The sequence below is a fragment of the Culex pipiens genome, chromosome 1 (assembly GCF_016801865.2).
Source record: "Culex pipiens pallens isolate TS chromosome 1, TS_CPP_V2, whole genome shotgun sequence".
Classification (NCBI taxonomy): Eukaryota; Metazoa; Arthropoda; class Insecta; order Diptera; family Culicidae; genus Culex; species Culex pipiens.
The window spans coordinates 22,079,217-22,151,305 of record NC_068937.1 but is presented as its reverse complement, the minus strand read 5'-3'; the positions used below and the strand labels follow the sequence as shown (position 1 = coordinate 22,151,305).

The 72,089-nt window shown below is 37.0% G+C and overlaps 3 protein-coding genes and 2 pseudogenes across 3 annotated transcripts in view; 4 read left to right on the top strand and 1 right to left on the bottom strand.

Annotated features, from left to right (window-relative positions):
- Window positions 1-28,639: 28,639 nt before the first annotated feature.
- LOC120427550 (double-strand break repair protein MRE11-like) lies at window positions 28,640-30,085 on the top strand (annotated as a pseudogene).
- Window positions 30,086-30,328: 243 nt separating this feature from the next.
- On the bottom strand, window positions 30,329-31,482 carry LOC120427551 (DNA replication licensing factor Mcm7-like; annotated as a pseudogene).
- A 27,666-nt stretch (window positions 31,483-59,148) lies between these two features.
- LOC120427552 (uncharacterized) lies at window positions 59,149-60,989 on the top strand. Its single transcript, XM_039592428.2, has 2 exons — window positions 59,149-59,266; window positions 59,332-60,989. Exon 2 carries the CDS (start codon window positions 59,333-59,335, stop codon window positions 60,935-60,937), a length of 1,605 nt encoding a protein of 534 aa, XP_039448362.1. The 5' UTR covers window positions 59,149-59,266; window position 59,332; the 3' UTR covers window positions 60,938-60,989.
- Window positions 60,990-63,881: 2,892 nt separating this feature from the next.
- LOC120427553 (uncharacterized) lies at window positions 63,882-64,868 on the top strand. Its single transcript, XM_039592429.1, has one exon. It carries the CDS (start codon window positions 63,882-63,884, stop codon window positions 64,866-64,868), a length of 987 nt encoding a protein of 328 aa, XP_039448363.1.
- Window positions 64,869-70,679: 5,811 nt separating this feature from the next.
- The window catches only part of LOC120427554 (activating signal cointegrator 1 complex subunit 2), a 6,175-nt gene continuing 4,765 nt past the window's right edge, over window positions 70,680-72,089 (top strand). The window contains exons 1-4 of the mRNA XM_039592430.2: window positions 70,680-70,828; window positions 70,885-70,962; window positions 71,019-71,176; window positions 71,231-72,089. The exon at window positions 71,231-72,089 is cut by the window's right edge and continues 391 nt beyond it. Coding sequence (XP_039448364.2) covers window positions 70,808-70,828; window positions 70,885-70,962; window positions 71,019-71,176; window positions 71,231-72,089 — 1,116 coding nt within the window. The 5' untranslated portion in view covers window positions 70,680-70,807. The remainder of the gene's footprint in view (window positions 70,829-70,884; window positions 70,963-71,018; window positions 71,177-71,230) is intronic.

Genomic DNA, 72,089 nt, shown 5'->3' with positions numbered 1-72,089 from the left:
AAGATTTTGATAGCTGAGTGCTCTTTTAGGGAAAGTAAATTTTGAGAAAAAAAAACCCTGGAAAAAAACTTATTTTTTAATATTTTGTATGACTTGTGCTAATCAAACAAATAAACTCAATATTAAAGAAAAACATTTTATTTTCTTTTTCTTAAGTTGTTGCTCTGGAAGTTTTTTAAGAATTCATATTTTTACTAACTTATTGTTCCACACATTTTCAGCATGAGTTACTTTACAAAATGTAGTGCTAGGTTTCAAGTTTTTTTTATGTTTCAGAACATATTGTGTAAAATGCCTAAAGGGTAAATAATACTGCACGAAATAGTACTGTCACAAATTTTATTTTTACTTTTTGTTAAGTTATTCAAAAGTATCACAAAATAGGCAGAACTAAAACCGTGCCGAAATTATTTAATTAAAATTATTTTAGATGAGTTTTTTTTTTCTAAATTTTTGTTCTCGAAAAACATTGAAAACTTAAAAAGTATATTTATATTAGCCTAACCTTCAAATAGGAAAACACAAATTTGAGGAATAAAACATACAAAAGGTATCTTGACAAAAATATGTTAATTTTTGGAATACTGTTTGTATAATTTTAAAATTTTACTAAGGATATCCTGCCGTTTATCGAAAAGTAAAACACAATGCAATTCGATCCAGACTTTTGATCATGCAGGTAAATAAGATTTAATTAAAGCTACAGTACATTTTATTAAGACTTTTTCAAATTACTTGAAAATACTGTAAATAATTTTAGCAAAATAGTTTGATTTCACACAGATTTAAGTACATAAAACATATATGTGAACGTTTTTTGGGTTAAACACCATAATTTTGTTAAACAGAATTGTAGAATACGAATTCATAAACCTAGTTTTGCGTGTATTTGAGTTTGCAGATTTTTGCAGATTTTTGAAAAAAAAATTGCAGATAACTCAAAATTTCATCTGGCATCCCTGTTCGGCGCCGCAATTGAGCACGTTACATAACTTTACAACTCTCTTCCCTTCCCTGATTCCTCAAAGTAGCTTTCCAATTTCTCACGGAATTAGGGCGCAAGACAGGTAATTTCGCCCTAGACCGAAAATAGAGCCCAAAATGGGTCGAAAATAGGCTCCACAGCCCTCTTTTAACATATCGCGGTGTAGTCGTCGATGATGGGCAAATGCAATCACGTAGTAGGCCACGTCGATTTGCTATCTAATCGGAGGAATGGGTGGTGTGAGGCTGGCAACACTGCCTCGGACTTCTTCTTTGATGGGTTCGTGCGGTTTTGCGTGCGTGCCTGTCTGTTGGTATTTGTACCCGGCTAGCTACAAAGTAGGCTGTGCTGAGTATGCACGAAGCCACCAGGATTGGGTTTAATCAGCATAAAACGCAGCAGGGTTTGCGGCTTGATTGAGAGGTTAGGGCGTAATCCAGCGGGAAACGATGCAAGTTTAAGGACGCGGTGTAATCAGGAATGAAGTTTTGGGTTTGAGGTGCGTTATCTGGTTGGAGAAATTCAATCGGAAACTCTGGCAGCACGGTTCTAACCTTGAACGTCAATTCTGCACGATAAATTACACCTACGTATTAAGTAACTCAGTTTTCGTCAAAAACAAACCTATTCAGAAATGAGTAAATAGGGAAAATGTCAGATTTAGAACAATTTCATCTTGGTAAATAAAAAGGTAAAACGGTAAACATTTGAAACAAAGATGAATTGAAATCAAACAACGTGAAAAGTTTCCCAAATTTAACCGCATCAATCGAACCCAATCTTGGCAAAAGTTAAATTTGACAGCTGCAAGGTTAGGTCGCAAAAGGTAAACAATAACTCACATCTCACCCCTTCCCGCGAGCACATGTGACACCAAAGTGGAAAAGTTTTGTTTACCAACAAGAAGCAGCAGCAGCAGTTGCTCACCAACTCCCGAACAAAGGTAAACAAATTGAATGAAAATTCGATTGATTTACGCGAAAACAGAAACCACACGCGCCATCTGCCGGCAAAGGGGGTGAAACTTTTGTCATCGTTTGGAGTATCAGCTTTGGAGCAAAACAGCAGGCGTTGATCGTTGATGGGACCGCGAAATTTAGCCTGTGGCGTTTGTTTCTGTTGGTACGTTCGTTTGAAGAGCCGGTGCGGCACTTAGTGCCACACTCGGCGGTGCCAGTTTTGGTTCAATCGAACGTCATTTGTCAGTGCGCGTGGAAATCGCATGAAACTGAAAAAAATATCGAGTGCGGCACTAGAGTTTCAGTTCCAAGATGGCGGCGAAACTCGTGCGGAACTAACGCAAACAAACAAACACTTTGACAGCTCTGAGTGCGGCACTCAGTGTGGAACTAGCCATCAAACGAACGTACCATGTGTTAGAGTTAGAAGTACGCAGTTTTGAGTTTGAAATTGTATTTTGCGGGAAAAAATAAAATTTGACTATTTTAGAATTTTAGCTAAATTCAAGAAATTTTTGGCAATTCAGCAATTTAAGCAATTTTAGACAATTTTGACAATTTTGACAATTTTGACAATTTTGACAATTTTGACAATTTTGACAATTTTGACAATTTTGACAATTTTGACAATTTTGACAACTTTGACAGTTTTGACAATTTTGACAATTTTGACAATTTTGACAATTTTGACAATTTTGACAATTTTGACAATTTTGACAATTTTGACAATTCTGACAATTTTGAAAATTTTGACAATTTTGACAATTTTGACAATTTTGACAATTTTGTCAATTTTAACAATTTTGACAGTTTTGACAATTTTGACAATTTTGACAATTTTGACAATTTTGACAATTTTGACAATTTTGACAATTTTGACAATTTTGTCAATTTTGTCAATTTTGTCAATTTTGAACAATTTTGACAATTTTGACAATTTTACAAATTTTAACAATTTTAACAATTTTGACAATTTTGACAATTTTGACAATTTTGACAATTTTGACAATTTTGACAATTTTGACAATTTTGACAATTTTGACAATTTTGACAATTTTGACAATTTTGACAATTTTGACAATTTTGACAATTTTGACAATTTTGACAATTTTGACAATTTTGACAATTTTGACAATTTTGACAGTTTTGTCAAAACTTGACTCAATTTTGTCAATTTTGACAATTTTGACAATTTTGACAATTTTGACAATTTTGACAATTTTGACAATTTTGACAATTTTGACAATTTTGACAATTTTGACAATTTTGACAATTTTGACAATTTTGACAATTTTGACAATTTTGACAATTTTGACAATTATGACAATTTTGAAAATTTTGACAATTTTGACAATTTTGACAATTTTGACAATTTTGACAATTTTGACAATTTTGACAATTTTGACAATTTTGACAATTTTGACAATTTTGACAATTTTGACAATTTTGACAATTTTGACAATTTTGACAATTTTGACAATTTTGACAATTTTGACAATTTTGACAATTTTGACAATTTTGACAATTTTGACAATTTTGACAATTTTGACAATTTTGACAATTTTGACAATTTTGACAATTTTGACAATTTTGACAATTTTGACAATTTTGACAATTTTGACAATTTTGACAATTTTGACAATTTTGACAATTTTGACAATTTTGACAATTTTGACAATTTTGACAATTTTGACAATTTTGACAATTTTGACAATTTTGACAATTTTGACAATTTTGACAATTTTGACAATTTTAGCAATTTTAGCAATTTCAGCGATTTTAGCAATTTTAGCAATTTTGACAATTTTGACAATTTTGACAATTTTGACAATTTTGACAATTTTGACAATTTTGACAATTTTGACAATTTTGACAATTTTGACAATTTTGACAATTTTGACAATTTTAGCAATTTTAGCAATTTCAGCGATTTTAGCAATTTTAGCAATTTTGACAATTTTGACAATTTTGACAATTTTGACAATTTTGACAATTTTGACAATTTTGACAATTTTGACAATTTTGACAATTTTGACAATTTTGACAATTTTGACAATTTTGACAATTTTGACAATTTTGACAATTTTGACAATTTTGACAATTTTGACAATTTTGACAATTTTGACAATTTTGACAATTTTGACAATTTTGACAATTTTGACAATTTTGACAATTTTGAAAATTTTGAAAATTTTGACAATTTTGACAATTTTGACAATTTTGACAATTTTGACAATTTTGACAATTTTGACAATTTTGACAATTTTGTCAATTTTGACAATTTTGACAATTTTGACAATTTTGACAATTTTGACAATTTTGACAATTTTGACAATTTTGACAATTTTGGCAATTTTGACAAATTTGACAATTTTGACAATTTTGACAATTTTGACAATTTTGACAATTTTGACAATTTGAAAAATTTTGACAATTTTGACAATTTTGACAATTTTGACAATTTTGACAATTTTGACAATTTTGACATTTTTGACAATTTTGACAATTTTGACAATTTTGACAATTTTGACAATTTTGACAATTTTGACAATTTTGACAATTTTGACAATTTTGACAATTTTGACAATTTTGACAATTTTGACAATTTTGACAATTTTGACAATTTTGACAATTTTGACAATTTTGACAATTTTGACAATTTTGACAATTTTGACAATTTTGACAATTTTGACAATTTTGACAATTTTGACAATTTTGACAATTTTGACAATTTTGACAATTTTGACAATTTTGACAATTTTGACAATTTTGACAATTTTGACAATTTTGACAATTTTGACAATTTTGACAATTTTGACAATTTTAGCAATTTCAGCGATTTTAGCAATTTTAGCAATTTTGACAATTTTGACAATTTTGACAATTTTGACAATTTTGACAATTTTGACAATTTTGACAATTTTGACAATTTTGACAATTTTGACAATTTTGACAATTTTGACAATTTTAGCAATTTTAGCAATTTCAGCGATTTTAGCAATTTTAGCAATTTTGACAATTTTGACAATTTTGACAATTTTGACAATTTTGACAATTTTGACAATTTTGACAATTTTGACAATTTTGACAATTTTGACAATTTTGACAATTTTGACAATTTTGACAATTTTGACAATTTTGACAATTTTGACAATTTTGACAATTTTGACAATTTTGACAATTTTGACAATTTTGACAATTTTGACAATTTTGACAATTTTGACAATTTTGAAAATTTTGAAAATTTTGACAATTTTGACAATTTTGACAATTTTGACAATTTTGACAATTTTGACAATTTTGACAATTTTGACAATTTTGTCAATTTTGACAATTTTGACAATTTTGACAATTTTGACAATTTTGACAATTTTGACAATTTTGACAATTTTGACAATTTTGGCAATTTTGACAAATTTGACAATTTTGACAATTTTGACAATTTTGACAATTTTGACAATTTTGACAATTTGAAAAATTTTGACAATTTTGACAATTTTGACAATTTTGACAATTTTGACAATTTTGACAATTTTGACATTTTTGACAATTTTGACAATTTTGACAATTTTGACAATTTTGACAATTTTGACAATTTTGACAATTTTGACAATTTTGACAATTTTGACAATTTTGACAATTTTGACAATTTTGACAATTTTGACAATTTTGACAATTTTGACAATTTTGACAATTTTGACAATTTTGACAATTTTGACAATTTTGACAATTTTGACAATTTTGACAATTTTGACAATTTTGACAATTTTGACAATTTTGACAATTTTGACAATTTTGACAATTTTGACAATTTTGACAATTTTGACAATTTTGACAATTTTGACAATTTTGACAATTTTGACAATTTTGACAATTTTGACAATTTTGACAATTTTGACAATTTTGACAATTTTGACAATTTTGACAATTTTGACAATTTTGACAATTTTGACAATTTTGACAATTTTGAAAATTTTGAAAATTTTGACAATTTTGACAATTTTGACAATTTTGACAATTTTGACAATTTTGACAATTTTGACAATTTTGACAATTTTGTCAATTTTGACAATTTTGACAATTTTGACAATTTTGACAATTTTGACAATTTTGACAATTTTGACAATTTTGGCAATTTTGACAAATTTGACAATTTTGACAATTTTGACAATTTTGACAATTTTGACAATTTTGACAATTTGAAAAATTTTGACAATTTTGACAATTTTGACAATTTTGACAATTTTGACAATTTTGACAATTTTGACATTTTTGACAATTTTGACAATTTTGACAATTTTGACAATTTTGACAATTTTGACAATTTTGACAATTTTGACAATTTTGACAATTTTGACAATTTTGACAATTTTGACAATTTTGACAATTTTGACAATTTTGACAATTTTGACAATAGCGTGGCTCACGGATATATGAAAAAGACAAAATTGTTCAATTCCAAACGCCTCGACCGGATTTTTGTAGCAATATGGCCCCAGAACATAGCCTGAAATTTTGAGCGCATTTGGTTAAGGTTTAGTACTTCCACCATTGACCTGAAGTTAGCATGGAACTTTTAAAGATTTACTATGGGAAATTTTCACTTTTAACCTCTTCTTAGATAAAGTTTCCCAAAACCCAATCAAATTTTCTTATTCTCAAGTTTCTTATAGGTTTTGATCCGGGGAACAACTTTGTACAACATCGCAAAGCGCTAACAATTGATCCTGAAAAGATACAGGATATTTTTTGGAGCTAGGAATTTTTTTTTAACGTGCTCTAAAAATTTGCCTGTATCTTTCCGGGATTAATTCCTAGCGCTTTGTGATGTTCTACAAAGTTGTTCCCCGGATCGAAACCTATAAGAAACCACTACTTTGAGAAAAATTCATAGGGCATAGGAAAATATACTCGAAGAAGAGTTAAAAAGTTGAAAATAAATAAATTAAATTTATTGAAATTTCTTTATAACTTCAGGTCAATGGTGGAAGTTCTAAACCTTAACCAAATGCGCTCAAAATTTCAGGCTATGTTTTGGGGCTATATTGCTACAAAATTCCGGTTGAGGCGTTCGAAATTGAACACTTTTGTCTTTTTCATATATCCGTGAGCCACGCTATTTTGACAATTTTGACAATTTTGACAATTTTGACAATTTTGACAATTTTGACAATTTTGACAATTTTGACAATTTTGACAATTTTGACAATTTTGACAATTTTGACAATTTTGACAATTTTGACAATTTTGACAATTTTGACAATTTTGACAATTTTGACAATTTTGACAATTTTGACAATTTTGACAATTTTGACAATTTTGACAATTTTAGCAATTTCAGCGATTTTAGCAATTTTAGCAATTTTGACAATTTTGACAATTTTGACAATTTTGACAATTTTGACAATTTTGACAATTTTGACAATTTTGACAATTTTGACAATTTTGACAATTTTGACAATTTTAGCAATTTTAGCAATTTCAGCGATTTTAGCAATTTTAGCAATTTTGACAATTTTGACAATTTTGACAATTTTGACAATTTTGACAATTTTGACAATTTTGACAATTTTGACAATTTTGACAATTTTGACAATTTTGACAATTTTGACAATTTTAGCAATTTTAGCAATTTCAGCGATTTTAGCAATTTTAGCAATTTTGACAATTTTGACAATTTTGACAATTTTGACAATTTTGACAATTTTGACAATTTTGACAATTTTGACAATTTTGACAATTTTGACAATTTTGACAATTTTGACAATTTTGACAATTTTGACAATTTTGACAATTTTGACAATTTTGACAATTTTGACAATTTTGACAATTTTGACAATTTTGACAATTTTGACAATTTTGACAATTTTGACAATTTTGACAATTTTGAAAATTTTGAAAATTTTGACAATTTTGACAATTTTGACAATTTTGACAATTTTGACAATTTTGACAATTTTGACAATTTTGACAATTTTGTCAATTTTGACAATTTTGACAATTTTGACAATTTTGACAATTTTGACAATTTTGACAATTTTGACAATTTTGACAATTTTGGCAATTTTGACAAATTTGACAATTTTGACAATTTTGACAATTTTGACAATTTTGACAATTTTGACAATTTGAAAAATTTTGACAATTTTGACAATTTTGACAATTTTGACAATTTTGACAATTTTGACAATTTTGACATTTTTGACAATTTTGACAATTTTGACAATTTTGACAATTTTGACAATTTTGACAATTTTGACAATTTTGACAATTTTGACAATTTTGACAATTTTGACAATTTTGACAATTTTGACAATTTTGACAATTTTGACAATTTTGACAATTTTGACAATTTTGACAATTTTGACAATTTTGACAATTTTGACAATTTTGACAATTTTGACAATTTTGACAATTTTGACAATTTTGACAATTTTGACAATTTTGACAATTTTGACAATTTTGACAATTTTGACAATTTTGACAATTTTGACAATTTTGACAATTTTGACAATTTTGACAATTTTGACAATTTTAGCAATTTCAGCGATTTTAGCAATTTTAGCAATTTTGACAATTTTGACAATTTTGACAATTTTGACAATTTTGACAATTTTGACAATTTTGACAATTTTGACAATTTTGACAATTTTGACAATTTTGACAATTTTAGCAATTTTAGCAATTTCAGCGATTTTAGCAATTTTAGCAATTTTGACAATTTTGACAATTTTGACAATTTTGACAATTTTGACAATTTTGACAATTTTGACAATTTTGACAATTTTGACAATTTTGACAATTTTGACAATTTTGACAATTTTGACAATTTTGACAATTTTGACAATTTTGACAATTTTGACAATTTTGACAATTTTGACAATTTTGACAATTTTGACAATTTTGACAATTTTGACAATTTTGACAATTTTGAAAATTTTGAAAATTTTGACAATTTTGACAATTTTGACAATTTTGACAATTTTGACAATTTTGACAATTTTGACAATTTTGACAATTTTGTCAATTTTGACAATTTTGACAATTTTGACAATTTTGACAATTTTGACAATTTTGACAATTTTGACAATTTTGACAATTTTGGCAATTTTGACAAATTTGACAATTTTGACAATTTTGACAATTTTGACAATTTTGACAATTTTGACAATTTGAAAAATTTTGACAATTTTGACAATTTTGACAATTTTGACAATTTTGACAATTTTGACAATTTTGACATTTTTGACAATTTTGACAATTTTGACAATTTTGACAATTTTGACAATTTTGACAATTTTGACAATTTTGACAATTTTGACAATTTTGACAATTTTGACAATTTTGACAATTTTGACAATTTTGACAATTTTGACAATTTTGACAATTTTGACAATTTTGACAATTTTGACAATTTTGACAATTTTGACAATTTTGACAATTTTGACAATTTTGACAATTTTGACAATTTTGACAATTTTGACAATTTTGACAATTTTGACAATTTTGACAATTTTGACAATTTTGACAATTTTGACAATTTTGACAATTTTGACAATTTTGACAATTTTGACAATTTTGACAATTTTGACAATTTTGACAATTTTGACAATTTTGACAATTTTGACAATTTGAAAAATTTTGACAATTTTGACAATTTTGACAATTTTGAAAATTTTGAAAATTTTGACAATTTTGACAATTTTGACAATTTTGACAATTTTGACAATTTTGACAATTTTGACAATTTTGACAATTTTGTCAATTTTGACAATTTTGACAATTTTGACAATTTTGACAATTTTGACAATTTTGACAATTTTGACAATTTTGACAATTTTGGCAATTTTGACAAATTTGACAATTTTGACAATTTTGACAATTTTGACAATTTTGACAATTTTGACAATTTGAAAAATTTTGACAATTTTGACAATTTTGACAATTTTGACAATTTTGACAATTTTGACAATTTTGACATTTTTGACAATTTTGACAATTTTGACAATTTTGACAATTTTGACAATTTTGACAATTTTGACAATTTTGACAATTTTGACAATTTTGACAATTTTGACAATTTTGACAATTTTGACAATTTTGACAATTTTGACAATTTTGACAATTTTGACAATTTTGACAATTTTGACAATTTTGACAATTTTGACAATTTTGACAATTTTGACAATTTTGACAATTTTGACAATTTTGACAATTTTGACAATTTGAAAAATTTTGACAATTTTGACAATTTTGACAATTTTGACAATTTTGACAATTTTGACAATTTTGACAATTTTGACAATTTTGACAATTTTGACAATTTGAAAAATTTTGACAATTTTGACAATTTTGACAATTTTGACAATTTTGACAATTTTGACAATTTTGACAATTTTGACAATTTTGACAATTTTGACAATTTTGACAATTTTGACAATTTTGACAATTTTGACAATTTTGACAATTTTGACAATTTTGACAATTTTGACAATTTTGAAAATTTTGAAAATTTTGAAAATTTTGACAATTTTGACAATTTTGTCAATTTTGAAAATTTTGATAATTTTGACAATTTTAGCTATATTATCAATTTGAGCAAGTTTATCAATTTTATCAATTTAATCAATTTTAGCAATTTTATCATTTTTTGCATTTTTGTGATTCCAGTAATTTTAGCAATATTAGCAATTTTAGCAATATAGCTATTCTAGCAAATTTAGAAATTTTAGCAATTTCAGCAATTATTTTTTTTGCAATTTTTGCAATTTTAGCAAAATGAGCAATTTAGCAATTTTAAAATTTTAATTCGGAATTTACTCTTCTTGACAAATGAGCAGTGTTGCTAACTTTCCAAACTAACCTGTGCGTGCTAGTCCGTGAATAAGTCCTCACAAAAATGGGGTTTAACCAACTAATTAAACTTTAATCCATAGAGCAACCTTACCGGGTGATGGATTAAAACTTAATCCTTCCTTCTTTTCTTTTCTCCTGAAACTCCGTGGGAAGAGTTTCCTGCGAACCTTTCGGGAATTTTGACAACGCACAAAAGTCAACACGATCAGCAGCGCGGTTCAGTCAGCTAGAAAACGAGCTTTTTGCTCCACTTTCTTGCCTGGAAGAGGGTAACAAAGTTGAATTTTTTATGCCAAAATATGTTGCTGTTTTGCGTAGCTTTCACGTGCCCCAAGATGAAAGAACAACTCACACATGGGAAAAGGGCAATCACATTATGGAACATCCCGCTGGATGCACTGGCTTATTTACTCTCTTTGCATTTTTTTTGCAAATCTGTAGTTTTTGCATGCTTTTTTTCTGTTGAGAAATGTGTGTCAGGTTGCGAGGTTAGAATAATGGGTGGAAATAAAAGCAGCAATAAAGATAAAAATAAAAGTAAAATAAAATTCAGGAACCAGAAAGTTGCAAGCTAATCGGTTCGGCTTAGGGCAGGAAGTGAGACACTAGAGCAAATCCTCTTACTTTGATTGTTTTTGGCGTAACTGAGAAGTTGGCAACACTGCTTTATTTGTTTTTGACAGATCTAACAAAATCTTTCATGTATTTATTTGGCAACCCTGCTTCAAAACATTTTTTGTAGAAACCATTAATTTTTCTGGCAACACTGCCCGATTTGACATTTCGTTACAAGTTTTGGTCTTACACGAGTCAACCCCCCCGCAACTGAAAAAAGTACACGACCAAAAGAATCCAATCAAGAATCCGAAAGCCAGCAAGCTGCACGATTACCATACCCCGCTCCGTCCGTGTTCCGGAGCAGCAGCCGCAGAGGAACATGATGTAATCCATGCCGTGATGCTGCTCTGGTCAAAGCCAAAGCAGTCGTCGTCCCCAAACCTCCCCCCACCACCCTCGCCAGCAAGCTTTTTCCCAGGAAAAACTCACTCGACAACCCCCGCATGCACAACATATTAGCTCCGAGTGGCAGCAAATGAAATGAGATATTGAAGTCACCCTCCGGCTTGAACCTGCTCCCCCCCGTTGCTTCCCATCTGTCAGATAGCAGCAGCAGCAGGCCATGCGGACTTGGACTTGGAGTCTGGCAGGAAGAAGGTTTGAGGAAAGGTTAGTGAAGTTAGGAGTCTTGGGATAGGGGGAAGTCGACAAAATTGTCAAAATTGTCAAAATTGTCAAAATTGTCAAAATTGTCAAAATTGTCAAAATTGTCAAAACTGTCAAAATTGTCAAAATTGTCAAAATTGTCAAAATTAATTGTCAAAATTAATTGTCAAAATTAATTGTAAAAATTTATTGTCAAAATTTATTGTCAAAATTAATTGTCAAAATTAATTGTCAAAATTAATTATCAAAATTAATTGTCAAAATTAATTGTCAAAATTAATTGTCAAAATTAATTGTCAAAATTAATTGTCAAAATTAATTGTCAAAATTAATTGTCAAAATTAATTGCCAAAATTAATTGTCAAAATTAATTGTCAAAATTAATTGTCAAAATTAATTGTCAAAATTAATTGTCAAAATTAATAGTCAAAATTAATTGTCAAAATTAATTGTCAAAATTGTCAAAATTGTCAAAATTGTCAAAATTGTCAAAATTGTCAAAATTGTCAAAATTGTCAAAATTGTCAAAATTGTCAAAATTGTCAAAATTGTCAAAATTGTCAAAATTGTAAAAATTGTAAAAATTGTAAAAATTGTAAAAATTGTAAAAATTGTAAAAATTGTAAAAATTGTCAAAATTGTCAAAATTTTCAAAATTGTCAAAATTGTCAAAATTGTCAAAATTGTCAAAATTGTCAAAATTGTCAAAATTGTCAAAATTGTCAAAATTGTCAAAATTGTCAAAATTGTCAAAATTGTCAAAATTGTCAAAATTGTCAAAATTGTCAAAATTGTCAAAATTGTCAAAATTGTCAAAATTGTCAAAATTGTCAAAATTGTCAAAATTGTCAAAATTGTCAAAATTGTCAAAATTGTCAAAATTGTCAAAATTGTCAAAATTGTCAACATTGTCAAAATTGTCAAATGTGCCAAAATTGTCAAAATTGTCGGAAATTGTCAAAATTGTCAAACCTGTCAAAATTTTCAAACCTGTCACAATCGATTTGTTTATCCAAAATAATAATTTTACCCCAGCTTTGCCAAAAATAATCATTCTTCTATTAACTTATTTTTGGGTAGAATCAGTTTTGATGAAGTCTGAATGAATTTTCGCTGCTGTCAAACATACACGTTTTCGAAGTAAACAAAAAACTTAAAAATAGGTAAAAAAGTACAAATGTAAACAATGCACGCAGCCAAAAGTTTAACCCAATTTTGGGTTAAAACCAACCAACTTTCACCTTCGCTCCCCTATAATTCCAGAACCCGGACTCGATGTTCCAGTGGATGATGGCAATGACGGTCGTAAAGCTGATGCCGCTTCCGGGATAAAACGACGTGGAGGAGTGGGAGGTCACATACTGCATTATGCACACTTACAAACACCTCCCACACACACAGAAACTCTAGCCGATCTGTCATACCGGGGCATTGTGTAACACACACAACAGTGCAACAACAACAACAGTGCAAATTGTGAGGTTAGGTTTCGCGAAAAGAAGAACTTTGAGGAGGAGGAGGAGCAGCGCGGGTTTTGTATTCCCGGCGCTAAAACAGAACACGGAGCGGACAAAACCAGAGAAGCCCGGTACGTGCCGTGCACGCGGGAATCCCGCAACGATGCTCCAGCTCCAAACGAGGGGAAACAAGTGGATGACGATGCTGTTATCACCACCCCGAACCCCAACCCAGAGGAGGAGGAGTTGGGAGTGGGATTAAAGCGTGGTACAAAATGGAAAATCGATTAAAATTTAATCGGAATCACAAATGGAGATATGTTATCGAGCAGTTCGAGCGCGATGGATGGCAACGCAATCAACGGCAGCGCAGGAGGCCATGGATGGGTTTTGGTTAGGTTTTGGGAAGCGTGTAGCGTTGACAGCTGTTGTTTTGGGTTAAGCGATTTTGTGAAGTTTTTAAATTCCGATAAGCGTGCAATTTTGACAGCTGTTTCTTGTCTAGCAGTGCTGCCAGCTGTTCAATCCAAAACATCAAAGTTTTCACGAAACTTTCCACCCTAAGCGTTAAAAATTAATTACCAACTTTACAACAAAAAAAGCAACCCAACAATCCCTCCGAAATCCAATTAGCCCGCGTGTCGAAATGTAAACAAGACGATCTTTACCGCGACCCCTGAAACGCTAAACATCAACAACAATAACTAGCCGGGTTGGAGAAAATTACTTCCCGCGGCGGCGGTTAAAAGCTGCGTAATTGAATTCCTTGACGCGCCCTTCGGCGCTCCGCCGAGGGGTCCATCGCAGTAACCTTTGACCAAACGGGAAGACCGCACAGCGAAAACGGCAAACCGTATCATTTTCATCTAAAAATTTATAATGAGCAGCCAGGGCTTAACCACAGACAAGCAGATCAGAAAACTCACCACACCACGATTGACAGCTTTTTGTTCTACGATTTTCGTCTGCTTGTCTATGGCGTCTAACGTCATCATAGCGCCCCGCAGCGTGGTCTTGGCTTGCTGAGATCATGCCGAAAGCCGCCCATAATATTTTAAGGCGCCCTCCTTCATCATCATCGCACACCGCCATCAACTAATGAGCATCGCTTTGCAGATGGCGCTGCTGGCGGGGGCTTTCATCACAGATATGCAGACGAAGAAATTGTTTTGGTGACATCTGGTGGTGAGTTTCGGAACCAATTTGCCGTCTAAACGTCAAATTGTAAACAAAATGTCAAATTTTGACAGTTTCCCAACCTCAAATCTCTGACTTTCAAGGGATTACACTTGCGACTTTGTGGCCGACACAGGATTGTGCACTTTTTCTCTGTGTGCCCGTTATCTGGTAATGCGCGGTGCAAATTAATAACGGATTAAGCTCGCCGGGGATTAATTGGATGAAAATTGGATGGGCCTGGGATCTACGACCGGGCGCAGGAGTTGACTCGCTTAATTGTTTCCCAAAAGGATGGGCTTCGGTATTTAAGGAGGCTGACAGCACAGTTTCCACTCAATTTCATCATTTGATATGGTGGAAGCACTTTTCGTCCTTTTTTTGGGAGATCCATTAATTTGGCATTGACAATTATGACAATTTTGACAATTTTGACAATTTTGACAATTTTGACAATTTTGACAATTTTGACAATTTTGACAATTTTGACAATTTTGACAATTTTGACAATTTTGACAATTTTGACAATTTTGACAATTTTGACAATTTTGACAATTTTGACATTTTTGACAATTTTGACAATTTTGACATTTTTGACAATTTTGACAATTTTGACAATTTTGACAATTTTGACAATTTTGACAATTTTGACAATTTTGACAATTTTGACAATTTTGACAATTTTGACAATTTTGACTATTTGTAAAACTGAGTAATTCCCAATGTTCGTGTAGCTTTGACAACTAGCAATCAGTGTTGCCAGTTCGTCTGTTTAAAAATGAAACAATTTCGATAATCTATACCCCCTCCTTTCACCCCTAAAATATGCCACTCACGATAGCAATCGACCTACTCGCGCTCGCGAGCTTGCAAATTTATGACAGCCATGATCCAAGCAATCCACGGCGTCTCCTCCTGTTTTAACGCTTAAAAGCCGTTCCGCACGAATCCACCGCCACACGCTAAATCCAAATCCCCAAAATGAAAGTCATCCAACGGAGTAGGCCACGGAATACTAATAAACAGCCCCCACCTCGAGGATCCACTGCAGGAGTTTGGTGGGGTGGAGGCTCCCGACGATGACGAAACAAAAGATTTAAAATTCAAAACGTATTATTACCGACGAGAACGCGCGCTCACCGGAAATGAACGTTTCGGCTTCCGGAGGGCGTTGGAATTGCTGAAATTGGCCTCGTGGTCTGCGCCGAGTTCTTTTTTGTGGAAATTTACTTTTGAAATGTAAAATCACTCGGATTTCACCAAACCAAAATTTAAATAAGTATGAAAATTGAGTAAAATTAACCCAAACCTGGCATGGCTTCAACACATAAATTGCGTACGTTGTAAGCTGCGGTACAGGTTACCCAGTTTTGGGTAGAGCTCATTTTACCTTTTATTTGACAGCATATTTGTTTTTGTCATGATTTTTGTTAACGCAATTTTAAGAAAATTCAAATTTACCCTATTTTGACAGCTCTCTTTGCCGATCAGTCGTACTTTAACGTCAGGACTTTATCCAAAGAATTCATTGCGATAAACACTGGACAAGCACACCCGGGAAGGGTGTGAAATTTGTGGCCCCCCTTTTTCCGGAAGGCAGTTACGGCTCAGGCGGAAGTAATTTAGACGATTTAACTGCCATTATTATTCATGACGGTAAAGTTGGACAATTCTAAGCACCTTTGCACGCTGTCATGAATTTAGCCAGAAATTGAGTTTAAGGCACTTTTGCTGCATGGGCTGCCTAAACCAAACATCAAAAGGGTCTATTTTTGAATGTCAAATCCTCTAGCGAGGGCAAAGTTTCACCATCCATAAAGCGGTGTATTTCTAAATGGGGAACCTATTAAAAACTCAAACATTATATTTACTGCACACGTGCACACAAGGCAACAAAGTGCACTCCCCAGAAAATGCATCTTTCGCGCGCATATGTAACGTCAAGTCATGTGGTGTGCGGCGTCCCGGGGTATCAGAAAATGGGATCTTAAAAGCTCCCGAACGGCACCAGTCACGTACCCTCTACGCGGCAAAGTTCTTTCCTCTTTCGCGATATTGTACTTAAACACTCAAATGTTGGCTTCGAGACGATTTGAAAAGGGCTTAACCTAAATTTTTTTCATCAACAATCTGTCAAAATGACCCCACATGAGTCGACCACTTTGGCGCCATCTTGAAAATATCAAAATTTTGACAGCTCACCGTTTTAGACCTTCTGCAAAGTGCAACCCAAGAAGTAGTTATTCGAGTGGCAAGTGGAAAGCCACCAACCACAATCCCACTGGCGGCGGTGGCATTCTGTAACTAACACAAAATCCACCGCCTCAGAATCCGGGCCGCAACCTCTTCCGGATGACGCAGGGGTGCAAAAGTCGTTTGAAAATTACTCAGTTTCGGCAAAATTTTACCTACTCAAAAATGAGTAGGTGGGCAAATGTCAGCTTCCACAAAGATTTGTGTCAAATGACACAATTTACTCATTTTTGAGTAAGTTCGATTTTGCCAAAAAACGACCTAGCCTGCTTGGTTAGGTTATGTCAGAATTGCAGGAAAATTAGTCGAAAATCCTCGAATTTAAATTGTGACAATTTTGACAATTTTGACAATTTTGACAATTTTGACAATTTTGACAATTTTGACAATTTTGACAATTTTGACAATTTTGACAATTTTGACAATTTTGACAATTTTGACAATTTTGACAATTTTGACAATTTTGACAATTTTGACAATTTTGACAATTTTGACAATTTTGACAATTTTGACAATTTCGACAATTTTGACAATTTCGACAATTTTGACAATTTTGACAATTTTGACAATTTTGACAATTTTGTCAATTTTGACAATTTTGACAATTTTGACAATTTTGAAAATTTTGACAATTTTGACAATTTTGACAATTTTGACAATTTTGACAATTTTGACAATTTTGACAATTTTGACAATTTTGACAATTTTGACAATTTTGACAATTTTGACAATTTTGACAATTTTGACAATTTTGACAATTTTGACAATTTTGACAATTTTGACAATTTTGACAATTTTGACAATTTTGACAATTTTGACAATTTTGACAATTTTGACAATTTTGACAATTTTGACAATTTTGACAATTTTGACAATTTTGACAATTTTGACAATTTTGACAATTTTGACAATTTTGACAATTTTGACAATTTTGACAATTTTGACAATTTTGACAATTTTGACAATTTTGACAATTTTGACAATTTTGACAATTTTGACAATTTTGACAATTTTGACAATTTTGACAATTTTGACAATTTTGACAATTTTGACAATTTTGACAATTTTGACAATTTTGACAATTTTGACAATTTTGACAATTTTGACAATTTTGACAATTTTGACAATTTTGACAATTTTGACAATTTTGACAATTTTGACAATTTTGACAATTTTGACAATTTTGACAATTTTGACAATTTTGACAATTTTGACAATTTTGACAATTTTGACAATTTTGACAATTTTGACAATTTTGACAATTTTGACAATTTTGACAATTTTGACAATTTTGACAATTTTGACAATTTTGACAATTTTGACAATTTTGACAATCTTGACAATTTTGACAATTTAAACAATGTTACCATAACCAAACCTAGCAAGCCAACGCCGTTAAAGCTCATTTCCCACCGGAATCCGAATTCCGCAACTCTTTGCCATGCTGGCGGCGATGGATAAGTGGAAAATCGTGGCCAGGACGGGAATGACACTCTCAAACGGTACCCCCCTCTTTCCACACAGGACTTGCACAGAAATAACAAATTGCAGTCGCGGCAGCAGCAGGGGACAAAAAAGTCTTCCGTCTTTGTTTTGCGTGGGAGTTTTTCCCACCCTTTTGAGGTGGTGGAGGATTTGTGGAGGAGGAGGAATAATATAAAAATAAATGGAAGTGCTCGATTTTCGCACGATTTAAAAAGTCACGTCGGATTGTCGCAACTTTGCGGGCAGAGTGTGACTTTAACCTCTTTTCTTGAATTGGTTTGGTTCCGGTTTGACAGATTGGAGGTAGCTTTAAAACGAGTTGAAAATAATCAGTTTTTACTAATTTCCTTTAGCGTGTAGAGTTTGTAAACAACCAAAGCAACCCTGAAAAGTGACACGTGGTATGAGAACATCAAGAAAAAGATTATTTGATAAAGGTGGGAACAAAAAAAAAAGTTTGACAGCCATCACTTTGTGAGTATAAAAAATTACAAGATTGTTTAAAAAGGTGGGAACAAAAAATATTATCAAAAAATCAAACAAAATGTCATTTGATTTGGCGCTATGCAATTTGGATAGCTATCACTTTCTTCCCTCCAAAATTCCCACCTTTTATCTACAACCTATGTTAAAATTGAAGAAATTTAACGTAAGAGGTTCAATTTGAGGTTAGATTTGGCAACAAGACATATGACAAATTCGTTTCAAGCTCAAACTTTTAATCAACTTTCCCGCAAGCGTGTAACTTTGACAGCCGCGCTTCAGCGGTGCCAGATTTAATTTTAGATTTGACCCAACCTATTTCTGCAAGTACTCATTGCCGAGAGGACCTCGCCCAAGGGCAAAACTAGGCCCATTTCAGGGACACGGAAGGGGGAGGCCAAGGTTACCAAGATTTAATCGTGCCAAAGTGGAAGCCAGCCGACGAGACGTGCTCATGTTTATGCAGCAAACGCAAATGACGCCCGTTTTCTCTCGGCTCAACGTCACCAGCGTCACACCGCTTTGCAAAGTGTTGGGGTGGGAAGATGGTTATTCTGGTGTCAGTTTTTCATTTCTTTTTTGAGGACAACAAAAAAAAACATGTAAATGGGTACTAATTAGGGGAGACAGTCTGTCTCGCGAATTGCGGCACGTCATTCGGGGTTTGGTTGTGAGCTGTCAGCGAGTAACCCTGAAAAGTGTCATGTTGCATGAGAACGACATCGAGAACAAGATTGGTTTAAAAAGATGGGAAAACACAGCTTTCTTCAAAAGCATATGAAAAATGTCAATCTTTTGCACCAAATTTGAAATAACACTATTTTGACAGCCGTTATTTTTTCCACACGAATTCCTACCTTTTATCGAATTATCTCGGTAGGAAATTATGTAATCACACAGAAGCCTACATTCGAATGCACCATTTCATTCGTTTTTGGTTGTGAAGCATCAACGCAACCCTGAAAAGTGTCATGTGGCAGGAAAACAATGGCAAGAAAAAGATTGGTTTAAAAAGGTGGGAACAATAAGAAAAATCATTTCTAAAAAGCAACGAAAATGTCAAAACCTTTCACTAAATTTGACGCAACAATTTGTTAACGGCTGTTTCTTTTCCCATAGCAATTCCCACTTTTATCGCACCATCTTGGCACGACAGGAGTAAATGCACAGGAGAACAAGATTGCATGAAAAATGTGGGAACAAAAAAGAAAATCCTCCTAAAAAGCAATGAAAAAAATTAACACCATTCGCCAAATTTGACGCAATTTTATTGTATCAGAACTTACTTTTCTTAACAGAATTCCCACCTTTTATCGCACCATCTTGGCATGAAATGAGTAATTACACAGAAACCTACATCGAGTGTGACACGCCATTCGTTTTGGCTTGAGAGTCATCTAAGCAGCCCCTAAAAGTGTCATGTGTCATGAGACAACAAGAACAAGATTGCTTGAAAAAGGTGGGAACTATAATGGCAATCCTTACTTTAAAAAACAAATTAAAATGTCGCGAATTGCGTCAAAAATAAGGACATCATAATTTTACCAGCTGTCATTCTCCAAACAAATTCCCACCTTGCACCATCTTTGCATGGAATGGGTATTACACTTAAGCTTTTTTTGTTTATGTTTGAAAAGTGTCATGTGTCAGGAGGAGGAGCAAGAACAAGAATGCTTAAAAATGCATAAAAAAAATGACGCAACACAATATTGAAATCTGTCACTATCAGCAAAATTCCCAACTTTTATGACACTATCTTGGCACAAATTGAGTAATTACTTAGGAGCCTACTGCAATTATGACATGTCATTCGTTTTTGTTTCTGATTGACAGCTCACAAACATAAACGTTGCAAAAATTATCATGTGTCAGGAGAACAACAACAAGAACAAGATTACTTGAAAAAGGTGGGAAAACATCCTAACTTAAAATTAAGCAAAAATGTCAAAATGCGTCAAAATTGGATGGAATACAATTATGACAGTTATCACTTTTCCCAGCAGAATTCCCACTCTTCATTGCACCACCTTGCCACGAAGTAAGTAATTTCACGGGAGCCTACTCCGGTTACAAAATGACATTCATTTTTCGTTATGACTAATCGAATCAGTCCTGAAAAGATTCATGTGTCATGAAACATTAGCATAAACAAGATTTCTCGAAAAAGGAGGGAAAATACTGAAAAAATACTACAATAAATCAAAAATTCCAAAAATTTGCACCCCAATTTAAAAAAAAACAATTTTGAAAGCTGTCACTTGCCCTCCCAAATTCCCACCATTTATTGCACAACCGTGGCACAGAGTAAGTCATTCGTTATTGGTTGTGAGATATCAAAGCAACTCTGAAAAGTGTCATGCCATGTGTCACAACAACAACAAAATCAAGATTATTTGAAAAAGGTGGGAACAACAAAAGTCATCTTAATTGAAAAGGGTTACAAAAATGTCAAATTTCCGTTAAAATTTTATGCAACACTATTCTGACAGTTGTCACTTTCTCTCTATCCAAATTCCCACCTCTTATCGCTTCATCTTGGCACGAAATGAAGCAATTACATAGGGCCCACTTGGCCGCGCGCTCGTCATTAAACAAAAGGGGGTTCAATTTGAGATTTTATCGGCCCTGGGTCGTAACTCATCGGCGAGGGCGCGAAAAACGAAAAATTGTCCACCCCTTTTCCGCCACCAGCAAGTATAATTGGCAATTTCGGTGGCCATTTTTATTAACGGACGCCAAGTCCCTTAATGAAGTGTGTGTGTGCGGGTGGGTTTCGTTTTCGAAAATAAAAACAACAACAAAGGGTGGGAAATAAAAATATTAATAACGATTTTCGGGCTCGTATCGCGGACCAACCGTTTGATTTATGGACTATAATTGGAATTTTAATGAATGGACGCAAACACTTTCGTGGCTGGCGCTCGAAAATAACACGAATGACAGGTTGTCATTTGCGCGGAAATGACACTTGGTTGGTCAATTTCCGCTTGGCGACAGTTTTCAGGATGGCGACAATTTGACAATTTTGACAATTTTGACAATTTTGACAATTTTGACAATTTTGACAATTTTGACAATTTTGACAATTTTGACAATTTTGACAATTTTGACAATTTTGACAATTTTGACAATTTTGACAATTTTGACAATTTTGACAATTTTGACAATTTTGTCAATTTTGACAATTTTGACAATTTTGACAATTTTGACAATTTTGACAATTTTGACAATTTTGACAATTTTGACAATTTTGACAATTTTGACAATTTTGACAATTTTGACAATTTTGACAATTTTGACAATTTTGACAATTTTGACAATTTTGACAATTTTGACAATTTTGACAATTTTGACAATTTTGAAAATTTTGAAAATTTTGAAAATTTTGTCAATTTTGACAATTTTGACAATTTTGACAATTTTGACAATTTTGACAATTTTGACAATTTTGACAATTTTGACAATTTTGACCATTTTGACAATTTTGACAATTTTGACAATTTTGACAATTTTGACAATTTTGACAATTTTGACAATTTAGACAATTTAGACAATTTAGACAATTTTGACAATTTTGACAATTTTGACAATTTTGACAATTTTGACAATTTTTACAATTTTGACAATTTTGACAATTTTGACAATTTTGACAATTTTGACAATTTTGACAATTTTGATAATTTTGACAATTTTGACAATTTTGACAATTTTGACAATTTTGACAATTTTGACAATTTTGACAATTTTGACAATTTTGACAATTTTGACAATTTTGACAATTTTGACAATTTTGACAATTTTGACAATTTTGACAATTTTGACAATTTTGACAATTTTGACAATTTTGACAATTTTGACAATTTTGACAATTTTGACAATTTTGACAATTTTGACAATTTTGACAATTTTGACAATTTTGACAATTTTGACAATTTTGACAATTTTGACAATTTTGACAATTTTGACAATTTTGACAATTTTGACAATTTTGACAATTTTGACAATTTTGACAATTTTGACAATTTTGACAATTTTGACAATTTTGACAATTTTGACAATTTTGACAATTTTGACAATTTTGACAATTTTGACAATTTTGACAATTTTGACAATTTTGATAATTTTGACAATTTTGACAATCTTGACATTTTTTTTCAATTTGGAAAGTTTTGGCTGGCAGCACTGCCAAAGGCAAAGATTATCGTGAAATCTGAAGTATCTCAGTAGGCTCTTAAACTTTTTTTTCTCCATCGATTTACAACGCCTACTCCGAGGATGTTTTCTTTCACCGGCGTCGTAAAGATAAGGGAAGAAAAAGCTGCCAAAAACAAACCTTACCTCGACTATCTTGCCACTCGGATCTGTCTTTGGCAGGGTTTTCCGTGGAGGAGTTTATTTACTCTTTGTGGCCAGACTTTTGATACAACAAACGAAGGTTTTTGCGGGTTTTGACCCTTGGCTGTTAAGCAGTTTAAATTTATTTGTTGGGAGATTCGTCATCTTTTGTTAGGCGTGTAGCTGTCAATTTGAAGTTAGTGTCAGTTGTTACTCAAGGTAGTTTGCAAAGAGGTGAGAACTTTTAATTTATCATTTCTTTCAGTTGAAAATTTTTTTATTTTCATGTTTGACTTGACTTTTTTCACCAAATTTAAGGGTTGATCCCACAATCGGACTCCATCTAACGGCGAATTTTCTTCGAAGTCTATTTGTAAATCACCTGCTATCTATTTTGAGCTGCTTTACCCTGGGGATTTTCGTTCATTGTCATCCCTACCAAACCAGTGTTGCCACTAAACTTGAACGCAAAATGTGTATTAAAGTTCTGGACCTTTTGTGACCTGCAAAACCCAGAACCAGAACTTACGTTATTGCATTTGCAGCAAAAAAAAAAAAGCAAAGGGAAAGATCTATCGGGGGGTCCAGCTACGATTTATGGTGGCCGACCGTTTGCGGTTTGCAGGGAATCAGGAATGCTGATTAAATGGGAATTTATGTCCATCGATGAGATTGGAAATAAACCCCCCCGGGCGTGGAACCTGCAACAGAAGCCAACAACTCGGTAGATTAACATGTCTGCGGACGGGGACTGGATTAATCTTTCAACGCAAAAAAGGAGAAATTTATTCGTTTGGTTGGAAGTTTGGGAAAGTTGTGCTGGCAGCACTGGTTTGGAGATTTTCAGAAAAGTGAAAATTTGACCATTTTCTGTAGGGTTGTAAAGCATGCCACACTGAACCAAAATACGCTTTTAAAACAAACGTATTATTTTTTCAAAAAAAAAAAATCAACTAAACGCGTATTTCGGTTTAGTTTGGCATGCTTACAACCCTACAGAAAAAAAAAATCGGTGAAATTTGCCCGGAAAATGGTCAAATTTTCACATTTCTGAAAATGTCCATTTAAAATCCGGGTTTCGTGCTAACTAACTATTTTGACAGCTGGAAAACCCGACTTACCTTACTAATCTGCATACCTTGATATTCAACAACATTAAAATAGAAACTATTGTTGTTGGAATCGAAAACTTGGCATTTAAGAATGAAAATTTTAATTTCAAACAATAATTTAATAATATTTTATTGCTCTCCTACGATTTTTGGGAAATTTTTGAATAAGGGAGGGACCAGTACAAAAATAAATGCAAAGGCCAAAATAAAAAAAATCATGATAAAAAAAAACATCTAGGAAATTTCAATATTAGTATAACAAAAATTGACTGATGTGGCTAAAACTTAAATAAAATTAAATAAAATAAACACAAAATCAAAAAGGGTCGAAATTTCGCTATTTCTCACCTCTTTACAATTTCACGGAGTAATCGACATGGCAAATTAAAGCTTTGTTATAAAATTAGTTTTTCATTGTTATTATTTGTAGAAACTTTAATTTCTAATCCGAATGTTGTACATATATTAAAGACTTAGAGTTGTGTTGATATAATACGAGACATATTTCAAAAAAGTGGAAAAAATGCAACGTTTAAAAATCGGAACGTGTTTACTCCAAAATTTTCAAGCTCAAAAATTCCAATATACATAGTCAAAAGTTCAAAATTTTATTTTTATTTGTTGTTTATTTGAAAAATTAAATAATTCTAGAAAACTTAGATTTAAAATAAAAAAATATGATTATTCATTAATTTCAAACCAAATAAGAAAAACTATAAATTTAAAATAAAAAAAACCTAAGATTCTTTAATTTTCTTAAAAAAAACAAATCAATAAGAAAAACAAATCATAATCATTAAATTCTACAATTAAACAAAAACTTGATTTTTTTTTAATTTAAAAATTTCTCGTTTTTTAATTTTTTTTTATTTTTACGCTGTTGCAAATATCATTTAAAGCTTTTGTGTTTTAAACATAAATGTATTTTAAATTTTTAAAATTTTGATTTGTTTGCTTTTATTTTTTTTATTTTTGGTTATGATTGATTTTTGTGATTTATTGATTTAATTTTAATTTTATTTGATCCATTTTTCTATTTTTTTATGTTTCAATTTTCAATGCAACATTTTATTTTTTTTATTTTTTCTAGATTTTTTGAATTTTTGTACATTTCTTGTGGATTATTTTATGAATTAAAAATGCAATATAATGGAAATAAATAAAAAAAATAATTATTACAATCTAAATAAATGTCTTCTTAAACAAATAATTAATTGAGTTTTACCTAAAATATGTTGTTTTTTTCATTTGAAGGCTTTTGCAAATAATATTAAAACTCAAAGTTTTTGTATTTTTAACAATCATGTTATTTCTCAATTTTAAAATTTTGGATTGTTTGCTGATGTTAATTTTTTTTACGATTTGTTGGTTTGTTTTTTTCACATTTTATGAAATTTACTTTTTTAGCTTTGGTTTGTTTTAATTTCCAAAGCATGATTTTTTTTTTATTTTTTTTAATCTTTTGAGGTTCTAAAACATAAAATTTTCCAATGGCTCAAAAAATCCAAAATTATGAAATTTTAGATTTTTTAAATTTTGAATTAAAACAATTTCCTAAATATTAAATAAAAAAATGATTGCTTAATTCTTAAATGTTAATATAAAAAATCAAATACCCTGAATTTAAAAAAAATATATTCTCAAATGAAAAAATCATTGATTTGTTTTTCAAAATTTTAAATTTGTTTGATCTTCAATATATCTATTTTTAGATTTTTGTATTTTTTGCATTTTCAACATAAATGTTTTTTTTCTTATTTTTAAAAATTTTGGCTTGTTTGCTAATGTTAAGTTTTTTTTTTATTTCACATCTTGATTCTTTTTCTTTGATATTTTTTTATGTTGTGATTTTTTGATTGTTTTTTTTTTGAAGTTTGTGAAATTCTCTTTTTTTGTTTATTTTTTATTTTTTTTGAGTGTTTTTAAACTTTTTTTTCGGTTCTAAAACAAAAAAAAACTTAAAAGCTCAAAAATTCCAAAATTTTAAATTTAAGATTTTTTTAAATTTTGAATTAAAACAACGTCCTCAATACAAAAAAAATATTGCTAAATTCTTAAATGTTAATTGAAAAATAAAAATACCCAGAATTTCAAAAATAAGTGTTAAATTCTTGAACAAAAATAAATCAGTAATATATCAGTAAAATTTTTAAAATCATAATTTTTTATGAATTTTTTGTATTTTTTTGCATTGTTTACATAAATGTTTTCCTCAATTTTTTATTTTTATTTTTTCGCTTAACAGTAGAGTTTTTATTTTATTTCACATCTTGATTTTTGTTAATGTTGTTATTTTTGAATTGATTTTTTTTTTTCAAATTATGAAGTTCTCTTTTTAAGTGTTGTTATGTCTTAATTTCCAAAACATATTTTTTTGCTTATTTTTTCAATTTATTGAGTGTTTTTAAAACATTTCGTAAGGTTCTACAATTTTTAATTTTTCAAAGGCTTAAAAATTCCGAAATTTTTAATTCCAGAATTTTCAAATTACATTTACACACAAGATCCTCTGTAATTATTAAGTCAAATGTAATTACAAAAGCCGACTCGGTCCTAACCAGGTCCCAGTACCAAAAAGGACCTAATAAAAATAATTTTATGAGAAAAAAAAAATTCAAATTAAAAAATTCGATCAATTTCCTTCATAATTAATTAAAAAAAAATATTTCTGATTTCTTGAATGTGAATTAAAAAAAATCTAATATCCAGAAATTCTCAAATTAAATCTAAAATTATTGAATATAAAAATAAATCAATAATTCGATTTTTAAGATTTTAAATAACCTTAATTGTTTGATCTTCAATGAATTTATTTTGTATTTTTTTTTGCATTTGAAAAAAATATTTTGAAAATAATTAATTGAAAAAAGCAATATTTTTGTGATAACATCTTACATCCTTACACGTACATAAAAAAAAACTCAATTCTCGGCGAAACCGAGTTTACTCAGCAATGAGTAAAAATAACCTCTGTCAGATTTAAGTGAATAAGACTCTGAGTGAAATTCAATCCAATCTAAGCAAAATTTACCCAAATTTTATTGACGAATTTTTGAGTAGGTTCGGTTTTGATGAAAATTAAGCGAATTGAAATAAGTTTGTTGAATTATCAAAAGCAAAAAAAATACTGACACAAACCCATTTCCCTTCCGTTAAAACTACCAAAATTCACAAAAAAAAACTCTCCTCCACAAAAAAAATTGTTAATTTCCTCCCAAAACTGCCCCGACCAACGACCTCGCGCGCCCAGTTAATTAAAACCCGTCGTGTCAAAAAATAGCGACAGAGAGAGAAAGTATTTTCGTTTCCTATTTTTTTTGCCACTCCCGACGACGGTCCGGTCGCCGCAGCGCCGGCAACTTCCGGCGCGGAAGTGAAACTCTGTCCAGAAAACGGATTTGTCGAAAATGAGTGTAACGCCAGCTGTCGCGCCTGAAAGAGAAAGTTTTGTTGCTGGTGACGAAAAGTAAAGATCATTAAATCAGAAATCGATATCATTTTAGTTGCAAGAGGAAAGTGAGGTTAGGAAACCAACCCAACCTGTCAAAACGATTGTCATTTTAATGCGTTCCACTTTAACGTGTACCGACCGCTTGTCACAACATAACCTCTCGAACGCACCTTTTGAAGTTTCGCCGCAAAACCAAGCAACCTGCGGCTAACCAGATGAAAGAAACTATAAACGTTCACGGCCTGCTGTGACCGTGCGTGAGTCGTCCCTATTTATAGAGTTCACGTGGACTGACCACATCCGCGTCACATCCGCAGAAGAGGAGGACGGCCACCGCCAGCACTATCTAATCGTGGCCTACTGTGACAGGATCATAAAGTGGGCTCAAAAGGGGATGTTTTGCGGCATGTTTACGCCGTTTCCCAGGTGTGGACATCCGGAAGGCTCTGTTTGGGGCGTCAACAGTGGTGACGATGAGGGCTTGCTAAACAAAGATTTTAGCTGTCATGATGATGAAATAATCACCTGAAGAATTTGGCAGTGTTGGCAGCGGAACTTTAATTTGACAGCAGTGTTGCCAGATCGGCAACTTTTAACAAGTTCCAAGTCGCAGATTACCCATCAAACCAAAGCAAACCCATTAACTTGTAGCCAATCCAAGTTGGCCAGCTGCCCGGAACCCCGACAGTCATGGCCAACTTTTCCCCCGCTCCCTTCCTTTAGCAAACAGACAAAATTGGCCGTTCTAGGTGCCCCCAGGTGCATCCAATTGGACACGTACCGGAATCACAGCAGAAATTTACAAATGGGATTTTGATACCACTACGGAGTGGGCAGTTCGGAGAATCGGACCCAAGGGGGTTGACACATCAAATATTTTCATTCGAATCATTCTGCTCATTCCAGAATTATTCTGGAATGATGCTGGCATAAACATGATTATTCCGTTTCTAATTAATTTTGATTTTGCGTGTTAGCGATCAGCAGCTGTCATTTTATTGAAGGGAAAGTAAACATGTTTTGAAAATCAAACAAATTCTCGTCATTCCAGAATCAATTCAGAATGATCGGCTGGCAACCTAAGATTCGAGGTTCCATCATTCCGTTGATTCCAGAATGAAATCGGAATGATATCTTTGAGCTACATCAGCGATGCCCGACTGGCACTGGTCAAAGTGTTTCTGGAGAAGCCGGTTGGTTCAACATTCTATGGTGCTGCACCAGAACCTGGCCGATCGGGGGCCGAAGAACTACCTGCCGGAGAAATCGTTGACAGGTTTCCTGGACCTGGTCATCTGGGGTAACGAGCACGGAAGAGGCCACTTCCCTAGCGGAGGGCGAGTCCTTCGACAAGCGCTGTGGCATTTTGAGTATTCACAAAAGTCTGTTCCGGATGAACCCGATCAAGCTGCAGACGGTTCCGTCCGTTTGTGTTTGAGACGGTCAATTTGGTGTAGATCGCGGACGAATTGCAGCTGGACGAGGGAGACGTTCAACAGAAGGTGCAAAACTTCGCGGCGGAGAAGGTCGAAGAGATGATTGAGAGGGCGAAGGGAAAGTTGACTGGGAAACAGAAGTAGCCAAAGTTGCCGAATCAGCGAGAAGCGACGGAAAAGCGCGCGGAAGAGGTCGTTCATCGGTTCAAGGAGGTAGATCCGGACAAGCAGCTGGAGGTGCTATCGGCGAAGAGTATGACTGAGCTGACCCGCAGGATGGTCGACTACGAGGACGACGACGCGGCGGAGTTTATTATCATGTTCTACGAAAGGCAAGGGATGACCCACCTGGACGCGGTCGCCGACGCCATCAACGAGGACAACATCGACGAGGTGCTGGCTGGGTTTTACGAGAAGGAAAAGGACACCTACAACGACATGCTCAAAATGTTGCACTCTCGCATTCAAAAACGCGGGGATCCAAATCCACCGCGCGGTTCCTTGATTACGATGACGACGACTTTGGCTTAAACACAAAATCCCGCAACAACTCCACGTCAAGCTCAAAGGCGGTGCCACCAGCGCCGACGACGACTTGAGGAGGTCGGGGAAGTCGCGGACGAAGGGGATCGAGAGCGGCGGTCAATTCTAGCACTACGGGTCGGGGAAGAGGGAGTCGCGGAGGTTGTAGGGCGTCGACCAGCAAGATTGACTTGTTCTTGGTTAGTGCAGCGTCGCCGGCGAAGACAAGCTTCCCTGCGAGCGGACGGAACATTTCCAAGGTGGTTTACATTTCGGACGAGGATGACGATTACACACCCTCCCCGTCACGCTGAAATATGTTACATTCTTTTTATTTTGGAACCAGTGTTAGATTGTTGCCTTTCTTATTTCTTATCTTTTCCATTCTGGATTCGTATTCCTAGATTCTGGCCCGACTTGCCGACCTGTAGCCCTTGGTCGTGCAGCGCTTCATCACGTCCGAAATCTTGACCGTCTTGTTTGCCCCGGCCAACTCCCGCACCAGCACGAGGACCTTGTCCGACGTGTTTGGACGCTGTAAATAAAGAACGATTTGTTAGTAGGTCGTAATTTGAGTCGTTTATAAAAAGTAACTTACTGAGTGGTCTTCTGTTCGGTTTAGTTCAGTTTGGTCTTGGACATTTGCAGCAGACGAAGGGCCTCCTTCACGTCATCCTTGTCAACCTCGTCGGCCGGACAGAGCCGGGCAAGGGCGGTCGAGAGCCGCAAAATTCCCAGCAAGTTTCGGGCCGAGGTGAAGGTTATGGCGCGTTTGTTGCGTGTTTCGCGGCGCAGTTCTGCGTACGCGTTGACAATATACTAGGACAGTTCCGGCGTGAAGATGAACGGCAGCTTGCGCTTGCACAGTGCGATGTACCGGCGGCTTTCTGTAGCTGTTGATAAGGGTGATGTGTTTGGCCAGACGAAGATCGTTGTCGCGGCCGAGAAGGTCAAAACGGGAAAGCAGAGCGGCTTGCAGTTGGATGTTCTGCTCGATGATTCGACGTGGTTCTAACGGTTGGACGCCGGATTGGCCACGGCAAGGATCGACATGGGTCTCACCTCGGTGCGACGGGTAACGATTCTTCGAACCGTGATCAACTTGTCGATGCTCTCCGGCTCCGGCGTTCGGTGCTTGAAGTAAACCTTGTAAAGATTGACCAGCTCGACCGGAATCGTGTTCCGCGCATCATCTCCTCCTTGCCGGTGACACTGCCATCCTGACCTGGGTCATTTCCATCGTTGGTCAGTGGAGCTTCCCCACCGGAGACAGCGGACGCATCTCCCCGGCTACCGTTTCGAAGTCCCGGGATACGGCCAACGCAGGTCGAGGGGGTTCTCGCCGGATTGGTTCACAACGAGACAATCTTCCGCCACGGCAATCTGCTGGTGTAGACGATAGTCGAAATGGAGGTGGCCGCGATGGTGGTTGGATTGCTGGTTAAAACTCCTCCACCCAGCTCGTCACTGGCTTATATTTTAAACGTCCTCTTCCACCAGTAAATTCGATGAGGTCCACTTCCGGGTGCCTCGTTTGGATGGTTGGGATATATCCACAGGGACTTTTGCTTGCCGCACACGACGACAGAACGAAAACGTGTATAAAAACATTGGATGAAAACATGTTGTTTTGTTTTGATGTGATGACATTTACACGCTAATCTGAAAAACTCATATAATAGAGCAAAACATTCTCATCATTCCAATTATTCTGGAATTAAACTGGAATTATTCCAGAATGATCGAGTGTCAACCCCCTTGATCGGACCGGTGTTTGCACCCTCGACATGGACACTCTTAGCTTTACCACGGTCGGTGTATGGTCCATGTGGATAACTGACAATCGATGGTGCAGATTATCGTTATTACCGTGGCCGTACCGTTTTGGTTTACTTCTGGGAACACCCTTTTTTGTGTCGAGTGTTTGGAAATGATAACACTCGATTTTCATTAAATTTGACTTGAATGGTACCGTCATCAGGGGTGACATTGGGTCTGGGGGGTGAGATTGGGTCATACAAATTTCAGCTTTTTTGTATGACCCAATCTCACCCCCCAGACCCAATGTCACCCCTGATGACGGTATGATAAATGGTTGAAAATTAGTGTTTTTTTATTGGTTTTCCTTGACCGTGTAGTGAGGGTTTTCGAAATGAGTTTGACATTTCTGATTGATATAAATCAAGCAAAACCGTGTAAATGGGAAAAAGCCTAAGTGTAAACAAAGAGTCTGTCCTGCTCGTTCCTAATGTAAACATCCACTAACGTAAGTGTAGTGAATGAGTTGTTTTCTACACACGCACGTTCAAAATCACTCAGTTTTCGTCGAAACCGAACCTACTCAGAAATTATTAAAGGGAGCATCTGTCAATTTGAGTGAATTTCACTCAGAATTCCACGAAAATTGTGTGGTATTAACCCAGACCTAGAGTGATATCCGTAGTAACAATTCAAATGGCAGAATCTGCGTTTGTAAACAAGCAGTCTATCCCTTTTGATCAAGTGACAGTTCACGTTAAGTAAGAGAGGGATAGACTGCTTGTTTACAAACGCAGATTCGCCCTATTGAACTGTTACTATATTATTATCTTAGTTTTCGTGGAATTCTGTGTAAAATTCACTCAAACTGACAGATGCCCCCTTTACTCATTTCTGAATAAGTTCGGTTTTGACGAAAACTGAGTGATTTTGAACGTGCACAACACGGTTCCATAAACATACTCGTTTTTCTGGTAAATTCATTCGGCTAGAAGTCCATGTAAGGCTTTCTAGTCAGAACATTTCCAACACATTTAAGTATGTTTACATGGCAGCTGGACGTTTGTTTGCATAAGATTTCCTATCTCTTTCTAGCAAAAGTTTGTTGTCAGGCGACTTTTAATTTTTTTTTACTGCACTGAAAGAAAGGCACATAGCAATGCCACATGTTTTGCACATGAATCTACCCCATACGACTTAGTCTGTGAATATCACGTGGAAATCACTTGAAAAAAATCGATCGCGCGAACCGGCAAATCCAAATGCAAAACACGTCAATTTGACGTGAAAGCTCACATGACTTTGCAATGCTTAGCTCATGAAAATGATATGAATTTGTGGAAGAAATCAAATGATTTTCCATAGAATTTCATATGTTTAAATAATGAGTTTGGGTTGTCGTAGTTTTTGAACCATATTTATTTGCCAATTTATAATTTATTATGCACAATCTACTACACAGAACACTGCGTCGTGCGATACCGTGTACGCGCGATCCGATCTTGATGGCGGACTCCGGGAAGAATCGATTGCATTCTTTGGCCAAAAAAGATGTTGTCACCGACCGCCGAATCATAGCGGATATTCCGGTGAACTTCCGGATCACAGGATTCTACTGGCGGATTCTGACCATGACCTGGAACTTGATTCCTGTAAAAAAAGACGTAAACTTTTAACTTAACTTTTACTGGTCTGTTTTTTGTTTGTACTCACTCTTATTTGCTTTTTGCACTATTCAGTGCTTTTTTAATCAAATATTTAAAAAAAAACCGCAGTCCTTTTCAAGCAAGAAAAAAATTAACCATCTTCGTCCGTGGCAATCTTACTTATGAAGATTTTTCCACCACACGCATAAACATTTCGAACCGAGGGGTGAGACACATGCCCTAATCAACTATAATATTCTTCTGATTGATTAAGAATTATTAGTTGGTTGATTAACTTTTCACTAATCGATTAGTGCATTCCCACCATGCTATTTTATCTTGGCCTGTCGAACAGACGTCAGAAAACCAAAACAAACGTAAACGTTTGCAAATTGAAGCCAACGAAAATAAATCTTAAACTTTATTTTCTCGCGGAAACTGACCCCGAATCAACTACCGGCTGAGGTAGAGCTGGAAACAGTAAAATTCCACCGTCAGCGACATTCGGAGCTTGCACGCCAGACTATCTCCACGAAAAGGAAAGCAGCGGAAGCGAAATATGTCTTCGTCCGAAATTGCAGGTGGTTCAAATGTAGCCGGGAGGGTCTTTGGGATGTGGTTTTAGCCGTACGCGATTACGACGCCCCCACTTTGCACACGTGTATGTATGTCTTGTCGGTAAGAGCGATGAGCGCATTCAGCTGCAGCATGGTCCGGTTTGGAAGCGTTTCACTTAGCCGGAAGCAGATGGTTCTACATTTTCTGATGCTGATGTAAACGTTTCCTCACTCATATAAGTGAATTCCTTGTGGGACCATGTTCCGGGTGCGTACAACATCATCTTCGACGTAAAGATCGAAGCGTAGGGCGATGACCCAGAGTAGGAGTCAGTTCCGTAGATCGACTCCTTCCGCGATCGTATGAACTTCAACTAAACCACCTCACGTTTTAGAAGCGCTACGGAACTTGCTACTCGCTTGTTAATATTCCAAAACGAACAACTGCGAGTTTCTGCTATAAGCACCGAGAACCTAGACTTTTCTGCATTCCTGGGCCATTCTTGTCCCAAATCAACGGTAAGGAAGTGACTTGCCGTCGACAACCGCAACATTGTGCTGGCCAGAGAGAAACACAACAGAATTTTAATTTTATTGCAATATCATATAAAAATACAACGTCCTGATATCGCTTCGGTTTACGACACGATCCGTTTCCTGTATATATTCTCCTTAATCAGCTGAAGTTCAGACTCGGAACGCATCCGCGGAATCCGCCAGCGGACAAGGGACGCGTGTTACGGTTACCTCTCCTCGACCTTTGATTGGTCAGATTGTGCCTTCAAGCCCGGACGCCCATCGCGTTTCTTCTGGTACCGGGTTTTTTTCCCCATTGACCACGGGATTGCTACGGGAAGTCGCCCGGAGACACGTTCACCTCCTCCGCGGATGACCTTCGTTTCAGGTACCTTGAGTGCAAACTTACGTAGCAATATCCGACTGACTGTCGGGTCGATGCCGGACGTATCTGACAAAAGGCAGACGAGTTCGTTGCCATCGATGCGTTGACACCGTGGAAGGTCGGCAAGCAGAGCTGTTCCACGCCGACATGGAGATCGAGGTTCACAATCTGGGTTGTTTGCTGGTCATCGACGACACCTTCGTGGCGAAGGACGGGCTGGCGGATTTGTCCGCGCTGGACCGGGCCAGAAGCATCCAGCAGGCGAAGATGGCGCTGCTAAGGCAACTATGCAACGTCCAAGTGCTGCTGGATTACGTTACGGTGAAACGCGAACACAGTCGAATCGAGCTGCTGCAACAAATCAACAGCCTGCGGAAGCAACCGGTCGCGGTGGACGCCATCGTTCGGAGGTGCTGCGAGAGCAGGCTCGAAATCTGTTCCAGGTCGAGTTGGCCACAGAGCGTCGAAACCATCGGTTGAAAAACTATCCGGCCGTGCTGGGTGATATCGCGACGTGCAAGTTGAACTCCACGCTGCGCTAACGTGCTGGAAACGCCCGCGACCGCCCTGCTGGATAGGGCTCCGGAATTTCGACGTCACAGGCTAAAAGATCCCGCAGGGAACACTGTTCCGAGTGGAGCCCAGCGCGGTGCAAATGTTTCACAACCTGGACAACTCGCTGAAGGAGATTTTCCGGCAGCCGTTGCAGAATCTTGAAGTCGAACGACGACGCTGCTGGAGTCATTTCGGTTAATCCTATCTTCTTTTCGCTGTGTCGTGTGTTAGGGAGAGGTTATTGTGGAATTTCTCGACGGGTACCAGGTTGCTGGAGAGCGATTCCGAGGTATGGCCATCCGGTTACGATTGGGGAATGTTTGCTGAAAACGGTTTTGTCCGATATCAGTAGAATCTTGACGAGCCAGATTCTGAGGAAGAGTATAGATAGTTATTTCAATGGAATTCACATTTTTTAAACTTACCATGCAGTAAATCGAATTTTCGTCGAAACTGTCTCTTTCTACTTTTTCTTCCGAGCAAAATCATTTTTCAGCTGTCAGAATGACTTTTCTTCAAGTACCAAGATCATTTGCCGGAAGGTGGGAAACGACATGTCAAATCAGCGCTAATTAACTAACTAGTTGACAACAATAAGCGCTAATTGATTAGTGGTACAATAATTAATTAGCTGTGTCCTGCCCCTCGTTTCGAACTAACGTGATTTTCACTTCGAAATCAATTGATAAGTTGAATGGGGCAAATCTAAGTTCTTTTCTTATGAAACTCCCGTGAAATCCATTCGAAACCAACGTGAAAGGGGTTTTGCATTCAATCAGCTGGCTTTAAATGATTTTAACATCCAGTTGACATGCGAAACACACGTAGGTCAAAGGAAAAGCATGTGAATTTATGGTGTAGGTCTTTGGAGCAACTCACGTGAAAAAGCATTTGATTTTGCTATGTTGGTTTCTTTCAGTGTGACTGCTCGATATTTCAGCCAACATACCTCGCAGGGCTGTGACAGCTCGAGCTCGATCATTGTTTACATCAGGACACTGTGATGAGAAGTTCATCATTTTTGGGTTAAATTATTTTTTTTCACTGGGCCTAGAAAGCCTTATACTATGTAGGTATATTTAAGTTGGATTTTACTTAGATTTTACATTTTTGAGTAATTTTAAATGCACAACACTCAAAATTACTCCTAAATTGAACCTTTTTCAGAAATGATTTCTGAGACAGATGTCAGATTTTGCAACGGAAGTTCTACGTAAACATACTCAAAATTATTATGATTTGAGTTTTAGAGAAAAGTCAATTTGGAGAGTTTTACCCAAGTTTAGACAAAAATATGATAAAATTTTACGCTTTTGAGAACTTCTTGATGCACAAACATCCAAATCACTTATATGTGAGTGTGTGAGTGAAATTTGACATTTCCGTTTCGGATATAATTATTATAATAAATAAATGAATATAATATTCAGCAGAAAATAAATAAATAAATAAATAAATAAATAAATAACTAAATGAATAAAAAAAGGTGCAGGTGGTTATGTTCTACATGACCAATATGACAAAGAACTTTGTACAAAACTCCTAAAAAATATTCTATTTTATTTTATATTTTTAAAACATTGCCTATGTATTTAATCCTAAATAATTTATTCCTATAAAATGTTTTCAATCTTTGGCACCTCTGTGGAAATAAATTGCCAAAACAAGTATGGTTCGGAAAATGTCCAATCAAAATGGTAATTTTCATGTCCAGTATCAAAAACCATGAATTTTGATACCCATATTGCCCCAAGTCGAATAGTTCGATTAATGTCCCCCCGGTAGAACCTTCCCGAGGGCACTGGCCACTCCGGGTGTGGCCAATCCGGTCAAAATGGCCATTTTCATTACCAGTTTCAAAAACCATGAATTTTGATACCCATATTGCCCCAAGTCGTATGGTTCGATTAATGTCCCCCCGGTAGAACCTTCCCGAGGGCACTGGCCACTCCGGGTGTGGCCAATCCAGTCCAAATGGCCATTTTCATTACCAGTTTCCAAAACCATGAATTTTGATACCCATATTGCCCCAAGTCGTATGGTTCGATTAATGTCCCCCCGGTAGAACCTTTCCCAGGGCACTGGCCACTCCGGGTGTGGCCAATACCGTATAATTGTGGTCCCAAGCCCATTGCCCCAAATCATTCTGGTCTGGTGACCGTCCTTACAATCTTCATAAGAACAGAATACCTCCCAATTTAGTGCACAAACTGTGTCTTTCAATGTGTGCGTGTGTGTCTGTGTGGGCAATAAAATTACCACCGTGGATCCGCCTTTGTCGAAACCTCGTCAGTTACTGAATTTTTCTGAGGCTATCTGTTGACTTAAATAGTTCGCATGAAATGTGGCAACAGCGGTGCCACATTCTCGCGAGAGAGTTTCGCGAAAGCAGGAGAGGAGGCAACATTTGCTACGTGCTTTCAGCCAATCAGCAGCCGGGATTTTTCCTGCATTCATTTTTTATTTTCATCTTAACTTTTAAGTACTTTAACAAAGTTTTATCAACTTTGTGAGGTAGTCAACTTGAACTTTAAGTCTTCCCCTTTCGTTTGATGGGTAAAACATAAAGATTGTTTGAATAGGGGGGAAGATATAAGCATTTGAAAAACGACACAAATCGTTACACTTTCGCTTCGCGAAATTTTGGATTGACACCCGTAGACAGTGCCCTTAGGACAAAGTTCTTTGTCAAAATTAATACCAAAATAAAAAAATTATACTAAATAAATTAATAATTAATGAATGAATAAAATATTTAACAAAAATTAATAAAATTACCAAAATTGAGTCAAAAGTTGAAATCCAACAGTGATTTTTGATGCACGCATAAAACTTCCATATTGAGTTTTGAAATAACTGCAACTTAAGATTCAAATCACTTCCAAAATCACTCAAATTTACTGAAATCTAAGATAACTCAGAAATGATAAATGTCAGATTTCGCAAGAATTCTGACAATTTGAAAATTGGAGAAATTTTATTGAAATTTACTCAGATTTCGCCAAAATAATTCTTACCCAGAAATGAGTTCTAGGCCAAATGTCAGATTAGGGTGAATTTAATTCTTTTCAGTGACCGTTCTGAGATGACAAAAGCAAGCAAGCATCTATCAAAAAAGTTTCAAAATAAGTTTTTTTAAATAGTGAAAATCAGCCAATTGGATTGCGTTAGGTGCGAGGGCTTAACCTGGCTTCCTAGGCAAAGCGACAAAAAAAATTAACCCGAAAATGACGATTTCCTTGTCACAGTGCAAACAATGATCGAGCTCGAACTGTCGCAGTCCCTGCGAAATATGTTGGCTGTCATATCGGGTGGTCAATAAAAAAAAAACAGCTGGAAGTCGCCTCACGAAAAACTTTTGTTAGAAAGAGATAGGAGATCTGATGCAAACAAACCCGCAGCTGTCATGTAAACAAAGCCTTTTATGACTCAAGATCAAATTAAAATGCATATAATTTATTCAAATTTGATATGAAATAATATTTTACACTTCTTCTAAAATTACTTAAATTTTGTCCAAACCATTCTCACCCAAAATTGAGTTGTCTAATGGGTAAAATTAAGGTCATGTTTGACACTTGCCTCCAAATTAAAGTACCGTCAAATGGAGGCGAATCGGGACTTCAATTTTAAGGGCACTGAATAATTTTTAACTTTGAAATCAATGTGCTAATTTTGTTGTTGTTATCTGTCCCGATTCACCCCAGATGACTGCCGCTAGAAAAATTCTACTCAGAACAATTCTGTGAATAAAAATTTATGCCAGCAATGAATAGCTCATAAAGCTCCATTCATTTCTGTCAACCTCATTTCGCTTCAAAACAAGCTTATTGCCATCGTCCCCCATTGTTCCCCCTGCTTCCAGCTGTCACATGGAGACGCCCGGTGACATTTGGCTAGCACGTACACACTGAAACAAAAGCGACTCTCAAAAAGAGCAGCAGCACGATCAGCCATGAATAATTTTTCTTGCTGCAGCTGGAGAAGAAAAAAAGATTGAACAATGGATACATTCATTTTTGTTGTTTTGTTTGTTACTGGGGCAAAAATGCAACCAAGAAGTTGATGAAGAAGAAGAGCAGATGCCGAGGCGGGGGTTCGCTCTGCGATGATGAGAGTGCAAGTAGGTAAAATTGTATTGAAATTTATATGCAAGCGCAGCTTGCATGAGAAATACACGGAAAAAAGTTAAGTGGTGAATTTGGTGAGAAAATTTGTTTCAGTGTTGAAAGCGCTGACAGCTGTCAATCAAAGTTATTTTTTAAGGAAATGAGCAATGTTTTTTTTCAGTGTTCAGCGGTGCACAGGTGTTGTTCCCCACGTGTTACTAACCGTCATAAATTTAAAACTCAATGAATTTAGTGCACGCAAAACGCTTTGCCGCTTCACTTTTTTCCAGTGTCGCGTTTTTTTTGGTTGGCAACCTGTCAAACTTTCGCAAGTTCAACGGCAATGTCAACTGTCACTGCTACTAGCGCCACCGGTGACGCTGTGAGTAACTAAAATCAATTTCGATTCGATTTTTTTCTCACTTTTTTTTGTGTCTCAGAGAAGTAGAGAGCAAAAACGCAACTTCAACATTTTCAAACTCGAAATGGAAATTTAGTAGACACCGATAAATTCTCGTCGCACGGGCAGATGCTGGTAGAACTCGGATTTCTGAGGAGGGGAACCAGCAGTCAGCAGAATATAAATATCCGTCGGTGAAAAGCTGATTTATCGGTGCAGTTCGAACAGTGCTGCGTTCTTCGTCCCCGATGGCGATGAAATTGGTGAAGGTGATTTTTTCAGTGCACGAGGATCGATTTGTTTCAAAAAAGGGTTTGTCTGAAATTTTTCGAAGGGGAAGGGGAATGTAGTAAAGCCATCAATTGATGGAGAAGAGGGGGAAAAGAGAGTTTATTTTAAAAAAAATACTTCCACGGATTGCATTTCAGCGCGTACAAGCTCTTACTAAAAATCTTGCTGTCAAATTTAAATAACATAACCTCAAATTTAGTTTGCTCAAACTCAAAATTAATTAAAGCTTAGAGTTCAACACTGCCCACTAATGAACCCTTCTGCCAAACAGAGGGGGAAGCTCTACGGTTTGCCTGCATTCAGGAGTGTGTGGTTCGGTACGAAATCGGTTTGTGCCGAATGCCAAACCTCAATGTGTAATGTAAATGTGGTTTGTGTGTAGCGTTGAAGCAATCATAACCAGATTTGTGTTAATTCAGCGTATGATTACAACGTCACTTGAACTGTGACTGAAAAGGGGGATTGTCATTTAAATTACATTAAATTTTAAGCATTTTGACCTTTTTTAAATTACTCAGTTGTTTAAAATTATTGATTCCTGTTTAGAGTGCATTTGACATTTCATCACAAAATTGACAGCTCGCCACAATGTTGACTTTTTCCTCCACGAAGTTCGTCCAACCTTTTCACGAGCTGTCACATGCCATCCATTAATTACGTCACGCAATGATCATCAACCCCACATGTGTTACCCCGATAAAAAAGACGCTTCAAACGTCAAAACCCTGGACCAAAACATGCGATCTTTATGTTTTCAATTCGAGCGACTCCATAAATTACGTCCCACTCTCTCGCTCTTCCGCAAAATTTCACCTCGAAAATTTCGGTTCAGTGGCCACCACCAGGAAGGTTTGCATAACATCGACGCTCCACATTATTGAGCCTTTCCACCACCTTTTGCTGTTCTTCAAAAAAACGGGGTTTTATTTCCGTTTCTTCACTGCTGGAACCTCGACATTGGACGATAAATAGGGTGGGGGAGCGTCCTTGAACTTTGAACCTGCGAAAAAGACTCTTTTTCTGTCTAGTGAGTTAGGTTTTGAGGTTATTTTATTAGTAGGCCACGTGGGTGAAATGTTGGAATCGATCGGGAAAAGTGACAGGTGGTAGCAGGCGAAAAAATCTAGTTGTTCAACTAACCGTGTACTTTTGACAGCTCATCCCTCAGCCAAGCCAGTGCTGCCAACCTCAAACTTCAAATTTATCCCACCGATTATCAACAGCTAACTTCACGCACTAAATTCTGCGGAAACGCCCGATAAGTCCGTCCCGGTGACCTTCAAGGAACTCAACCCGAGCCCAGCTGGCTATCAAGGCCGGTAGTAAATAACCTTAAGGAGATAACGCCCCTCCCCCTCCCTCACTTTTGTTATGGATTCCACGCGCCTAATTCATTGCGGCACCTTTTCCCCGGTTTCGGTTTGATTTAATGCGCCCCTTGACCCGGCCCACCTTTTCGATAAATTCTCCTCTGGTTATAGAAGTGGCGTGGCGTGGCCTGCTGCAGTTTGACACATCGTGAAGGCGCGCACGTTGCTAAGTGGATCACACAGGGTGGGGCAGGGTTGCCAGGTTGCGTCAAGGCTTATTTTGAATTAGGAAAGAGTTTTTAGGGCAATTTTCAAATTTGGCAAAATTGGGAAAGCTTTGATGAAAACTGACAAAAAACACTTAGTTTTTATTTTAACTAATCAAAACAGAATTTACTCAAAAATAGTTTTTGGCAAAATTGTTAGGTTTGGGTAAGTTCAACTCAGCTCTTGAGACAACTGCCAGATTTTGTAAGTTTAATTTAATTTTGAATAAAATTCCTCAAGAATGGGTTTTAAGGCAAATGTCAGATATGTGTACCGTAAAACGGGGTGACTTTGATAGGTTTGATATTTTTTTGAAGAGTACAAATAAAAACGAATGGAATGCTATGGATTCATACTGACCATGGTAGAGAAAAGATCAAAGTACTTCAAAAAGAAGTTTTGATTAAATTTTGAAATGTTTAAATAGTTATTTAACTATAATTAAGAAAATTTTGATGAATAGCATTATTTTAATATACGATTTCGAATCGGAAAACGGAATGCATTTTTGGATTCCTTGGACAATTTTCCACTAGGAGGAGGTAAAATAAGTTTGTAAAACTATGTGGTTTTCAAACATTGTTAAAAAAATCTTCAAATTTATTGGCATTTTCAGTAAAACAAATTGAATACAAAATGTGAAAACTTTTGATTTGAGCTTCCATTTCAGTTTAAAATGCAATATGAATCGATAATTTTGTAAACAAAACTAGTTTTAACGAATCTGAGGCAAAAATGTGACTTTTTAACAATTTTACCTAAACTTTATATGTATTTTGTTAAAAAGCTTATAAACAAAGCTAACTGAATATAAACATTGATTTTTTTTTCTTAGAAACTATATTAGCAACATTATCGATGGTACAATTGACGTAAAAATAAAATTTGTACACCTTAAAAATAATTATCTTGAGAAAAACCTTAACAGTTGGAAAATATTCCAAAAATAAATTGTAATCCTATCAATGTCACCCCGGTATACGGTATGACCTTCTAAAATCTACACGCATATTCAAAATCCACCAGTTTGCCACAACTAAAACTTCTCAGAAATGAGTAAATATGGCATCTGTCAGATTCAGTGGGCGACATCTATATCTCACTACAGGCAGCTCAATCACAGTCATCTCAAGCTGTCAATTACGGCACCAAAACAAAGCCAGAACAAAAGAGAGCTGTCATTTATGGCACCAAAATAAAGCCCGAATAAAAGAATAACTGTTTATTACGGAACCAAAACAAAGCAACTGGCACTGTAAAAAAGTAAAAACTGTTTTTTTTTATGGAAAATTTTACCGCAAAACATACGTTTAAAAGGGGGTGTATGTTTTTGATGTGATTTTTCTCAATTTATGTGCAAAATAAACTACCAAATTTGGGATCATTAAGAAGACAATCTGAACGATGACCTCATTGAAAGTTGTATTTTTATCTCATGAAACATTTAGCTTAACAACTGTGTTATATGACTTTTACTGCAGTAACTCAAAATTTATGTTATAGAAAAATTTAAATATAAATTTAAAAAAATATATTTTTATTTTTACTGTGCGCATTTTGCAAGCGATATCAACCTCAACCCCCAAAATGGCTGCCTTTAGCATCTCCCCCTGGTCAGATTTTTACGAATTTCACCCTGATTTGAGTGAAAATCACTCAAATCTGACAGATGTCTTATTTACACATTTACTGAGTAGATTCGGTTTTGACGGAAACTGAGTGGGGCAATTGCCAGACTTGTATTTAAGCCAATTGCTTAAATACAAGTCACTTTCACAACTGGGTAGGATTTGCTCATCTTTAATACTCAGTAACTTTAAAAAAAATGCCTAATTTACACAAGAATGAGTCTCTAGAGAAAGTTGACTTGAGTATGTTCTGGTTAAATTTGAGTAAACTTTACTGAAATTGATCAGGAACGAGTTTAGAAGCACGAGTCAGATTTGGTTAAGTCAAGTTTGATTAAGCTTATGTTTAGGTAAATTTCCCTTAATTTACTCAAAATAAGAGTTTTGAGGCAAACTCAGGTATCAAATCTGAGTGAATTTCAATATATTTTTTTCTAATTTATCTAAGAATAAGTTTAAAATGAAAATTCTAATTTTTATAAGAATTCTGCCTAAATTAAGCAAGATTGATGGTTAAGACAGATGTTAGATTTGAGAAATACAGTGGAATCTCTGGTTGTCGATCTTCTCGATGTCAATATTGCTCCAGCTGTCAATAAATTTTACAGTCGCTTCGAATAGATTGCTTTGATTTTTTTTCGTTCTATAATTTGATAACTTTTGCTCTCGACGGTCCCTTCAATATCGACAACGAGAGAGTCCACTGTATCATCTCTTATTTGAGTACCCTTCACTCAATATTTCTTTATTTATTCAAAAATAGCTTTAACTGTCACAATAAAGCAATTTTATAAAATTTGGATATGGGTCCGATCTGCTTAAATCTCAGAATTTTTTTTTACGTAAATCACTCACAAAATTTTATTCACTCCAGAGTGAGTCCCCTGATGGAAAAACTAAGATTTGTGTAAGTTTTGTTGAAGTTTTAGTAAATTTAACCTATTTTTTTTAAACCTTACCCACCTGATCTTACCAATTGATCAAAACTTCCATGGTTTTTCACGTGTCATCCATTAATTACGTCACGCAATGATTTCCAACTCCACATGTGTTACCCCGAAAAAAAAACAGCAAACTTTTTTTTATTTAACAAAGTTTTATTATCAAAATCACCAAATCTGAATGTACCCTGAAATGTTTTACGAGGAATATGCCAGAATTGAGCAAAAAAACATTTGTATTTGATGTTATTGAAGTTATTTTTAATTTGATTTTTTTTTTGAGAATTCAATTCAAATATATTTAAGTAAATTACGCTATTTTGTTTTTTCAAAATTTATTTTATTCAAGAATGTTGTTTCTTTTCGTTTGGATGGCTTTAATCGAAAGGTGGTCTTTCGTTACCCAATCAAGAATTAGTTATGCTAAATTGGTTGGATTTGGGTAGGGTCAAATCATTATTTACTAAGGAATAAGCTTTGAGACAACTGTCAAATTCAGCCTAATAATCAGCGTAACCGGCTCATATGAATTTATTAGTTAAATTGATCAAGTATTTGTTAGAAACCATCATTTTTGATTATACAGTCGGTTAATAGTATAAATACTGAGTTATTTTTCGCAGAATATCACAATTTATTGTGGATACATTCAAATTATTTTAATTTGCATGTCGATATCAAACGACGCAATTTTTTTTAAGATTTTTACTGTATATCAGTTATCAAAGTAAAATACTCAAATTTTCATAAAATACCGTATTTTTTACAATACTCTAATTTCAAAATTTTCCGTATGGGTATCAAACAACGCCAAATTTTATAAAAAAAAATCACTGTACTACAATTTTTAATACAAAATACTCAAATGTTCACTAAAATACAGTATTTAAAAAACACAATTATTCTCAAAATATCAAAATAAAACAAAGTAACAAAATGAAAAAAAAATATAAACATTAGAATAACAAGCCAAAATTTCAACATTTCAATGAAAAAAGACATAGAAAATGAATTCCCGTCATCGTGAGCGAATCGGGACACATGAGGTAAATTGGAACAGCTGTTTAAGCCTTGTTAATGCTCAATATTTCGATGTTTTTGATTGGTCTCGGATAGTACAGACACAGAATAACAAATATAGTGCATCGATTTTCAAATTTGAAGCCTTCAAGTGCTCTAAAAACTGCTGTCCCTATTCAGCATGTAGTCCTGATTCGACCCAGTTGACGGTGCACATTACATCATAAGCTTTCAAAAATTCTATGTTTTAAAGGAAATATTGTTTTTTTTTGCGAAAAAAAACTTTTTGCAGTACTGATCAACGAAATTCTTGAAAACTCAACTTAATTTTGAATAAACTCAAACATGTTAAAAAAATAAACACAGGAATATTCAGATTATGATTGCACTTAAAATTACAATAAAATTTTGAACTTTTTTGAAAAAAAAAATGTTTTTTCCTCCTGATTCTTCAGACCGTATTTTTAAAAAACTTTAAAAAATATTTGCAAAAGCCTAAAAAAATTGAGTAAATTTCACTCAGTTTCTGACATTTGTCTGAAAACTCAATTCTGGGCCCGCTTTGTTTTGACCAAATCCAAGCTGGCAACACTGCTCCCGCCAGCAAAAAATAAGCCGGATCGTAAAAGTTAAACAAGCTCATTCAGAATGGAATTCCACATTAAAGAGCTCTAATGAAAAGCTTTTTTGTTCCTAGAGATGCCAACACGTGTGGCGTCCCTCTTGCTCGGGCAACATGTCACAGTTTTCCCTCTTTCTTTTTTTTCGTGTATGTGTGTATGTTTTTTTTCTAGGTTAGGAAAGGCCAAGAAGCGTTCCGGAAGTGTGTCTATTTTTCGATGATGTCTCTCGGGAGGGCCGAAAAACCCCGGGCCGATATCGCCATATCGGCTAGATATTGAAATTATAGTGGGGAAAAAACGAATAAGCAGGCACATAACCTCAAAAATGTGGCAAACGTGTGACGCAAACCGTGGGGAAGATTTTCTTTGAGGTTAGGGTTGGAACGGGATTGGATTGCCGACATAAGGGAAGAACATTGTAGAACAGATGTTGGTGAAAACTAGTTGTTAAAATATAGGCTTAATGTTGACATCTAAAGGAATTCCAGAGTTTTTTTTTGAAAAAGTCCTATAACCTATTGTCTGTTATATGTTTATAGGACCGAATCAAAAAAAAGTCGACAATTAAAGCTTTAATCTCTTTGTTATGATTATTATTTTTTTTTTTTAAATGTCACTCAAAATTGTTGGTGGGTTTCAATAACAGTGCATTTGACAACTCTGTCGATCTGTCAACCCTACACTCTTAAGAAAGTTAACCAAATTATATATTAACCCAAGATTTTCATCAAAATTACCCAAAATCAGTTCAAATTCAAGCGAAACAGCAAAAAGTAAACACAACTCTCCCACGCTATTGCTCCCGAATTACATAACCTCAAAAAACGCATCCCAAACTCCCTCGAAAAACCCCGTCATCGCGAATTTCCGAAAGGAGTGAGGCCTCTCCACGCAGCAGGCCATGAGTTTCCCCCTTCCGTCAGGTCTCGCTGCCAAACGGCGACTGCCGTCCTCCAATTCCCGGTCTACCTGTCAGTCCAAGTTGAGGTTAGGTTGTTGCTCTTCGTTCGGGCCCGTTCGGGCCGTGCTCACGTGATCCGTCGCGGGCGCGCTTCGGAGCTTTTTGGGCTACTGCGATGAGTTCCCCAAGTGAGTGACCGGCACTGTAAACGGTTCGGAGAGTGGGAAAAAACCGGGAAAACCTGGTTGAGAGCTTTTCATTCACGCGAGTTACATAACCTCTGCCTCATGGCTTGCTGTGGGATATTGTCGAACTCCGGTGCGTGTTCAAACACATTCCTCCGAATGAGTGAGTCATGTGAGGGAGGTGGAAGGGGGTAAGCCTGCTTGGATGAGGGATTTCTTCTGTTTTGTTTTTTTTTTTTATGACAGATGAAAATGAGGCAATGGAACGTAAAGGGGAGGGGAGGCGTAATCCGACTGGTTCCGGAGGTTCTGTAGGACGAAAACAAGTCTTCGTGTTCACATGCACATACGAGCGACTAAAGGAGGCAGTAATTATTCAGGGATTCTTGTTTTTTCTTTTTTCTTCTTCCTTTTCTGGGAAGGCTTCACTTGCCCACTTTGGCGTTCTGCCATTCTGTTGTTTTCGCGTCAGTCGACGATGATGGCGGCGTCGACGACGGAAGTGCTTGGCTGCGGAGGAAGCGGAAATGGAGCCTGGAAGGTAATGAACTTGAAAAAGAGGGGATGGGAATCAGTTCGAGATTAGATGAGATTTTTCGGACAGAAAAAGTGTAAGTGGCGTTCCCCTCGGTGTCTACGTTGTCAAAATATCATACAAAAATCAACTCAATCAATAATATCACTTTGTGACTTTTTAAACTGCTTGCTTAAAATGGTTGAATTGTCATTACTTAAATGTTGATTGCGTAAACAACAACCATAACAACAATTTGACGGTTCTACCAAGGGGTGCGCCACTCAAGTTGCGGATCTCTTCCGGAAAAAGATCCTGTTCCTGTTCCAGTTCCATTTCCTGTTCCTGTTCCTGTTCCAGTTCCAGTTCCAGTTCCAGTTCCAGTTCCAGTTCCCGTTCCCGTTCCCGTTCCCGTTCCCGTTCCCGTTCCCGTTCCCGTTCCCGTTCCCGTTCCCGTTCCCGTTCCCGTTCCCGTTCCCGTTCCCGTTCCCGTTCCCGTTCCCGTTCCCGTTCCCGTTCCCGTTCCCGTTCCCGTTCCCGTTCCCGTTCCCGTTCCCGTTCCCGTTCCCGTTCCCGTTCCCGTTCCCGTTCCCGTTCCTGTTCCCGTTTTGGTTTTGTTTTTGTTTTTGTTTTTGTTTTTGTTTTTGTTTTTCTTTTGTTTTTGTTTTTGTTTTTGTTTTTGTTTTTGTTTTTGTTTTTGTTTTTGTTTTTGTTTTTGTTTTTGTTTTTGTTTTTGTTTTTGTTTTTGTTTTTGTTTTTGTTTTTGTTTTTGTCGTAAACCTAAAATTTTTAATTAAAAGTTCAAATCCAAAACTAGCTGTCAGCGCATCAACTTCAACGTCCGCGGTCCTCAAATTATTCCAACAGAATGAATGCTAGAGGCACATTCGTTATCGAACCCTTTTGCTCTTTTGTTTTTTTGCTTTTTGCTTTTTGCTTTTTGCTTTTTGCTTTTTGCTTTTTGCTTTTTGCTTTTTGCTTTTTGCTTTTTGCTTTTTGCTTTTTGCTTTTTGCTTTTTGCTTTTTGCTTTTTGCTTTTTGCTTTTTGCTTTTTGCTTTTTGCTTTTTGCTTTTTGCTTTTTGCTTTTTGCTTTTTGCTTTTTGCTTTTTGCTTTTTGCTTTTTGCTTTTTGCTTTTTGCTTTTTGCTTTTTGCTTTTTGCTTTTTGCTTTTTGCTTTTTGCTTTTTGCTTTTTGCTTTTTGCTTTTTGCTTTTTGCTTTTTGCTTTTTGCTTTTTGCTTTTTGCTTTTTGCTTTTTGCTTTTTGCTTTTTGCTTTTTGCTTTTTGCTTTTTGCTTTTTGCTTTTTGCTTTTTGCTTTTTGCTTTTTGCTTTTTGCTTTTTGCTTTTTGCTTTTTGTTTTTTGCTTTTTGCTTTTTGCTTTTTGCTTTTTGCTTTTTGCTTTTTGCTTTTTGCTTTTTGCTTTTTGCTTTTTGCTTTTTGCTTTTTGCTTTTTGCTTTTTGCTTTTTGCTTTTTGCTTTTTGCTTTTTGCTTTTTGCTTTTTGCTTTTTGCTTTTTGCTTTTTGCTTTTTGCTTTTTAGTTTTTAGTTTTTAGTTTTTTGTTTTTAGTTTTTAGTTTTTAGTTTCTAGTTTCTAGTTTTTAGTTTTTAGTTTTTAGTTTTTAGTTTTTAGTTTTTAGTTTTTAGTTTTTAGTTTTTAGTTTTTAGTTTTTAGTTTTTAGTTTTTAGTTTTTAGTTTTTAGTTTTTAGTTTTTAGTTTTTAGTTTTTAGTTTTTAGTTTTTAGTTTTTAGTTTTTAGTTTTTAGTTTTTAGTTTTTTAGTTTTTAGTTTTTAGTTTTTAGTTTTTAGTTTTTAGTTTTTAGTTTTTAGTTTTTAGTTTTTAGTTTTAGTTTTTAGTTTTTAGTTTTTAGTTTTTAGTTTTTAGTTTTTAGTTTTTAGTTTTTTAGTTTTTAGTTTTTAGTTTTTAGTTTTTAGTTTTTAGTTTTTAGTTTTTAGTTTTTAGTTTTTAGTTTTTAGTTTTTAGTTTTTAGTTTTTAGTTTTTAGTTTTTAGTTTTTAGTTTTTAGTTTTTAGTTTTTAGTTTTTAGTTTTTAGTTTTTAGTTTTTAGTTTTTAGTTTTTAGTTTTTAGTTTTTAGTTTTTAGTTTTTAGTTTTTAGTTTTTTAGTTTTTAGTTTTTAGTTTTTAGTTTTTAGTTTTTAGTTTTTAGTTTTTAGTTTTTAGTTTTTAGTTTTTAGTTTTTAGTTTTTAGTTTTTAGTTTTTAGTTTTTAGTTTTTAGTTTTTTAGTTTTTAGTTTTTAGTTTTTAGTTTTTAGTTTTTAGTTTTTAGTTTTTAGTTTTTAGTTTTTAGTTTTTAGTTTTTAGTTTTTAGTTTTTAGTTTTTAGTTTTTAGTTTTTAGTTTTTAGTTTTTTAGTTTTTAGTTTTTAGTTTTTAGTTTTTAGTTTTTAGTTTTTAGTTTTTAGTTTTTAGTTTTTAGTTTTTAGTTTTTAGTTTTTCGTTTTTAGTTTTTAGTTTTTAGTTTTTAGTTTTTAGTTTTTAGTTTTTAGTTTTTAGTTTTTAGTTTTTAGTTTTTAGTTTTTAGTTTTTAGTTTTTAGTTTTTAGTTTTTAGTTTTTAGTTTTTAGTTTTTAGTTTTTAGTTTTTAGTTTTTAGTTTTTAGTTTTTAGTTTTTAGTTTTTAGTTTTTAGTTTTTAGTTTTTTAGTTTTTAGTTTTTAGTTTTTAGTTTTTAGTTTTTAGTTTTTAGTTTTTAGTTTTTAGTTTTTAGTTTTTAGTTTTTAGTTTTTAGTTTTTAGTTTTTAGTTTTTAGTTTTTAGTTTTTAGTTTTTAGTTTTTAGTTTTTAGTTTTTAGTTTTTAGTTTTTAGTTTTTAGTTTTTAGCTTTTAGTTTTTAGTTTTTAGTTTAAATATTTTTTTGTTCTTCACATGGCTTATGTCGCATTGAAATTGTTATTTAAAAAAAATATGATCTGCAATTAGCAAACATTTTTCAAAACTCAATCTCTACCACAAGAGCCATTAAGTTACCGTGATGTGTCATTATGTGTGTGTGCACAGAATTTCCTCTTCCCACAGGACCAATACCTTGCGGCTCCTAAATTAGATTCCCCCCTACATACGACCTGAGCATGGCCCAACTGTTGCTGCACAGTTAGGACCCTGGGAAAAGTTTGCAAAAACGACACCCAGGAGAGCATGCTGGCTTCCAGGGTCAGAACAAAACAAAAACAAAAACACCTTTCTACCTGATTGCACCTTTTGGTGTGACCTAACCTCAAATTTGTCCAGGTTTTTTCGATTTTAAAATGCAAATTTTGTCAATTTCCAATTTCACCCTATTTTAACTGTCAAATTTGACAGATCACGCAACTGTCAAATCACACGTTTCAAAATGGCCGCCCACTTTGACTCTAAAACGCACCCCGCAAAATCGCGATAGCATCGCGTTGCATAAGCCCCGGGGGCACTCTCGATGGGTTTCTAGTGCGCCTGCATGTATGCAATAAATTTATTTGCGGCCCATAAATCTTGCCGAACCGGGGGAGTCCCGGTTTGTGGGGGGACAACGCACCGGGAGATTCACCTGCGTGGGCCAGCCGCAGCTTCGGCCTTGGAGGGAATTTCAATTTTCATTGTTTTCGATTTTTTGTGCTCGATGAAAGGTCGTAAATAAACTTCAAATCTAGTTAAATGTGTTTTCTTTTTCAGCGTGTACCGTTGACAGCTACACCGATGTCGGCTACACCGTTAGGCAAGAATAATAACAAATGATTAAAATTCAATCCTTCTATCAATGCTCAAATTGCTGTTTTATTTGTCATATAAAAATCAAAAACAATTTAGCCAGTGGAGTTGGTGGCGCCGGAAATGGTCCGGTTGGCCACGTCCTGGGCCGTGTTGATGGCGTTCTGGGCCGCCTGCTGGAAGGCGTTGCTAGCGCTGCCGAAGATGTCCCAGAAGTTGGGCAGCTGCGGGAACAGCTGGAAGATGCTCGGAACTTGGCCCGACGTCTGGGTGGAGCTGTTGAACAACCGGCTCCCGACACTGGTTCCGAAGCCCCAGCCGAACTGGGCCTGGACCAGGGCCGCCAGCTGGCAAAGGGCGAGGACGGTGACGATTTGCTTGAACATTTTGTGTTTGTTGAGCTTTGCTGGCGTTGAAACTGATGGGTTGATCAGCGAGAAGGTGCTCCATTTATAGTGGAACAGTCGTGAATAGATTAAATTTGAGCAAATATTGATTGTCTCATTTCCTTGTACCATGACTTATTCAGAGAAAAAAACATGTGACCAAATTTGAATTTCCAAACAACTGCTTCTACAGAAAAAATTACAATATCTGTTTGAATTAATTACTCATTTTATTTGACATGCATTTCATCAATTCAAAATTGTGATGTCATTTTATTTTTTTACAATTATTTATATTAATGGTTTCTCAGATTCTTTTTAATACTAAAAAAAATACTTGGGTGAATTAAAAAAAAATCTTTACACAATTACAATGGCTACACAGCAAATTTTGGGTTACCATTTCAGTAAAATAAAAATCTGAATTTGATTCAGTAATTATCACATTTGCTTAAATTGGGTACTAAAGCCCTATGTAAATTTTTATGTACAACGGTAAAAAACACGATTAAAAACCATTTCTGATCACTTTTTTTCATTTTTATGCAAAAAAAGTTATTGACAAGACAACATTTTTTCGATGGATTAACTATGGTCCCCTTGGAACGAGCTGTCAAGTAGGAGCTTTTCTGTCAAGAAGGACCGCGAGGTTAATTTTTCAAAATTGATTTAAAAATCCATTTTAAACTCTTTGTGGTCGTACAAAGGGTCATTGTACTCAGAAAAATAAGCTTTATCGCTGTAAACAATAATATAAGCAATCTAAGCTTCATTTTAGGACCCAATTCAAAATTGTGTTATCATTTTATTTTTATACAGTTATTTGTGTTAATGGTTTGTCAGATTCTTTATAATACTTAAAAAAATACTTGGGTAAATTAAAAAAAAAATCTTTACAAAATTACAATGGCTACACAGAAAATTTTGGGTTACCATTTCAGTAAAATAAATAACTGAATGTGATTCAGTAATCATCACATTTGGTGAAATTTGGTAATAAACAAAAACATTACTAAAATTAGTAACTGCATATCTGTCAAACTGAAATGTCAACTCTGACTTATTGTTTGGATGCTGTAGAGAGAAAATCCTCTTTCAAGTGTGTTGTTTTTTTTTAATTTTGTATTGTGTTGTGATCTTTAGAAACAAAGGTAAGAAAACTGTTCTCAGTTAACTGATATTTGTCACTTTGACAGATGATTTACTGAAATTTCAATAAAATGGTTGTCAAAACAACTGAAATTTCAGCAAAAGAAACGTCACATTATTTTGCTTTAAATTCAGTAATTTTCTTGTGGAAGTTTGACAGATCATTTCAGCAATCATTGCTGGTATTTCAGTTATCAAAATGTTATTTTGGTTGTCATTAAAAAACTGTTATTCATTCATTTATTTCCTCAATCGTTGAAACCTAAAAAAACAGGTGGTTAGCATCGAGGCATTTGTTATTAACATTTTTCTTACCTTTGTTTCTAAAGATCACAATACAAAAACACATTTGAAATAAAGAGGTTTCGGGGAGGCCGGAATAAAACACGCGGTTTACTTAGCGCAGTGTTTCTCAACCGGTGAGGAATTCCCCCCTGGGGGGGAATTTGGCCATTCTAGGGGGGGGAATGAGGATTCAAGAGAAATTGAATGTCTTTAAACGTATATATGCAAAAAAAAATATCATTATTTGACGATTCTATGCAACTATCACTTTCTTTGATTAGTTTTTTCCTAAAATTCCATTTTAAAAAGTTTCAACTTCATCTGTGAAGTTTGACTTTTATTGGAACAATACAAAATGATTTTTTCAATATTTCTCAGGCATTTGTGTGTTTTTTTTTGGAGACGAACAATAATTGGACAGTTCTCCAGAAAAAGTTAGGTTTTCAAATATTATTTTAGAGATTTTAGTTTTTTTTTTACATGTTTTGAGAATACTATTTAATAAAATTGCTGTGAAGGTAGCAAACCTTCAAGCTTAAAAAAATGATATTTTCAAGTAATATTTTTTTCTGAGTTTTTGTCTTATTCCAAACACTCCAAGCATTTTTATCATTATTTTTATAATCGATCAGAGTATAAGCAGAACACTGAATTGCATATTAAACAAGAGTAGTTTAGTGAAAATAAAAAGAAACAAATTTAATAAAACTGTCATGAGATATTTTTTGTTAGATTTATTTAATTAAATATAAGCAGTTAAAGACAAAATATCAAAAATGAAAATTTCTGCGATTTTTAATTCATTCAAATAAATTTAAAAAAAATGTACTAATGTTTAGAAATCTTTAAGTGAAATTTGCGTTCTTATAAAAATGGACAGCAGATGTAAACCACAGCGCATTTAAAAAATCAAACCTGCGTTGTCTGTTCTTTAGTTTATTTCGTAGTTTACGCTTCAATTTGTTATGAAAATTGCAATCATTCTGTAAACATCTAAAATTTGGGATTATATTTGTGCATTGAAATCAATAACTTTAAAATAAAGTGTGAAGGGTGGGGGGGAGGAGGGGAATGAAGTTCTTGGAAATCAGCCAAGGGGGGAATGGAACACAAAAGGTTGAGAAACACTGACTTAGCGGATAGAAAAATAGCGTATAATCTCGTTTGGTTTTGGTTACAGACTGGTAGCGGAAGTGCAGCTGTCAAACAGCAGCAGCCCGCGTGTGCCCAGTGGGCTTGAGCGTCGTAGGGGCGAACAGAGTGCGGTGGTTGCCAACTTATCACCCCTGCTCAATCACAGCACGTCTCCTCCAATCCCAGCTTGGCGCGAAGATCCTTGAAGACAGCTGCCGGTAGACCTTTGGTCATGATGTCCGCTTGTTGCTCCGCAGAGCGCACGAACTTGATCTCGATCGTCCTCTGCTGCACCAGCTCCCGCAGGAAGTGGAACTTGGTGTTCACGTGCTTCAGGCGCTTGCAGTCTCGGGAATCCTCGGCAATCCTGATCGTGGACTGGTTGTCCTCGAACATCGGTACGGGACCGTCCACTGGCTTGCCCAGATCGTCCAGCACGCGTATCGTCCACAGGGTGTGACACGCTGCCGTGCAGAGTGCCGCGAGCTCCGCCTCCGTCGACGACAGAGAAACCGTCTGCTGCTTCCTCGTTAGCCAGCCGACCGTACATCTCGAACTCCTCGGTTAGCTTCTGCTTGACCGCTTCCAACACTTTCAACGACGTTCCGGCCAGGAGGATGTCGTCCACGTACAGTACCAGGATCAGCTTCTTGTCTCCAGCTCCTCGGGTGTAGAGGTACATGTCGTGGACGCTTGCTTCAACCCGTAGATGGAACGGTTCAGCTTGCAGACCAGACCATTCCCCTGCTGAAACTCTTCCGGCTGGGTCATGTAGATCTCTTCAGCTAACTCACCGTTCAGGAACGCGGTCTTCACGTCCATTTGGTGCACGAACATCCGATTCTCGTTGGCCAGCGTCGCCCCGCTTCACCTTGAACACCCACTTGCAGGTAACGGCTTTGCGTCCTGCAGGCAACTTCACCAGCGTCCAGGCGTTGTTGCGCTTCATGGAGTTCATCTCGTCTTGCATCGCAGCTCTCCACTCGTGCCAATCGTCCCGCTTTTTCAGCTCAGGGACCGAACTCGGGATGTCCTCGATGAAGTTCATCGCGTTGAGTGCAAAACTGGCGTACTCAACCTCGAAATCCTTGTGCCAAGCGGGAGGGTTCTTCGGTCTTTGAGGTCGGCCGCTGCCATCAGCTTCCTCAGCTTCGGGTTCATCGGCAGCACTGCTGAAATCGTCTTCCGAAGTCTCGTCTCCATCGTCGGCACAGCTCGCGTCATCGACGCAGCTCTCTTCATCGGATTCAAGTGGCACAAACTGCGATTCGGGTTGCGCGACGTGCTGCTGCTCCGCGACAGACTCCACGAAGTCCACGTCGCGCGCCGTGACGACCGTCCGTTTCTTGGGGTCCCAGACTCGATACCCGTTGTGTGAGTACCCGACAAGCGTTCCTTTCCACGCCTTGTCGTCCAGCTTTCGGCGCAACTCCTTCGGGACGTGGACGAACACATCGCTGCCAAAAACGCGAATGTTCGACACGTCCGGCTTCTTTGACTCCCACAACTCGTACGGCGTTTTCTTCATCTCGAGAGCAGCGGTCGGGCTTCGGTTCGTCAGGTAGGCCGCCGTCAGCATGGCTTCCCCCCAGAACTTCTTGTCGACGCCAGCATCAGCAAGCATCGCCCGCGCCTTCTCGACTAGCGTCCGGTTCATGCGCTCGCTCAACGGGTTCATCTCCGGCGTGTAGGGGACAGTAGGCTCCATCCGGATCCCCTTTTGCTTGCAGAACCCCTCGAAACGCTTGTTCCGGTACTCGCCGCCGTTGTCGCACTTCAGCCGAGAGATCGGCCGCTCGAACTTCGCCGTCACCAAGGCCTCGTACTCCTCGAAACACTCCATGACCCACGGGGTTGGGCACAAGGTTGATACGTAGCGCATCAGATTTACTTCCGTAAATATTTGGTAAATATCGTAAATATTATTTATCTGCACGATATTCGGAAGGAAATTTAGTTCAGTGTGGATAATGACAGTTCAGAACTGTCACTTGTTTGTTTCCTTCGTTTTCAAACTGTCACCGCTGCAATATTTACATTTATTTTTCCAGATTGAGGTTTTTCTTCACCTGCGGAATTTCCGGTGTCCTACGAGGATTACGACAGCGGGACCAGAAACAACACCACTTTTTTAGAAGAAGCGATTGCGGGTGGGTCTGAATTGGTTGACCACACGTCATGATGGAGTTAGGTGTCGCCGGATCGAGTCTGAAGATAAGACTTCCGCGACCTCGTCAAGTTCCAGCCGGTGGTGGTGTTTGGCCGCAGCTGGCTAAAGATTTCACCGCGAAAAGTTTAGTGGAGGCGTTCCGACCGGACGTTTCCGTGCCGCTGTTTGATGGCGACACCGACGGGGATAGTTAGACTAAGCGCGAGCTGAGGTCATAGGAATGGACCGAGTCGTTTGTGGAGCAATGTCTGGAGGTGCTTTGGGGTTCGGTTGTTCCCGTACGCGATTACGACTTCCCGGTTGATGTTACATACGTGCAGTGTGTCTTGCCGGTGAGATCGATGAGCACTTCCACCTGGTGCACTTTCAACTAAACCACTTTGCGATCCAAAAGCGAAACGGGACCTACTACTACTTCTCGCTCCGATACGAAAACCTACGAGTTTAAGCGAGAATCGTGAAGAAGACCTTAGAGACATGCCTAGACGCCTTCCTGTTTGCAGGCCAGAGAAAAACACAACAGAATTTTAACTTTATTCAAATTTCTTCACACAAAAAAAATAACACAAATAACCAAAATATTCTCAGAAGAATCGCTTTGATTTACGACACGATCCGTTTCCTAGATAATCCAGGTTGCCTAGGATCCGGGTATCTAGGTCGGGTACTGACGGGTTATCACAATTGCCACTTGTGCCGTCCATCGTGCCCATTACCTCTGCCGGATACGTCCGGGTCTTGGGCGATTTTCCGTCTTTCCACACGAGTCGCTTCTTCCCCCTCTCCATTGCAATCTTCGTCTTTAAACACAGCTTCCACAGAGTCCTTCTAGGCCGGCAATTCTTCCGTTGCCGGCAGCTTCGAGAGATCTGACGCGACTGTTGGTCATGGGGTTGCCAGGAAGTGCGCCCGGAGACATGTCCATCATCATCACGGGTGACCGAGTTGGGCAGGGAACGGCCGGGCGTGACTTATTGCGCTGGTTTGAGTGACTTCAAACGCGAGAGCGGCAACGTCCGGTGGGGTTTCTAAACTGAGCCGGAAGACTATCCTGAAAGTTGAAGCGCCAATTTGCGCTTGAAAAAGTCGGTGATCATTCTGTGGAAAGAACACCAGCATTAGTCCCTCGTTTCAGGGTCAACCTCGAGTTGAAACTAACGTAGCAATATCCGACTGACTGTTGGACCGCTGCAATCTTATGGTACGTTCGTTTGAAGAGCCGGTGCGGCACTGAGTGCCGCACTCGTCGGTGTCAGTTTTGGTTCAATCGAACGTCATTTGTCAGTGCGCGTGGAACTCGCATGAAACTGAAAAAATATCGAGTGCGGCACTAGAGTTTCAGTTCCAAGATGGCGGCGAAACTCGTGCGGAACTAGCGCGAGTTTCTTCAAAGAAACACTTTGACAGCTCTGAGTGCGGCACTCAGTGTGGCACTAGCCATCAAACGAACGTACCATTAGGTAACCCCCGGCCCGTGTGAGTGTATTTCTGGCCAGATCCACAGCTTGATGTAGGAACTGATGATGATGCGATCCGCAGTTTCCCATCAGCCAACAGGTTCTAAAAGATTTTCGGAAATGTTATTCAACTTTGCTTTTATTCGTTGATAGTCCAAAAATGGCGCTCACCTGATTGGATCAACATTCACGCAGCCGGGAAACTTATCTTCCAAGGTCTTCCATTTGTCCAGCAGCATGCCACGATCGTTGCACTTGAGCAATTCCTCCGCTTCCAAACAATAAGTCAGAAGTGACGTTTCAGTTTGACAGATAGCCAGTTACTGATTTTTCAGTCATGTTTTTGTTTATTACCGAATTTCAGTAAATGTGATGATTACTGAATCGCATTCAGTTATTTATTTTACTGAAATTGCAACCCAAAATTTGCTGTGTACTTCTTGCTGTGACGTTGTCCTCAGTGCAGCACTGTAAATCAACTCAATTATGAGTACTTTTTACTAAAAATCAGGAATTGAGTTAAGTTGGATTTAAAACATCAACGTTCATTAAAAATTTACAATTTCTGAGTAATTTCCACTCATGTAAAATTATCAACGATTTCTAACCTAAATCAAAACATTATGCAAAAGAAAATTGGCTAAAACCAGGGGGTAGCGAACAGGGGGATGCTAAAGGCCGCCATCTTGGATGATTGAGATCAATAACGCGCGCAAACTACGCACAGTGAAAACAAAAATATTTTTTTTATTAATAATTTCATTTTTGTTATAAGAATTACTGTAGTAAAAGTCAAAATACACATTAGATAAGTTAAACGTTTCATGTGATAAAAGTACAACTTTAAATAAGGTCATCGGTCCGATGTGGGCTTAAAATCCCAAACTTTGGCAGTTTATTTTGCAAATAAATTGATAAAAATCACATCAAAAACATACACTAACTTTTAAACGTACATTGCGGTAAAATTTTACATAAAACAATAATTACTTTATTTCCATTTTATGCCTGCAGTTTTTGTATTTTTTTCACAGTGCGCAGTTGCTTTGTTTTGGTTCCGTAACGAACAGCTGTTCTTTTGTGCTGGAGCCGAAGTTGACATTTCCCTTTTGTTCTGGTGCCGAAGTTGACAGCTGGTGTTGGCTGCGGGCGAGCTGCCTATAGTGAGATATAGATGTCGCCCCCCTGGTAGCGAAAAAGATCATGGTACACTAAGAAATCCAAAATCCAGAAAAATTAAGAAAAAATAATATTTGCGAATTTTGAAGTTTCAGCTACTAGAAAAACACAAAAATGTCTGCACTCTCAAAGCCGGCAAAAATTCAAATTCCATCCAATCTTGCTCAAAATTTGCGGAAGTGTTTTTGAAGGTATAAGAAAAAATAGAAAAATACTAACACTACTGAAATTTAACTTTCATTTTTTTTATTTTTGTCACACCTGGATCCACTGTGTGTAGGTTCGATTTCGTCGAAAACTGAGTGATTTTTAATGGGCGTGTAGACAGGTGAACATAACCCGAAAATGAGTTATTTGAAACGAGCGTGTTACGTAGAAAAGAACTTTATTCTTTTTGGATAAACGTGTGAATGACAGTTCGCCTGTCACAAAATCTCAAATCAAATCGTTTCGTTAGCAGCAAGTGAAAGGTAATAAATTTTCCAATATTTACTTATTCAGTTTTAAAACTAATCCAAACAATATCCAAAACCAGCATGCCATCCAAACCCTCCAACGCCGGCGGCGGTGGCGTCATCCGATGCTGCGGCCCGTGCCGCAAACGGTTCCGTTCCGAGCTTGTCACCGCGGACCGTTCCGTCGCCAGCGTGCTGCTCGCGTCCGACCCCGCCGAAACGGGACTGTTTTGGTTCTGTCCGGGGTGTCGACCCAGGTTGACCGTCGAATCGGACGAAGGGGAAGACTATCTTCCGCCGGAACTGTGGCTGGAGATCTTCGAGCTGCTGGACGGGGCATCGATTCTGCAGGTGCGGTTGACCTGCCACCGGTGGAGGGAGATTGTAGATGGGTCGCGCTGGCTGCACGACATGTTCTGGGTTAACATTGAAGCGATGAAATTGGATTGGTGTCACGAGCCGGAGAATCTGCCACCGGCAGCGAATGTAACGATGCAAACGGTTAAGATCTTGGAGGTCGACTCGTGGTGGCCCTGGTTCGGTTCTGGACTGCTGAGTATAGCGTTGTACGGTTGCGAAGTGGCGCTTTCGACACTTTTGGAGATGTTGAGGGGGGCGCCCAACCTGGAGTGGTTGAATCTTGGTGACACGGTTTACAGTTCCGTTGAAGCGGGCGCCGTGGACTTCCGGCTGGATAGGTTGACGCATCTGAGCTGCCGGACGGTGTTCAATGTCTTTGGACAGATTTGTACGCGATTGGAGGAGCTGGATGTGCAACCAGATCAGGAGATCTTCAACGAAGAAGCGCTTTGTATTGTGATTCAGTCGTCCCAGAGAACCTTGAAGCAGCTGACGTCCCATCTTACGCCGTACATGCTGAACCAGATCGCCGGAATGAGAGCGCTAAAGCTGGACAAATTTGACCAGGTGGGAGGGCAAGCTTCAGCTGCTCAGTTTAGCCAGATGCAACGATTCATCAAAGATCTCACCATCATTGCCACCGGCGAGGAACTTAACGAAGTCGGCACAAATCTTCCCCGACTTGAATATATCGATGTTACGTTGAAGCCAAACGGGACAACGGGGATGACCTCCTTTCTGGAAGGAATGCCGCAGCTGAAGCGACTCACGATAAGATGCAACCAGCAGGAGCTTATTTTCGGCCTGTGCAAAAGTCCACACTTGGAGTTTATCTGTCTTACAGAGTTACAAATCGGAATAGATAACATGCAGCGCTATCTACAGAACTGTCCAAAAATCGACAGTCTCATTCTGAGCATCTGCACCCTGAGCAGTTGGTCCGACCTCTTCGCGGCGCAGATTCCAACACTGCGAAGTCTACACCTAACAAAAATCAAAGTCCTTCAAAGTTCCACCAACCTGAACAACCAACTCAACCTCACCGAGCTGGACTTCTACAATTGCGACATCCCCGAAGATATCCTGAACCCGCTGATTCTCACCGATCAAACGATGGCCATCGTGTGCCAAGAGCTGCCCCTGCTGCGGCAGCTGACCGTGATTGACTGCTGTTCCATAACGGACGCGTCCGTCGAGTTGATCATCACCATTTGCGGCCAATTTAGCTGGTTGAACCTGTACGGCTGCGATCGGATCTCGGACGCCGCCCGGAAGCTGCTGGAGAAGGTTAGAGAGACCCATCTCAGTGAAGAACGCGTTACATAATAGTATCGTTAAATGAAATGTTTTTTTTTTACTTTAATAAAAATAAAAGCAGAATATAATCACGATCCGTGAAAAAAACCACTAAGCCTACTTTCCACTGAGAAATGTAACGACCCAATCAGTCTGATGGTTGATTAAAATCGGTCTTACAAAATTTAAATTTCTTACGTTAAATTTCTCAGCGGTCTATCCAGCTTTTTAAGCGAAAATGGCGTTCGAATGGTGAACGCCTAAAATGTCAAAATCACGCAGTGGTACCAACATTACGAAAAAAGTGTGCCATGGCATGACAGCCGCATTTTTTTTCTAATGTTGATGCTATTCTTCATGTAAACTAATGTCATAAACATAAACAATGACTTTTATATCCCGCCGTTTGGCATGTATGATTTTTAAAACCCGCCAAACAAATCAAAGTAAACTTTGGGTTGCGAAGGAAAAAAAATCTTGTCAAAAGTTTGCATTTTTGTTTACAGCCACATGGTTCTCGCACCAGCGAATGAAGTTTGGGGTTTGTCCTCGTTTTATCTATCGAGAAATTAAAAGTGAGAGTGTGTGCAACATGGAGTTAAACTTTCTGTGAAGTTGCTGTGAAGATTATCATGGCACTTTGAAAAGTTTAACTCCATGTTGCACGCACACACTCTCACTTTTAATTTCTCGATGGCCTTACTCGTTATTTGTGATTTTAGGCTCAACCTGGCATAAGGACGATCCACCGAATTTTGGAATGAGTGATGAAAAAGGTCACGGCTAACCATCAGATCAGGAGGAGGAAGGAGTGCCTCATTTCGAGATGATAAATACAGTTCATAGCGGATGCCGCACGGTCGTTAGCCCTAAGTGACACTAGCCTAACCGTGGAGAACATGAAACCGGTTAATCCCGATTCCAACAGCTCTGATGTCTCTGTTGAGGATCCCCTATTCTTATCGATCTAGGAAAACCCGCGCAAGTACAAGTCAAGGAAACGGTTCATGTTCATGTTCGGAAGACACTGTCAAGATTCAAGACTGTAGAGTTATGAGTAGTTCCAAGTGTAGCATCTACACATAAAATGAGTAAACCAAGTTCAGCGTGTAAGTGGAGAGATGTGTCAGACGAACGAACGAACATGAGCGAGAGAGTAAATGTCAAGCGTCAGTTGTGATTGAATTGCAGCATGGAACGGATGTGTGTTAGGAGAGTGAAGACTCTACAATTGGCGCAGCCGGTACGATAAAATTTGTTTGTTGTTGCGATTTTTTTGCTTTTGCGTTTCTGGTCAGCGGATGACCTGAGATATGTTTTGATCCGGGTGAGGTGAGGAGAGCAAACATGCCAATGGTGCACCGGGTAAGAGTTGCGAGGCCGCTTGAAAGATGTATTTGATGATCAATCTGAAGTTTGAGTTTAGTGTTGTTGTTTTGCTGTTTGTGAGTAAATAAAAGAGCGGGACCGGATGAAGCCCGAAGCGCCACCCAAATAAAAGAGCGGGACCGGTTGAAGCCCGAAGCGCCACCCAAACAAAAGAGCGGGACCGGATGAAGCCCGAAGCGCCACCCAAACAAAAGAGCGGGACCGGTTGAAGCCCGAAGCGCCACCCAAACAAAAGAGCGGGACCGGATGAAGCCCGAAGCGCCACCCAAACAAAAGAGCGGGACCGGATGAAGCCCGAAGCGCCACCCAAACAAAAGAGCGGGACCGGTTGAAGCCCGAAGCGCCAAATCCAGAGAGGCAGGAGCGCAATCGGTTGAAGGGGACACAATAAAAAAGGCGTAAAACATTTGTTGTTCAGTTTTAACAGTTGCTCGTGGGAAGGCCGAAAAGGGGATCTGCTGAGTTGGTCGAATCGATCCCTGGTTGGGATTCCGAACAGATGAGAGGATGAATTCGTTGAAGGTGTGATCGATGACGTGAGTTCTCATCTCACAAAATGCGCAAGAAGTTTGACAGCTCTTTACAATACATTTGAGGTAACAAGGTAGGACAGAAATCAAGATAGTTTTGTAACATGTGATCGTATTGTTCCGACACGAAAAATTTTGTTGGCTGACAGTTGTGCGAGGTGAGGTTGATTAAGTGATTATGCAAGATTACAGAAATCGAGTTGGACTGGGTTTGGCTGTTATTTTGTTTCAGCATAGAGCCGGACCTTATTTGAATATTTGCGAGTTCTTATGAAATGTAAAGCATAACTTTTGTGGGATTATCGTGACATTTATAGGTTGTCATTGAGACAGTGGAGACGGAACATTTGATGTATGGACGGTGTTTATGATAGAAGGGCTGACTTTGAATATTCTAGCCATTTTGGAAGTTGCACCGAGTGAAACTCGCGTTGACCAATGGAAAACTCCATAGTGAGATCAATGTTTGGATGGGGCCCGACGAGGTGATCGAATGGATCTGTAACGGAAGATTGTGGTGTTGATTTGGTCGAAGAGAGTGTCTTCTGGACGTAAAGACTGAGGAGGTTATTTGTTCGTTTTGTTTCTTGAAAGGAAAAGAGCATTTAACAATTGTGTATGCAATTATGTTACTGTAGAGGCATGAAATATGTTTGATAAACTGTTGATGTTCCGATTGAATCTCTGAGAGATTTCCGTGAACAGCTTGAGATGAAAGCAGCCGGAAGGACGGAAGAAGGTCTCGATATGAACTGAAGGTTTTGGCTCTCGTGTGCTAATTGTTAGTGCTTTCTTTGTACTCTTTTATTGATTATCAGCCGAGTCCTTAATCTAATAAGATCAAGACTATTTTGCTCACGGCTGATTGATAACTGAACTTTTGAGGAAGCTTTAAGAGGTGTATGATTATGTAAGTCAACTGCAAGTTTATTCTGTTAATGTATATCTTTTTTTTGTTGGAAGAGAGTAGAGAAGTGAGGTGCTTATATTAATAAGAATAGGTTTTGGCGCTGCCTACATGTGTTGTCTAAAAGAGTTCAATCGTAGATAAGGCGATGGCTCGAACCCTCGGCCTAACCTTCGAAAAGTGTAACGTGACGGTCATTGGAGCCAACGCAGTGAAGACGCAAGCAAAGAAGGGAGTCAACCTTACCTTCTCGTCAAGGTACTGTCAGTTCCAAGACAACATCTCGTGTCTGATTTCGGACAACCCCACGAGACGGATCCCGTCGGCGAGAATCGAGACAGCTGCCTGGCACATCCCGAGCGACGTGTTCCTGGCAGACCCGAAGTTCAGCGAGCCGCACGAGATCGACCTGGTCATGGCGTCGAACTACGTGTGGAACTTGCTGCGAACGGATCGAGTGAAATTGGCGAACGGCACCGTGACTCTGCGTGAAACCGATCTGGGCTGGATCGTGACTGGCATGTACGACTCGTTCCAGCAGCTGAGTTGCCAAGTCGTCCACTCGAACATCACGCTGAAGGATCATCTGAACAACGCAATCGAGAAGTTCTGGCTGGTCGAAGAACTAGCCGACAAGCAGTTGCAAACCAACGAAGAACAGGAAGTGGAAGAGCACTTTCGCGGCACCCGCGGCCGCGACGAAAGTGGCCGCTTCGTCGTCCAGTTGCCGTTCAAGGACACGGTTCTTGAGCTGGGCGACAACCGAGTCCAGGCGTTGAGAAGATTCAACCTGCTGGAGCGCCGTCTGACGCGCAACCCGGAACTCCGAGAACAGTACACGGCGTTCGTCGAAGAGTACGAGGCGCTGGGTCACTGCAAGGAGATTTATGAACAACAAGACCCACCAGAAGTGCGTAAGTACTACCTGCCGCACCACGCTGTGCTCAAACCGTCCAGTTCGTCCACGAAGCTGCGAGTGGTTTTCGACGCCAGCGCCAAGGCCGACAAGTACTCCCTGAACGATGTGTTGAAGTTGGGACCGACCGTCCAGAACGACCTGTTCTCCATCGTTCTTCGATTCCGTCGTCATCCGGTCGCATTAACCGCCGACGTGGTGAAGATATATCGACAGTGAATACTGAATATGTGGGACGAGCGATCATAACATTCATTTTGCTCCAGAAGAGGTGATAGTGAGTTGTTGAAGTTAAGATCAAATGGTTGACACAATTTGTTCCGCTGTAATGCTATGATTCTCATATTTGAAAGTTGGATGTCTTGATAAGGATGTTTTCATTGGCTTGCTTAAGGGATTTCAGATAAATTTAGGAAACGTCTTGTTTTGATGGAGACGGCTTGATTGTTGACATGACTTGGTTGTTTGGAAGCAGACGCGTTTCGAAATAGTTGTTCAATAAGCGAATGTCTAGCTCACCCTGGGTGCCTAAGTGTATGAAAGTACGGCACGGGGCGAAGGCGCTGAATACCCATATTTACACTTAGAATTGTTGGGCACTCGCCGCGGAGTATGAACCGGCGACCACTGGATTGTGAGTCCGTTTGCTTGCTCCACGCGAAAGGGTCATTGAAATAGTTAATCTCACAAGATTGCTCCGTAAGGGGTAGAGGAAACTATGGAGCTCTAGCGTAACGTATTAAAATGAATCTGCTTCACAAATAGGGATTAAATATTGTTATCAGCATGCTCCATGGAGAATGTAGGAATTGAAGAATCATCCTTAATTCATACTGTTAAATAAAACGAATGAAAAATGGGTCAATGCTGGAATTAGGGTTCTAAGACTTTCTAAAGACAGTTGAATCAGAGGGAGATTTTTTTTCTCGCTTATTTTCATCGGACAAGGAGAGAGATGTAGAGTTATGAGTAGTTCCAAGTGTAGCATCTACACATAAAATGAGTAAACCAAGTTCAGCGTGTAAGTGGAGAGATGTGTCAGACGAACGAACGAACATGAGCGAGAGAGTAAATGTCAAGCGTCAGTTGTGATTGAATTGCAGCATGGAACGGATGTGTGTTAGGAGAGTGAAGACTCTACAAAGACCTATGATTGTTATCAAAAATATTCGGATATTAAAATAAAATCATTCTTGATTTAGAAAATTCAGCTTTTTTTCTGTTTTAAAAGCTATCAATCTCTAACTCCTGCGTCCGAAGTTCCAGTCCAAGTCGCACATCTTTTTGACTTTCATTAAAGATTGGTTTATAAACCATGAACAGCTAAATATTTAAATGTTTAATGTATAGGTTTGGAAAAAAAAGCAAATTTAAACTAGCAATTGAAAACGATATTTTGATTACTTCAGAATCTGCCTTGGTCAGATAACCCGCGTCAGTGACAATTTGGACAATTTGCGACGACCATTAATATAGCGTACTGGCCAAACCGCGGGCGGTTGACGCACAGTTCGATGGGCGTCTCGTGGTCCCGTCCTACGGGGGCCAACTCCAGTTTTGAAGGTAGCGGATAGCTCGGTAGCGGACAGCTCGATTCAACCAAGTGAATTACAAAGACAAGTTCAAATTCTGCTCTAATCCGTGAACTGATCCGGATAGTCGATGAGCTGCCGATGTGCTGGACATGACGGCCAACGGTCCTGCCGATAGACAAATGCTGGAACAATTCGAACTAGTTCGCTGGTTGCAAGAACCATGCGACTGAAAACAAAAATGCAAACATTTTCCAAGTTTTTTTTCCATCGCAACCACCGGTTTGCTGCGATTTGTTTGGCGGGTTTTAAAAATCTTCCATGTCAAACGGCGGGATATAAAAGTCATTGTTTATGTTTTTGACATTAGTTTACATGAAGAATTGCGCGATTTTTAACATTTCGGACGTTCAACATTCGAACGCCATCTTCGCTTAAAAACCTGGATTATTCCCAGTCAATTCAATTCGAATTGGGTCCTAAAATGAAGCTTAGATTGCTGATATTATTGTTTACAGCGCTACATCTTATTTTTTCTGAGTACAATGACCCTTTTGTACGATCACAAAGATTTTAAAATGGATTTTTAAATCAATTTTGAAAAATTAACCTCGCGGTCCTTCTTGACAGAAAAGGTCCTACTTGACAGCTCGTTCCAAGGGGACCATAGTTGATCCATCGAAAAAATGTTGTTGGCCTTAAAGGCTGGTATGCTGATCGGAAGGAACGCAAAACTCCATATAAATAAACGCCCAAGAAACGGTCACGAAAAGATTTTTCTTAAGCGGTACGCAGCTGAAAAGTAGCAGAAACGGAAAGATTGCGTTTGACGTTTCTTCGCGCGGTGCTTGTTTGTTATATGTTTTAATGAAAAAATCAAAGAATTGTAATTTTCCTTTTTGATTGCGACTGATAATTAAAAACGTTTTAAATAATTTTGTATTGGATATAATAATATTTCAAATTCCCGCCGAATCTCAAAATGCAGAATATTGAAATTTAAAGGACAGATTTAGTTTATTGGTCGAAATGGAGTAAAAAAAAAGAAGTTGTCTTTATAGATGTCGGCCATCGTGTCACCAACTATTTATTGCTAGTACCAACCAGTACTCTGTATTACGAGTCCCCTGCGCTGTCCGATTGATCCACACTCGCGGGACCAAAATGAAGTAAATCAGAGTGAAATTTAACTGGACAATAATCATAAAAATATCTATGTTCTTACTGAGAATACAATAATAATCTGAAATTTTGAAATCCAACCAAACAAAAAATAAAAAAATATTAAAAAACAAACATTTCAGAAATTTTAAATATCATTTTTTTTTAAATAATAAAGAAAATTGCAACAAAAATCTGCAATTTGGAAATTAAAAATTAAAAATATGCAGAATTGAATAATAATTTTAATATTAAAGTTTTTATAAATTCAATAGCTCAAAAATGTTAAAATTCGAAACGAATGTACAAGTCGAAATTTCAAAAGTTTTAAAAATCGGAAATATAGAAATTCGTAAATACAAATTTACGAAAACCTCGAAATTATAACAATCAAAAACTCTATTTCTTCCAAAATTTAAAAAATCTAGAATGAAAAATTAAGAATTTAAGAATTTATGGATTCAAGAAAAAAAATTAAACATTTGTAATCAATTTGTACCAGCCTTATTTTAAAATTTCCAAATTTCCTGACTTCCTAATTTCCTGATATCCTAGTTTCCGAATATCCTAATTTCCTTATTTCCTAATTTCCATATTTCCTAATTTCCATATTTCCTAATTTCCAAATTTCCTTATTTCCTAACTTCCTAAACTCCTAATTTCCTAATTTCCTTACTTCCTAATTTCCTAACTTCTTATCTTCCTAATTTCCTAAATTCCTGATATCTCAATTTCCCAATTTTCTAACTTCCTCACTTCCTAATATGCTAATTTCCTAATTTAATTTCCTATCTTCCTTACTTCCTAATTTCCTAATTTCAAAATTTCCTAATTTCTTAATTTCCAAATTTCCTAACTTCCTAACATCCTTATTTCCTTACATATTAACTTCCTAATTTCATAATTTCCTAATTTCTTAATTTCCTTGTTTCCTTATTTCATAATTTCCTTATTTTCTTATTTTCTTTATTTTACTAATTTGCTAATATCATAATTTCAAATTTCTTTATTCCCTGATTTCCTAATTTCCTAATTTTTTAATTTCCTTATTTCATAATTACATAATTTTTTAATTTCCTTATTTCATAATAACATAATTTTTTAATTATAGTTTTTCTAGTTTTAGAATTTAAGAATTTCTAATTTTCTGTTTTTTTTAAAGAAATTTTCAATTATTGATTTCTTAATTTTGTTTATAATTGTTGTTAAAAGTTTTTGAATAAACATTTTTAATCTATTTAATTTTAACTTTTGAATATTTTTAATCTTTTTATTTTTTCCTCGAAAGAATCTCAAGCGCGCACACCGTCAATCGCGCTCATACCGAACTGTCAACTTTTCTTGGGGGGCCGGGTCACGAAAAGAACACGCAACATTTCTTGACCGCGTTCCTTCCGATCAGCATACCGTACTTTAAAATGAAAAAAAAAGATCAGAAATGGTTTTTGATCGTGTTTAAAAAAACACTTATTAAAAAACGTGTAAAAACCAAGGTAAAAACACGATTAAAAACCATTTCTGATCACTTTTTTTCATTTTAATGCTAATTTTTTTTTTTGACAAGACAACATTTTTTCGATGGATCAACTATGGTCCCCTTGGAACGAGCTGTCAAGTAGGACCTTTTCTGTCAAGAAGGACCGCGAGGTTAATTTTTCAAAATTGTTTTAAAAATCAATTTTAAACTCTTTGTGGTCATACAAAAGGGTCATTGTACTCAGAAAAAAAAGATATAGCGCTGTAAACAATAATATCAGCAATCTAAGCTTCATTTCGAATTCGAATTGAACTGACTGGTTTTTATAACGCTACGATATTCGATGGGTAGTTTTTGAATGTTTTAATTATTAATTTCATACGACATTTTCAGAAACCATCGAGAGATGCTAGATCCCAGTTACGAAATATTCTAGCAGAGCCAGCAGAGCTGGTTCTGCCAGAATCTTGCTAGAAAGGTGGAACATTGCTGCTAGGAACATCCAGCTGAGTAAGAACTCTGCTAGAAACCTGCTGGAACGCCGTGACTGGGTTTCCTGTTCACATGAAAATAAATTTAATAACGTTACTTAATCCACCTTTAGGTGGTTGGTGCCTTCCTCATATTCATAAAGTCAATACATTCAGTAAAAATAGCAACATTCCCTTAACATGTTTAACAAATCAACTTTATTACTCATTTCTTTTGATATGGTTCGCAGACCATCAATATTTCTGGCTCATCGGCAAGGTCTGATAAAAAAAACCTATCCAACGATAGTTCGCATGGAAGATTCAGACAATATTTTTATCACAATATCTGAAATCCAACCTCTAAAAAGTGTATAAATAACACTTAAGTGTCAATAACTTTTAATAGGGTTGTTAGATCCTTGATGTTTTAGGCTCATTTGAAATGTCTTTCGATTATCTAACTAACGATGGGCCGCATGATGAACCCGGACATCATTTTTACTGAAATATCTGAGATCCGGCCTCCAAAAAGTGTATAAATAACACTTAAGTGCCAATAACTTTTGATAGGATTGTCAGATCCTTGATGTTTTAGGCTCATTTGAAAGGTCTTTCGATTATCTAAATAACGATGGGTCGCATGATGGACCTGGACATAATTTTCATTGAAATATCTGAGATCCGGCCTCCAAAAAGTGTATAAATAACACTTAAGTGCTAATAACTTTTGATAGGGTTATCAGATCTTCAATGTTTTGGGCTCATTGGAAAGGTCTTTTTAATACCTTTCTGAAAATGTATAACATGACAGGGTTTCTTACAAAAACCACCCTTTTTACAATCTTCCGGACATACGCCAAAATCGTTTTTTTAGCATAACTTTTGAAGTACTTAACTAAACTTGTTGATTTTAAATAGAGACCTATGGGACCCCAAGACGGATCGAATGAGACTAATACGGTCAAAATCCGTTCATCCAGTCCGGAGATAATCGAGTGACATTTTTTTTGTCCACCCACCTACACACATCCACACAGACATTTGCTCAGAACATGATTCTGAGTCGAGAGGTATACGTGAAGGTGGGTATACGAAATCAAATTAAGAAGTTCATTTTTCGAGTGATTTTATAGCCTTTCCTCAGTAAGGTGAGGAAGGCAAAAACCAAAAAAAAAACGGAAAGAACGACCACGTGGCGAAGGAGTTACGAAATCCCGTGCGCGCGCTTTCAAACAAGCGTTACTAGAAGGACGTTACAAGCGTTATGCAAGTGACGCCAAAAATCAACTGTGGCATTTTGACGTTTCTCCTTTTCTGCCGAATCAGCTGTTTCGCAATTTTCTGCTTGCGTGGTGCAAAACGTAAACAAAGGCAATTTTGTCTGAAGTTTTGTGAGTTTTTCGTGAAAAGTGGTCGTAATTTTCATGAAAAGCCGGTGATTTTGGCTTCCGCGATTGCTTACGTTCTAATGAAGTATTGTTTATTGAGTTGAGCGAAATTTTTCAGCATAAAACCATGGCTTTCACAGTGTTTAAGGTAATTTTAACATTGGAGGTCAATTTTGATGCCGGTTTTGACTTAATTTTTTTCAGAACGACAAGAAGCTTCCGCTGAACGAGTTAACCCTCCAGCTGGAGGAGGGCGGTTCTAAGCGTAGCCTCCCGGCTTTGGTAAGATTTCTTTAAACTGTTTAGATATTTGATAAATTGACTTTAATTTTTACCAGCACGAAAAGTGGTCCGAACCGCGGGTCTTCACCCGGTACGTGCCCTTCCCGTTCAAGGCGGGCGCGGTCGAGGAGGGTCCCGCCCTGGAGCAGTGGATCGCCGAAACTGGGTGGTTCATTAAGGATCTTCGATGGCTGTTGGGGTTGGAGCACTTTCGGTAAACACTAATTAATTATGTTGTTGAGTTTATACAAACTTTCAATCTTTGTAGCTTCTGGTCCACGATGGTCCACAACCGGGGCGCCATCGAAACCGTCATCTCGTTCACCCAAACGGCCATCCCGTACTACCTGGCGGGGGTGGTCCGCGGAGCGGCCACCGTCTATCCGCTCTACTCGGAAGCGCACCGGTTGACCATCCAGGTCATCTGCCGGCTGGTCACCCAGAGAGAGTCCGACCAGTGCTGGCTCGCGAAAGAGTTCCTCGGGGATCTGCTGTACCGGCACTATCTGGTGTCGGTTCCGCTGCTGGTCGAGCTGCTTCCGGTTTACGGCTGCGCGGACAACAAACCGCTGCTGACGCGCCTGCTCCAGACCGTGTTCAAGCTGCAGCCCAAGTACGTGCAGGATCTGAGCGTGGCGGTCAAGTTCCTGCAGGAGACGTTCAAAACCATCCAGCGCCAAATCGAGTCCGACCGGATCGAGGGCCAGGTCGCGAACGCGGCCACCCTCAACGACCTGGCCGTGTACACGCTGGACTGTTGCACGACCCTGGCCCTCCTCGTGGAACTCTACCCGGACTGTCGACCGGTCTGCGCCGACCTCGGCCTCGAGCAGTCCATCAGCGGCTTCTACGACAACACGCTCGTCCTCCTCTACAAAAACGTCTTCACCATGGACAACGAGTCGCCCTATCTGACCTACCTGAACGCGGCCCGCCGCGACCTCCTAGCCGCCTTCCGCGCCATCGTCCAGCTGCAGCTGGAAAAAGCCCGCGAAGGCGGCCCCAACTCCCTCAACCCAGCCGACAAATTCCTCTGCATTCTCACGGAATGCCTCTCGGAACCGATCTTCGTCCGCGACTACCAACGCCACTACCCACTCGACGAAGACCTGCACGAACTCAAGCAA

Coding starts and splice junctions, on each gene's coding strand:
- LOC120427552 (XM_039592428.2), top strand. CDS start 59,333: ATGCCATCCAAACCCTCCAACGCCGGCGGCGGTGGCGTCATCCGATGC.
- LOC120427553 (XM_039592429.1), top strand. CDS start 63,882: ATGGCTCGAACCCTCGGCCTAACCTTCGAAAAGTGTAACGTGACGGTC.